The sequence below is a fragment of the Triticum dicoccoides genome, chromosome 3A, assembly GCF_002162155.2.
Source record: "Triticum dicoccoides isolate Atlit2015 ecotype Zavitan chromosome 3A, WEW_v2.0, whole genome shotgun sequence".
Taxonomy (NCBI): domain Eukaryota; kingdom Viridiplantae; phylum Streptophyta; class Magnoliopsida; order Poales; family Poaceae; genus Triticum; species Triticum dicoccoides.
The window spans coordinates 19,365,003-19,423,657 of NC_041384.1; the positions used below are offsets into that span (position 1 = coordinate 19,365,003).

A 58,655-nucleotide genomic window follows, 5' to 3' on the forward strand; every position below is an offset into this window, starting at 1 on the left:
AACGCTCACTGTTCATCCAGAGGCAGCATCGATCGGCTTCAGTTAGCAGCAGCAGCGAAGGAATCGCTCGATCGAGTTCAGTTAACAGCCATCGATCGATCACTCGGGTTCAGTAACGCGTAGCCTGCAGTGCAATCGCTCGGGTTCAGTTAGAGCCCAACGGCTCGCTCGGGTTCAGTTAGAGCCTACGCCTCGCACACACGCGCGTATGTGTACGACAGAAGCGCGCATCGCTCGGCCCCCGACCTCCCACCGTAACCGGGAACTCCCCGAAATTTTCCTCGCCCTCGCTTCTACCATGGTTTTTTCCGTCATGGACGGCCCAAAGAATGTCATGCAGCTGCGCCTCCGGCCCGCCCAGGACGAAAAGCCCATTTTATGTCATGATTTTTTGTCATAGAAGTAGGATCCCACCACATCCCCATCCAGAGGTAAACACTTCCCCATCCAGCCTTTCACCTTGTCCCAAACGCGGTTGCTCAAATATTTAAACGTGCCTGTCTTTCAATATACATCTGTGGGCATGCCCAGATATCTGTCACTTAGAGACTCGTTTGGAACATAGACACCCCTTGACTGCATCCCTCACAATCTGAGGGCATCCCTTACTGAAGAGAATAGACGATTTGTCCCTGTTAATACGTTGGCCCGAGGCCCTGCAATATGTATCCAAAAGGTGTGACACCTCCTTTGCTCCATCTACACTCGCCTTGAAGAATAGCAGGCTATCATCCACGAATAAAAGATGGTTCACTGACGGTGCCGATGGCGCCACCTTAATGCCGCTGAGCTGGGATGATTCACTTTGAGATTTCAAGAGGCACGAAAGGCCCTCTGCTGCTAGCAAGAAAAGGTATGGAGAGATTGGATCTCCCTGACGGATACCTCGTGTTGGCTTGAACTCCTCCAATTTACTTCCATTAAACAAGATCGAGAAAGAGACGGTCCTGACCATGTTCATGACAATGGATACCCATGGTGCAGCAAACCCCAACTTCCTCATGATTGCTTCCAAATAATTCCATTCCACTCTATCATATGCCTTCATCATATCGAGCTTGAGCGCACAGTGGTTGTTGTTTCTTGACCGGTTTCTCTTCATAAAATGCAAACACCCATAAGCTGAAATTATGTTGTCGGAAATAAGCCTTCCGGGAACAAAAGCAGACTGCTCCTCTGAGATGATGTCTGGGAGTATTGACTTCAAACGGTTAGCTAGAACCTTCGAAGCTATTTCATAAAAGACATTGCAAAGACTTATCGGCCGGAGTTGAGATAACAAAGTGGGGTTCGATACCTTTGGAATTAAAACCAACATCGTGTCATTGACACAAGCCGGGCTCTCCTCTCCCCTGACTATGCTCAATACCGCCCTCGTGACCGAGACTCCACATATATCCCAGTGGCGCTGAAAAAAGTGTGCCGGAAACCCATCAGGGCCGGGCGCCTTTGTAGGGAACATTTGGAACATCGCCTTCTTTACTTCTTCCTCCTTATATGGTGCCGTGAGTGATTCATTCATAGCGGCTGTTACCTTCGCGGGTACATGCTGGAGAACATCGTCTACTGCTTCCACTCCCTCAGAGGTGTAAAGATTCTTATAAAACTCTTGCGCAAGTTGCTGCATCTCTGTAAGATCATCTGTTAATTGCCCATCATGTTTCTGGAGAGCTTTAATCAAGTTTTTCCGCCTTCTCATCGAGGCCCGAAGGTGGAAGAAATGTGTATTCCGGTCACCTGCAGAAAGCCACTCCACCCTTGACCGCTGACGCCACATCACTTCCTCACGCAGATATAGCTCAATAAGGCGATCATTAACTTTGATCTCAACATGGCTTGGACCAACCCGGAGAGGACCACTCCTTAGGCGTTGTAGGTCCTTCCTTTTTCAGTTTTCTGATTTCGGCCAAAGGATGCGACCGTGCATTGGGCGCACGACCATCGCATCCCACAAAAGGCCCAGACACGACCCCATTGCCCGCCCCAAACGGATAGAATCCGAGCCAAATTGACGTCTGTTTGGGGTCGTGCGCTGGAGTTGGCCTAAGTAACACTAAGTAAGAAGGATGGGCTAAACCTGCTCGGTAATGAGGGACTGATTACCTGGGCGTGCCTATGTATCGCTTGACGCGAGACAACCTTCCATGCTTTTTCTTCTCACATTTTTGCATTCGGTTTTTGTTTCATTATTTTAGCTTTGCTTGTATTTTGGTCCAATATATCTGTTATCACTTTATATACAAAACTTGAAAACAGAAATCACGCATTAGAAAATGTTAAATGTGTATACACAAATGTATGAGAGACATCAAAATATTGAATAATACTCCCTTCGTAAATTAATATAAGAGCGTTTAGAACAATAAAATAGTGATCTAAATGCTTTTATATTAGTTTACAAAGAGAGTCTTAATCATATATTTAAAAAATGTTAAACATGTACTACATCTATGCTAAAATATAAGATGTAGTTCAAATTAAACTGCACAAACGTCTTATATTTTGGTAGGGAGGAAGTATATAAAAATGTTCCTAATATATACAAAATATGTACAATGCATATGGAAAAAATAGACATCAACAAATATAAGTCATTTCCATAAACATACCTCTGGCCCATTTTAGTTGTCGATGAAATGGATGTATTTAGACGTATTTCAGTGCTACATACATCCCTTTGAGCACATGTTTGGATTTAGAGGTGTATGTTTTTTATACCTCAAGAACATTTTAAATATACATGTATAAATTTTTTAAATACCTAATAAATGTTTTGAAACTTATATTTTTCTATGTCTACTTTTTCCATATATACTGTACATTTTCGTATATACCATGAACATTTCAATATACATGTTTAACATTTTTAAAATATATGATTAAAAAATGGTCATGAATTTTTAAAGAAAATTACATAGAAAATATTAGTTTTTTAAAAAGTTCGAAATTCAGAAAACCGTGATGGAACTAAAAATAATTCCTAAATTTTAAAAATGTTCACAAAGTTAAATTAGGTTCACCAATTCAAAAACTTTCATATATTAAAAATTTGTTCAAGAATTTGAAAAACATTCAAAAAACCTAAAAACAATTCACAAATTGTTCAAGAATTCAAAAAAGAATTGCAAATTCATAGTTTTTTTGGAAAACTTTATTTGAATTTATAATTGTTGAGGATTTTTAAAAATGCTCGTGTATATCCAGAAAATATAAGAAAAACATAAAACCAAAAAACCCCGATGAAAATCAATATGTAAACTAAAATATAAAGAAAAACCATAAAAACCTGGGAAAAAGACAAAGTAAAAAAACAGAAGAAAACCAAAAAAACAAATGGTAATCATAAAGAAACACAAAACAAAAAGAAAAACTAGTGAAAACACAAAGAAAAAGAAAAGACAAAAAAACAGTAGAAAAAATATATGGAAGCTTTCCAAAACCAACGTGGAAGGTTTCCGAAATCATTCGCACATAGAACAAACGCTTTGTCGTCTCTAACAATGGCTTTGCGGTTTCAGAATGGACTTCTCATTTATCTTGCATAGCAATCGAACGCTATGATACGCACCGCTAAAATCGATACATATCATTATAGGGTATGTGCATGCATCCACTGAAACCATTAAAAACATTATGTGTATTAAAAATGAGCTAATATTCAAAAAGTTTTTGTGGATTTCGAAAATGTCCGTTAATTCGTTCATGAAGTCCAAAACTATTTATGATTTTGAAAAAAAATCATGGATATAAAAAATCATTAATCAAGAATTTTCATTAAAATTATTCTTGAATTTGAAATTTTGTCGATAATTGTAGAAATTATGAAAAATTTGAAATTCTGAACATTTTTCGGAAAACAAGAATATTTTTTTATTGTGAACAATTTAAAAGTCCCACCAAAATTTGTAAAGTAATTAATTTTGTATTTTCACACATTATTTGAAAATTTTGAAAAAAATTAAATCCCAATTTTTAGTAAAGTGATTATTTCTGTGTTTTCACACAAATTTGACGGTTTTGAACATTATTGAAAGAAAAACGACTACAATATGTGAATTTTTGAAAGAAAAAAGAAAAATAGAAAAGGAACATAGAAAAAACTGCAAAGAAAAATGAGTTTAGGAACATCAAGAAGGTTCCCAAACCGATGAGAAACCTTCCAAAAGCTTCCGAAAACTGTTCGTTTACTCGTTCACATAGCTTTGACTCCTGGGGCAGCCATCTCGGCGATCGAACCCTTAACACTCACAAAGAGCGCTCATGTTTGTCTAAAAAATCAACTAGGAAGTAGGAATACATACTCCCTACGTTTTTTTATTATTACTCTACATATAAAATTTGTCGTAAGTCAAACTTCATAAACTATAATCATGTTTCTAAGGAAAATTATCAGCATTCACAATACTAAATCAATATCAGCAGATGTATCATGATTTATTTGAACCAATAATGATTTCTTAATTTTCAAACACATGAGCATATTTCAAAGATAGACATACATTTAATGTTCGACCACAACCTTTCAAAAAATATGAACATATTTTCTTAAAATTTACAAACATTTTATATTGATATACATAGAGACTTTTGTATTTTTTGAGGTACCAATTATTTTTTGAACTATCTGATTTGTTTGACATATCTGAATATATTTTTTAATAAGTAAACCATTATATACATCATTAGTGAAGCAAGTTTTGATAAAATAAATACTCACTCCGTTCGAAAAAGTTTGTTCCTCAAATGGATGTATTTAGCACTGTGCAAGTTTGGAACAAGTTTGGGTCAAACTTTTTTGGACGGAGGGAGTACGTGTTAGTGGGCCGAACCAAGTGTTGCCTCGTGTAGAAGCGATGCAAGAAAGGGCTTCCCTAATGCCTAGTACAAGAGATACACCATTTCCTATTTGGCACCCCTAGCGCCGGTTACAAGGTATTATGCAAACTCATGTGCGAGCCCCATCTTTCTTCGGGAGTTGGCCCAGTTTTTCCTTTAACCTTCAAAAATGGGCGAATGCGAGATTCAAAAAAATGTGATAACCAACTGGGACACCTAACCTTCCGTGCCAACAAATTCTTTCTTCTTCATTATTGTGTGTAAAATGTAACGCTAAAAAGAGGACTCTGGTTCTCTTTTTCTTTCAGTTTTGTTTGGCTGGTTTTTCTTTGGTTTTTACTAGGTTATTTTACTTTATTTTTCTTTTTAATTTTCTATTATTCCTTTTTCTTTTTTCCTTTTTAAATGCGTGAATTTTTCTTCAGATTTCACAAAACATTTCCGAATCTCCGTTTTTTCTTTACTTTTTGCTAACTTTCTAGTGCACTTTTTTTCAAACCCGTGAACTTTTTTTAATTTTTTGTAACTTTTTTCTCAAATCCATCATTTCTTTCAAATCGATGAACTTTGTTAAATCGGTGAACTTTTGTTCACAATCAATGAACTTTTTTTAAAGCTGAGTTTTTTTAACAAATCCATGAAGATATTCAAATTTGTGAACCTTTTTTAAAATTGATGAAAATTTAAAAATCTGTTTTTTCAATCCATGAACTTTTCCAAATTCTTTTTTTTAGAAAATGATGAACTTTTCCAAATCTGTATAGTTTTCCAAAATTTTGTAAATTCAGTGGTCAACTATGAGCGGTCAAAGGTTCAATTGTCAACTGATGTTTGAACAAGGAGAGTTGAGCGAGCAAGCGATTTTCCTTTGTCGGCGATCGAGCGAAGCGGTCGGTTGTGCTAAATCGACCGGCCCGAGCGACCTTGCACGTAAGCATCACATTCAGTGTTTTAAAACCGAAAAGTCAAAAAATCTGAAAAAAAAAACTAAAAACAAATCATCTAAGAGCCGAACACGCGTACAGAAAAATAAATAAAATAAAATCCGGAGGGAGCGTCCGGCATGCGATACGTGGCGACGACAGAGAGCGCGCCAAGTGACGCTTTGTGCCCACCCAAATGTGACCCTTCCAGGGCTCCCCAAGGAGTACTCGTTGATTAGTTACTCTCGGAAAAGAGTTCAGACCATTTTATAAGGGATTCTGTTTAAATGCTATTGGAGCTTGAGAAGAGGAGTAGTACACGTGTTGTCACAACCGTAAAATATTACAGTGTCGTCAGTCGTAAATAGTTGCATTAGAAGCATCCATGCATCATGTATAAATTAAAAAAAAATGAACTGAAGGAAATTAAAAGCCTCAAACTTTAATAAGAGGGCAAAAAACCCCAAAATATCATTCAATGTTTTCAAAATGTTTTTATTAAATGTTTGATATTTCTGGCAAGAGTTACGAGTCCAGCCAAATTTGTGAACATTTTTAAGAATTGTATTTTTGACCATGATTTTAAATCACTATTGTATTTGGATCTTTTCTCTAGCATTATATGGAGATTTCCGAAGAAAAAATGATGATACGAGAGCCATGCGACCGCGACGAGGCCTACGCATCAGCACAACTTTGATGAAAACCACTTCGAGAGACCAAAACCACATGGTATTTAGAATTGAAGGGCATAGTTACACGGTTTGATAGCCCACCTACCAAGTACGATGGTGGTGTGGTCTTTGTTGCTCGATTTCGTGGAGGACATCAGAATCTGGGGGAGACGACCCTGGGTGGTGAGGCGATAGAGCCTTCGAAAAGCAGCGTTTTGTTACCGTTGTGGTGAGAAAGGCCACTTCATTGCTGAGTGCGTGGCCGAGCTGTGTAAGTCGTGTGGCAAGCTTGCACATGACTCGGGGGAGTGCCCGTTGTTGCGTGACCTGCCTCCGTCGCTGACTATGTATGGAGTCTATTGTGCTGAGCTCATGTTTTTTGAGTCCCCGGCTGCGAGAGAGGTCCTGGAGGAGACCCTGAGCTTGACCACCGGGATTGTGAAAGCGACCCAGGGAGAGGTGACTGAGGCTCGGATTGTGAGGAGGCTTTAGGAGCTGGCTCCCGGCGATTTTCGATGGGAGTTCGTGCTTCTCGAGGACAATGTTTTTAAGGTTGATTTCCCAAATGTGGATGATTTGCAGAGATTGCTGAGCTTTGGCTTGTGTAGAGTCCCCGATACTAAGTGTATCCTGGAGTTTCACGAGTGGAAGCAGGTAGAGCCTAAGGGAAAGGCGCTTACGCATGTCTGGTTGCGGTTTTTAGGGGCTCCATCTAAGCCTCTGCAGGATGCTCGAGTGGTGGCTAGTATGGGTATTATGGTTGGGAAGACAGAAAGAGTGGATATGGCTTTTACACGTGCCCATGAGGTGGCCCGGCTTTTAGTGAGTGTTCTGGATATTGAGTTCGTGCCTGATAAGGTCAACTGGACCTATAGGGGAGAGGTGTTCCCACTAGAGATCGAGTTTGAGGACACTGATCTATTTGCTGATGCGGTTAATGGAAACGATGTTGACATGCAAGACAGTGACGGCAATGCGGGGGCCAAGGGGGCACCGTCTGATGAGCCCGCGCGAGAGGGGTCTAACGGTTCTCACCCAGCTACTCAGTTGCCTGGGGATGGGACCGGGGTTGAGCCCGCAGCATCACCAGTGGTGCCCATGACTACGCTGCATTTTGGGTCTTTTGAGCTAGCCTCGGCACCTCCCAGACTCTGGAGTGACCGGGTAGATTCTGATGATATTTTTGAGCGCACGCTCCCTCTGTTGGAGTTTGAGGGGGATGCTGGATCTTTTGCTGGACGGTCGGCAAGGACATTGGTTGGAGCTGCGGAGGGGAGGCCGGAGGGTGCTTCTCTTGTCCTGGTGTCTCACGTGGACGCGACTCCAGTGTCGGCGACTGCGGGCGAGGTGGGGCGTGGGGAGGGGGTTCGGAACAGGTGGCCTCGCCTTCTCCCCTCCCTATCCCGATCCCGGTGGCGTCGGTGACGCCGGCCCCGAGGGGGTCGGCCTGTGCTGGGAGAGGGAGCCCGAGGCAGGCGGCCTCGACTCCTGCTACTCCGGTGGTGGCGGCGACACCCGCGACAGCAGCTGCGTTGGGGGGGGGCTGGGGCAGGAGGCCCTAGCTCCTCCTTCTTCCCCGATGATCAGGAGGACCGTCTCTCCTTTGCCGACGGCTCATCCGTCTGAGCCGGCGGGTGGGGTGGGAGGAGGGCGCGGGCAGGCGGCCCCCGTCATCCCATCTTCGCTCGTTCCCGTGTCCGGGGTCCCCGGTGTGGGGCACTTGTCTGAGGGGCTCGGGAGCCCGCAGCCGCCTTCTCTGGTAACCTCGGGTGACCCTTTGAGAGACTCAGTGCCAGGTTTTACTAGGGAGGAGGTTGTCGCATTTGGCGGGATCCCGGACCCTGTCTCGACGGGGAGACGGATGAGTGCTCGCATCCACGACCTCCCGGAGGTGGATGATATGCAGCAGCGGTGCGCTATGAGGGCGGCCAAGCTTCAGGAGGTTGCATCATCTTCTAGTATGTCCGTCAACATATCTAATTTCTTATTGCATTTTTCTAATGAGGAGATTATAAACAATGCAAACCAATTAGGAGTTTCACTAGGTGCCACGGATAGTGAGATTACCAACTCGGTGAATGATCTATTAGATTTGGAGGCGGAACGTGCCTTAGAGACTATTCGTAATCTTGCAGCGGTTAAACCAATGAATGATGATGAGATTGATGCGTTAGGGGTTAGAGTGCTCGATAATCTGTGTGCGGATCTAGCACCCCCCCAATCATGACCCTGAGGAAGATGATGTACCCCTAGAGAATGATGCTAGTAGTATAAGTGAACCCGGTTATGAGAACCGGGCGACAGAGCCTAGTAAACCAAAGCGTAAGTGGAAACGGAAGATCTATCCCGATTCCGCAGTTCGTAGGAGTGCTAGGATTCGAACCACTAAAAAATTCCATGATGAAATATGAGAGGAATCTTCTAGAATAGCAGAGGTCTGAAGGACTTGGCTAAAAGAAGGTTCCTTGCCGAGACATCTTTAGAGCAGCGGTTAGATTTCATTGCTCTATCGGAAACTGGTAGAGACAACTTTGCGCCCCAGTTTCTTTCTTATTTTTGTTGGAAATATGCCCTAGAGGCAATAATAAATTGATTATTATTATATTTCCTTGTTCATGATAATCATTTATTATCCATGCTAGAATTGTATTGATAGGAAACTCAGATACATGTGTGGATACATAGACAACACCATGTCCCTAGTAAGCCTCTAGTTGACTAGCTCGTTGATCAATAGATGGTTACGGTTTCCTGACCATGGACATTGGATGTCGTTGATAACGGGATCACATCATTAGGAGAATGATGTGATGGACAAGACCCAATCCTAAGCATAGCACTAGATCGTGTAGTTCGTATGCTAAAGCTTTTCTAATGTCAAGTATCATTTCCTTAGACCATGAGATTGTGCAACTCCCGGATACCGTAGGAGTGCTTTGGGTGTGCCAAACGTCACAACGTAACTGCGTGGCTATAAAGGTACACTACGGGTATCTCCGAAAGTGTCTGTTGGGTTGGCACGAATCGAGACTGGGATTTGTCACTCCGTGTGACGGAGAGGTATCTCTGGGCCCACTCGGTAGGACATCATCATAATGTGCACAATGTGACCAAGGAGTTGATCACGGGATGATGTGTTATGGAATGAGTAAAGAGACTTGCCGATAACGAGATTGAACAAGGTATCGGGATATCGACGATCGAATCTCGGGCAAGTATCGTACCGATAGACAAAGGGAATTGTATACGGGATTGATTAAGTCCTTGACATCGTGGTTCATCCGATGAGATCACCGTGGAACATGTGGGAGCCAACATGGGTATCCAGATCCCGCTGTTGGTTATTGACTGGAGAACGTCTCGGTCATGTCTGCATGGTTCCCGAACCCGTAGGGTCTACACACTTAAGGCTCGATGACGCTAGGGTTATAAAGGAAGTTTATATGTGGTTACCGAATGTTGCTTGGAGTCCAGGATGAGATCCCGGACGTCACGAGGAGTTCCGGAATGGTCCGGAGGTAAAGATTTATATATAGGAAATCCTGTTTCGGTCATCGGGACAAGTTTCGGGGTCATCAGTATTGTACTGGGACCACCGGAAGGGTCCCGGGGGTCCACTGGGTGGGGCCACCTACCCCGAGGGGGACACATGGGCTGTAGGGGGTGCGCCTTGGCCTACATGGGCCAAGGGCACCAGCCCCAAGAGGCCCATGCGCCTAGGGTTTCAAGAAAGGAAGAGTCCCACAAGGGGAAGGCACTCCTAGGTGCCTTGGGGGGGAGGGAAACCTCCCTTGGCCGCCCCCTCCCCCCTAGGAGATTGGATCTCCCAGGGCTGGTGCCCCCCCCCCTTGGGCTCCCTATATATAGTGGGGAAGGAGGGCCTCTCAAAACACACCTTTTGCCTTTGGTGCAGCCCTTCCCCTATCCCAAGTCCTTCTCCTCTCCCGTGGTGCTTGGTGAAGCCCTACAGGATTGCCACGCTCCTCCACCACCACCACACCATTGTGCTGCTGCTGGATGGAGTCTTCCTCAATCTCTCCCTCTCTCCTTGCTGGATCAAGGAATGGGAGACGTCACCGGGCTGTACGTGTGTTGAACGCGGAGGTGCCGTCCGTTCGGCACTAGGATCTCTGGTGATTTGGATCACGACGAGTACGACTCCTTCAACCCCGTTCTCTTGAACGCTTCCGCATAGCGATCTACAAGGGTATGTAGATGCACTCTCCTTCCCTCATTGCTGGTTTCTCCATAGATAGATCTTGGTGACACGTAGGAAAATTTTGAATTTCTGCTACGTTCCCCAACAGTGGCATCATGAGCTAGGTCTATTGCGTAGATTCTATGCACGAGTAGAACACAAAGTAGTTGTGGGCGTTGATTTTGTTCAATATGCTTGCCGTTACTAGTATTATCTTGATTCGGCGGCATCGTGGGATGAAGCGGCCCGGACCGACCTTACACGTACTCTTACGTGAGACCGGTTCCACCGACAAACATGCACTAGTTGCATAAGGTGGCTGGCGGGTGTCTGTCTCTCCCACTTTAGTCGGATCAGATTCGATGAACAGGGTCCTTATGAAGGGTAAATAGCAATTGGCATATCACGTTGTGGTCTTTGCGTAGGTAAGAAACATTCTTGCTAGAAACCCATAGCAGCCACGTAAAACATGCAAACAACAATTAGAGGACGTCTAACTTGTTTTTGCAGGGTATGCTATGTGATGTGATATGGCCAAAGGATGTGATGAATGATATATGTGATGTATGAGATGATCATGTTCTTGTAATAGGAATCACGACTTGCATGTCGATGAGTATGACAACCGGCAGGAGCCATAGGAGTTGTCTTAATTTATTTATGACCTACGTGTCAACATAAACGTCATGTAATTACTTTACTTTATTGCTAACCGTTAGCTGTAGTAGTAGAAGTAATAATTGACGAGACAACTTCAAGAAGACACGATGATGGAGATCATGATGATGGAGATCATGGTGTCATGCCGGTGACGATGATGATCATGGAGCCCCGAAGATGGAGATCAAAAGGAGCAATATGATATTGGCCATATCATGTCACTATTTGATTGCATGTGATGTTTATCATGTTTATGCATCTTGTTTGCTTAGAACAACGGTAGTAAATAAGATGATCCCTCATTAAAATTTCAAGAAGGTGTTCCCCCTAACTGTGCACCGTTGCGACAGTTCGTTGTTTCAAAGCACCACGTGATGATCGGGTGTTTGATTCCAACGTTCACATACAACGGGTGTAAGACAGGTTTACACATGCAAACACTTAGGTTGACTTGACGAGCCTAGCATGTGTACAGACATGGCCTCGGAACACAGAAGACCGAAAGGTCGAGCATGAGTCGTATGGTAGATACGATCAGCATGAAGATGTTCACCGATGTTGACTAGTCCGTCTCACGTGATGATCGGACACGGCCTAGTTGACTCGGATCATGTAATCACTTAGATGACTAGAGGGATGTCTATCTGAGTGGGAGTTCATAAGATGAACTAAATAATCCTGAACATAGTCAAAAGGTCTTCGCAAATTATGTCGTAGCTCGCGCTTTAGTTCTACTATTTAGTTATGTTCCTAGAGAAAAATTAGTTGAAAGTTGATAGTAGCAATTAAGCGGACTAGGTCCGTAAACTGAGGATTGTCCTCATTGCTTCATAGAAGGCTTGTGTCCTTAATGCACCGCTCAGTGTGCTGAACCTCGAACGTCATCTGTGGATGTTGCGAACATCTGACATACACGTTTTGATGACAACATGATAGTTCAGTGCGTAATGCTAAACGGTTTAGAGTTGAGGCACCGAAGACGTTTTGAAACGTCGCGAAACATATGAGATGTTTCGAGGGCTGAAATTGGAATTTCAGGCTCGTGCCCACGTCAAGAGGTATAAGACCTCCGACGATTTTCTTAGCCTACAAACTAAGGGAGAAAAGCTCAATTGTTGAGCTTGTGCTCAGACTGTCTGAGTACAATAATCATTTGAATCAAGTGGGAGTTCATCTTCCAGATGAGTTAGTGATGTTTCTCCAAAGTCATTGCCACCAAGCTGCTAGAGCTTCGTGATGAACTATAATACATCAGGGACATATATGATGATCCTTGAGATATTCGCGATGTTTGACACCGCGAAAGTAGAAATCAAGAAGGAGCATCAATTGTTGATGGTTGGTGAAACCACTAGTTTCAAGAAGGGCAAGGGAACAAAGGGATACTTCATGAAACGGCAATTCAGCTGCTGCTCTAGTAAAGAAACCCAAGGTTGAACCCAAACCCGAGACTGAGTGCTTCTGTAATAAGGGGAACAACCACTGGAGCAGAATTACCCTAGATACTTGGTAGATGAGAAGGCTGGCAAGGTCGATAGAAGTATATTGGATATACATTGTGTTGATGTGTACTTTACTAGTACTCCTAGTAGCACCAGGGTATTAGATACCGGTTCGGTTGCTAAGTGTTAGTAACTCGAAATAAAAGCTATGGAATAAACGGAGACTAGCTAAAGGTGAGATGACGATATGTGTTGGAAGTATTTCCAAGGTTGATCAAATATCGTACGCTCCCTCTACCATCGAGATTGGTGTTTGCGTTGAGCATAGACATGATTGGATTATGTCTATCGCAATACGGCTATTCATTTAAAGAGAATAATGGTTACTCTGTTTATTTGAATAATACTTTCAAATGGTCTTACACCTGAAATGAATGGTTTATTGAATCTCGATCGTAGTGATACACATGTTCATGCCAAAAGATAGTAATGATAGTACCACCTACTTGTGGCACTGCCACTTAAGTCATATCGGTATAAAACGCATGAAGAAGCTCCATGTTGATGGATCTTTGGGATCACTCGTTTTTTGAAAGGTTTGAGACATGCGAACCATGTCTATTGGTGTATATGCATGAAGAAACTCCATGCAGATGGATCGTTTGGACTCACTTGATTTCGAATCACTTGAGACATGCAAATCATACCACATGGGCAAGATGACTGAAAGCCTCGTTTTTCAGTAAAATGGAACTAGAAAGCAACTTGTTGGAAGTAATACATTTTGATGTGTGCAATCCAATGAGTGCTGAGGCATGTAGTGGATATCGTTATGTTCTTACTTCACAGATGATTTGAGTAGATGTTGAGTACATTTACTTGATGAATCACGAGTCTGAATTATTGAAAGGTTCAAGTAATTTCAGGGTGAAGTTGAAAGATCGTCGTGACAATAGGATAAAAGATCTATGATATGATCATAGAGATGAATATCTGAATTACGAGTTTGGCACAGAATTAAGACATTGTGGAAATTGTTTCACAACTAATATAGCCTGGAACACCGTAGTGTGATGTCCGAACATCATAACTGCACCCTATTGGATATGATGCATACCATGATGTCTCTTATCGAATTACCACGATAGTTTATGGGTTAGGCATTAAAGACAACCACATTCACTTTAAATAGGGCACCACGTAATTCCGATGAGATGACACCGTATGAACTATGGTTTAGAGAAACCTAAGTTGTCATTTCTTAAAAGTTTGGGGCTGCGACGCTTATGTGAAAAAGTTTCAGGCTGATAAGCTCGAACCCAAAGCAGATAAATGCATCTTCATAGGACACCCAAAACAGTTGGGTATACCTCCTGTCTCATATCCGAAAGCAATAAAGGATTGTTTCTTGAATCGGGTCCTTTCTCGAGGAAAAGTTTCTCTGAAAGAATTGAGTGGGAGGATGGTGGAGACTTGATGAGGTTATTGAACCGTCACTTCAACTAGTGTATAGCAGGGAACAAAGAGTTGTTCCTGTGGCACCTACACCAATTGAAGTGGAAGCTTATGATATTGATCATAAAACTTCAGATCAAGTCACTACCAAACCTCGTGGGATGACAAGGATGCGTACTACTTCAGAGTGGTACGTAATCCTGTCTTGGAAGTCATGTTGCTAGACAACAATGAACCTACGAGCCATGGAAAAGCGATGGTGGGCCTGGATTCCGATAAATGGCTCGAGGCCATAAAATCCGAGAGATGATCCATGTATGAAAACAAAGTGTAGACTTTGGCGGAACAGCTCGATGGTCGTAAGGCTGTTGAGTACAGATGGATTTTAAAAGGAAGACGGACAATGATGGTAAGTATCACCATTAAGAAAGCTCGACTTGTCGTTAAGATGTTTTCCGACAAGTTCAAGGAGTTGACTACGGTGAGACTTTCTCACTCGTAGCGATGCTAAGAGTCTGTTGGAATTATATTAGAGATTACTGCGTTATTTATGAAATCTTGCAGATAGGATGACAAAACATTGTTTCCTCGACGATTTTTCTTGAGGAAAGGTTGTATGTGATACAACCGGAAGGTTTTGTCAATCCTGAAAGATGCTAATAAGTATGCAAAGCTCCAGCTATCCTTCTGAGGACTGGAGTAAGCATCTCGGAGTTGGAATGTATGCTTTGATGAGATGATCAAAGATTTTGGGTGTATACAAAGTTTATGAGAAACTTGTATTTCCGAAGAAGTGAGTGGGAGCACTATAGAATTTCTGATGAGTATATGTTGTTGACATATTGTTGATCAGAAATGACGTAGAATTTCTGGAAAGCTTATAGGGTTATTTGAAAAGTGTTTTCAATGGAAAGCCTGGATTAAGCTGCTTGAGCATTGAGCATCAAGATCTATAAGGATAGATCAAAACGCTTAATGGAACTTTCAAATGAGCACATACCTTGACATGATCTTGAAGGTGTTCAAGATGGATCAGTCAAAGAAGGAGTTCTTGCCTGAGTTGTAAGGTATGAAGTTAAGACTTAAAGCTCGACCATGGCAGAATAGAGAGAAAGGACGAAGGTCGTCCCCTATGCTTAAGACGTAGGCTCTACAGTATGCTATGCTGTGTACTGCACCTGAAGTGTGCCTTGCCATGAGTCAGTCAAGGGGTACAAGAGTGATCCAAGAATGGATCACAGGACAGTGGTCAAAGTTATCCTTAGTAACTAGTGGACTAAGGAATTTTCTCGATTATGGAGGTGGTAAAAGAGTTCGTCGTAAAGGGTTACGCTGATGCAAACTTTGACACTAATCCAGATTATTCTGAGTAGTAAACTGGATTCATATAGTAGAACAGTTATTTGGAATAGCTCCAAATAGAACGTGGTAGCTGCATCTAGGAGATGACATAGAGATTTGTAAAGCACACACGGATCTGAAAGGTTCAGACCCGTTGACTATAACCTCTCTCACAAGCATAACATGATCAAACCCAGAACTCATCGAGTGTTAATCACATGGTAAATGTGAACTAGATTATTGACTCTAGTAAACTCTTTGGGTGTTAGTCACATGGGGATGTGACCTTGAGTGTTAATCACATATCGATGTGAAGTAGATTATTGACTCTAGTGCAAGTGAGAGACTATTGGAAATATGCCCTAGAGGCAATAATAAATTGATTATTATTATATTTCCTTGTTCATGATAATCATTTATTATCCATGCTAGAATTGTATTGATAGGAAACTCAGATACATGTGTGGATACATAGACAACACCATGTCCCTAGTAAGCCTCTAGTTGACTAGCTCGTTGATCAATAGATGGTTACGGTTTCCTGACCATGGACATTGGATGTCGTTTATAACGGGATCACATCATTAGGAGAATGATGTGATGGACAAGACCCAATCCTAAGCATAGCACTAGATCGTGTAGTTCGTATGCTAAAGCTTTTCTAATGTCAAGTATCATTTCCTTAGACCATGAGATTGTGCAACTCCCGGATACCGTAGGAGTGCTTTGGGTGTGCCAAACGTCACAACGTAACTGGGTGGCTATAAAGGTACACTACAGGTATCTCCGAAAGTGTCTGTTGGGTTGGCACGAATCGAGACTGGGATTTGTCACTCCGTGTGACGGAGAGGTATCTCTGGGCCCACTCGGTAGGACATCATCATAATGTGTACAATGTGACCAAGGAGTTGATCACGGGATGATGTGTTACGGAACGAGTAAAGAGACTTGCCGGTAACGAGATTGAACAAGGTATCGGGATATCGACGATCGAATCTCGGGCAAGTATCGTACCGATAGACAAAGGGAATTGTATACGAGATTGATTAAGTCCTTGACATCGTGGTTCATCCGATGAGATCATCGTGGAACATGTGGGAGCCAACATGGGTATCTAGATCCGCTGTTGGTTATTGACTGGAGAACGTCTCGGTCATGTCTGCATGGTTCCCGAACCCGTAGGGTCTACACACTTAAGGTTCGATGACGCTAGGGTTATAAAGGAAGTTTGTATGTGGTTACCAAATTTTTTTCGGAGTCCCGGATGAGATCCTGGACGTCACAAGGAGTTCCGGAATGGTCCGGAGGTAAAGATTTATATATAGGAAATCCTGTTTCGGCCATCGGGACAAGTTTCGGGGTCATCGGTATTGTACCGGGACCACCGGAAGGGTCCCGGGGGTCCACCGGGTGGGGCCACCTGCCCCGGGGGGCCACATGGGCTGTAGGGGGTGCGCCTTGGCCTACATGGGCCAAGGGCACCAGCCCCAAGAGGCCCATGCGCCTAGGGTTTCAAGAAAGGAAGAGTCCCACAAGGGGAAGGCACTCCTAGGTGCCTTGGGGGGGGGGAGGGAAACCTCCCTTGGCCGCCGCCCCCCTAGGAGATTGGATCTCCTAGGGCCGGCGCCCCCCCCCCTTGGGCTCCCTATATATAGTGGGGAAGGAGGGCCTCTCAAAACACACCTTTTGCCTTTGGTGCAGCCCTTCCCCTCTCCCAAGTCCTTCTCCTCTCCCGTGGTGCTTGGCGAAGCCCTGCAGGATTGCCACGCTCCTCCACCACCACCACGCCATTGTGCTGCTGCTGGATGGAGTCTTCCTGAACCTCTCCCTCTCTCCTTGCTGGATCAAGGCATGGAGACGTCACCGGGCTATACATGTGTTGAACGCGGAGGTGCCGTCCGTTCGGCACTAGGATCTCCGGTGATTTGGATCACGACGAGTACGACTCCTTCAACCCCGTTCTCTTGAACGCTTCCACATAGCGATCTACAAGGGTATGTAGATGCACTCTCCTTCCCTCGTTGCTGGTTTCTCCATAGATAGATCTTGGTGACACGTAGGAAAATTTTGAATTTCTGCTACGTTCCCCAACACTTTTGTGGGTGGTATTGATTTCGATTGGCATTGCCTCCCTCCGCAAGGAAGATCGGGTGGTATCTTACTCGGTGTGAGATGCGATTCACTTGAAGTCCGAAGTGTAGTGATGGGCGACTTTGCGGTGAAGTTTCGAGTCAGGTCTAAGATAGATGGTTTTAATTGGGCTTTGGTGGCGGTTTATGGTGCCGCTCAACCCGAGCTTAAATCGGAGTTTCTGGCGGACCTTGTTCGAATCTGTGGGTCAGAACAGCTTCCAATTTTAGTTGGAGGTGATTTCAATATCATCAGGAGGAGAGAGGAGAAGAACAATGATAACTTTGACGGCAGATGGTCGTTTATGTTCAATACCATTATTGAAAGCTTGGATCTAAGGGAGATAGAGCTTTCTGGTAGAAAGTTTACCTGGGCTAATGCTCTACCAAACCCAACTTATGAAAAACTTGATCGAATTCTTGCGAGCGTGGAGTGGGAACAAAAGTTCCCTCTAGTTACGGTGCAAGCTCTCTCGAGAGGAATATCCGATCACACACCCTTGTTCGTAGACTCAGGGGAGTCGAACCACGTGGGTAACAAGAACACCTTTTCTTTCGAGATGTCATGGTTCGAACGCGAGGGGTTCTTGGACTTGATTGCCAGGGAATGGAATAGAGGTGCAGGAGGCACGACTGCGATCTAGCGTTGGCAGAATAAGATAAGGCATTTGAGAAGTTTCTTGCGGGGTTGGGCTAAGCACCTCAGTGGTGTGTATAAAATTGAAAAGGATAGACTCCTTTCTCTTATACAGGCCCTGGACATAAAGGCTGAATCCACGATTTTATTGCCAGCTAAGCTTCAGGTCAAAACTGAGGCGGAGAAGAGGTTGAACGAACTGCTCCGCGAAGAAGAATTGAAGTGGGCTTTGCGTGCTAAAGTCCGCAAAGTAGTCCAAGGGGATGCGAATACTCAATTCTTTCATTTGATAGCTAATGGTAAGCACAGAAAGAAGCGTAACTTTCAGCTTGAACAAGATGAGGGCACTATTTTAGGACAGGATAACCTAAAAACATATATTACTGAGTATTATAAGCAGTTATTTGGACCTCTGAAGGATAATTGTGTGTCCATCGACGAGTCCATGACTGAGGATGTGCCTCAGTTATCAGCTGCCGACAATGATATTCTGGTTGCCCCGTTCTCAGAGAAGGAGGTGTTTGATGCTATTGCACAGATGAAAAACAATAAGGCTCCCGGTCCGGATGGATTCTCGACCGAGTTCTATAAAAAGTGCTGGCACATTATTAAGGGGGATTTGCTACCTATGTTCAATGATCTGTTTGCTGGACAGCTTCAATTATTTCACTTGAATTTTGAAACTATCACACTGCTTCCTAAGAAAACGGAGGCTGTGAGAATTGAGCAATTCAGGCCGATCTATCTCCTCAATGTTAGTTTTAAAATTTTCACCAAGGTCGGGACTAATAGGCTCACACAAATTGCGCATTCTGTGTACAACAGTCCCAAACTGCTTTCATGCCGGACAGAAATATCCTTGAAGGGGTAGTCGTCTTGCATGAAACGCTCCATGAAATCCACTCCAAAAAGTTAGATGGAGTAATTTTTAAGGTGGATTTCAAGAAAGCGTACGATAAGGTCAAATGGCCATTCCTCCAACAGTCATTGTGTATGAAAGGATTTGATGAAGCTTGGCGCCGCCAGGTTGAATCATTTACGCAAAAAGGTAGTGTGGGAATTAAAGTTAATGATGACATAGGTCATTACTTTCATACACATAAAGGCCTAAGACAAGGAGATCCGATGTCCCCTATCTTGTTTAACATTGTGGTGGATATTTTAGCAATTTTGATAGGAAGGGCTAAGGAACATGGTCAAGTAGGTGGTTTGATACCTCATCTTGTTGATGGAGGTGTATCCATCCTTCAGTACGCTGATGATACAATTATCTTTATGGAGCATGACTTGGCCAAGGCGAGAATATGAAGCTTGTGTTATGCCTATTTAAACAATTGACCGGGTTAAAGATTAACTTTCATAAGAGCGAGATGTTTTGTTTTGGTAGAGCCAAAGACGAACGGGAGGCTTATATGCAATTGTTTGGGTGCGAATTGGGAGAGTTACCCTTCTCTTACCTAGGTATTCCCATCCACCATTATAGGCTGACAAACAGAGAGTGGAAGTGCATCGAGGACCGATTTGACTGAGTTGCTGGAAGGGTAAGCTCATGTCCTACGGAGGCCGATTAATCCTAATAAATTCGGTGCTCACGAGCATGCCTATGTTTCTCCTATCGTTCTTTGAGGTACCAGTTGGTGTTAGGAAGAGACTGGACTTCTATCGATCGCGTTTCTTTTGGCAGGGTGATGAGCTTAAAAGAAAATATCGGCTCGCTAAATGGGATATCATCTGTAGACCGAAAGACCAAGGGGGCCTCGGTATTGAGAACCTAGAAGTTAAGAACAGATGCCTTCTTAGCAAGTGGCTGTGGAAGCTCTCTACGGAGAATGATGCCATGTGGGCTCAAATCCTTCATAGCAAGTACCTCCAGACAAAAACTTTGTCCCAAGTTACAGTCAGGCCGACAGATTCACCTTTCTGGAAAGGTCTGATGAAAGTCAAACAATCTCTGTTTAATAGGATGAAGTTTGTTATTGGAAACGGCACTAGTACATGTTTCTGGGAGGATACTTGGCTTGGTGAGACACCCTTGGCCATTCAATATCCGTCTTTGTACCGTATCGTTCAACGACGAGAGGTGTTCGTCGCATCAGTATTTCAATCTATCCCCCTTAATATTCGGTTCCGGCGGACGCTAGCGGGCAATCCTTGGGAAGAATGGCTCCGTCTAGTTAGGAGACTGATGGAGGTCCAGCTTTTTCAACAACCCGATGAATTACGCTGGAAATTGACTAAGTCTGGAGTATTCACTGTTAAATCAATGTATATTGATGTTATTAATTCGAACTCCATTCCTACCTCCAAGCATGTTTGGGATGTCAAAGTTCCTTTAAAAATAAAAGTGTTTATGTGGTTTGTGCATAAACAAGTTATTTTAATCAAGAACAACTTGATAAAGCGTAATTGGACAAGACCTACTAGGTGTAGTTTCTGTGATCGGGATGAGACAATCAAACACCTTTTTTTGATTGCCCGTTGGCCAAAGTGCTTTGGCAGACGGTCCACATTGCTTTTAATATCAATCAACCGAATTCTGTTAACGCGTTATTTGGGACATGGCTTAATGGGATTGAGCCTGACTTAGTGAGACACATTTGGGTTGGAGTTTGCGCTTTGCTGTGGACTATCTGGACTTGCAGAAATGATTTGGTTTTTAACAAAATATCATGTATCCAATTTTTGCAGGTTATATTCCGAACTACGGCATTGATCCGTTCGTGGTCGCTACTCACCCCGACGGAGGCCATGGAGCATTTGGTTACTGGATCTTTCCGCTGTGAGACGGTAGTTCGGGATATCTTCAACCGGTTTGGATGGCGGTCATGTAATAGGATAGGCATTTAGTTTACCTACCTAGCTTTAGCCAGCCGGTTGTGGCATCTGTTCATGGCTAGTTGATGTTTCTAGCCACTTTTTAGCTCTGTGTGAGCTTTCTTTGATATTCATTACTTTTGGAGACTTTGGAACCTTGTTCGTACTTTTTTATTTGGTTAATAAGATGACCGTATGCATCATTCTGATGTAGAGATAGAGGAGTCCCCTTTTTCGAAAAAGAAAACACGATTCAAGTGTTTTGGGACCAACTTTTGTGCTAGGAACAACTCTCCGTCGAGGATGACATTTGCGGAGTGCTTCCGCGTGCGACCCAAGTCGCTACAGTTCCGCTTCATTTCGGTGGTGAAAATAATATTGGTTTTAATCAGCGATCTGTACATATTACTATTGCTTAAGTTAAACCTGGACAAAAGATTTGACTCTATCTTATATCAGGTTCATCAAAAAGTCAAGTAATTGGATCGTAGTTTTGGTCTGTGATTGACGTTCTTCTCGGTTGTCTCAGCTCCGGTGCGAGTCGTATGCTCGGTGCGCTCCTGAGGCATCTCGACTTCTCCATGTCGTATCCTAGAAAAGGCTCCATCACATTCCAGAGTACTCGCTGAGGTGCTGCTGGATACTGGATAAGGCCCACTAACACCAAAGCAGGAGAGTGCTCTAGAACACGGTAGCACCTTCATGGGCCGAAAATGGAAACAAGGAGAAGCTCCTGGAGCCAAACGCTCATCAAATGCAGAGTAGTCGAGATGCTTCAAGAGCAGCACCTGCGACGCTATATATCTGGCCTCCCATCGCCCTGTACCCCAACTCAAATCAGTTTCAAGCAAAAGCAGACAACATCCAACGATCCACAGAATTTTCCGAGCGCACAAGCCGAAGCAATCAACACCACGATGTCGATCGTGAGGCGGAGCAACGTGTTCGACCCCTTCGCCGACCTCTGGGCTGACCCCTTCGACACCTTCCGCTCCATCGTCCCGGCGATCTCAGGCGGCAGCAGCGAGACGGCCGCGTTCGCCAACGCCCGGGTGGACTGGAAGGAGACCCCCGAGGCGCACGTCTTCAAGGCCGACCTCCCCGGCGTGAAGAAGGAGGAGGTCAAGGTGGAGGTGGAGGACGGCAACGTGCTCGTCGTCAGCGGCGAGCGCACAAAGGAGAAGGAGGACAAGAACGACAAGTGGCACCGCGTGGAGCGCAGCAGCGGCAAGTTCGTCAGGCGGTTCCGCCTCCCCGAGGACGCCAAGGTGGAGGAGGTGAAGGCCGGGCTGGAGAACGGCGTGCTCACCGTCACCGTGCCCAAGGCCGAGGTCAAGAAGCCTGAGGTGAAGGCCATCCAGATCTCCGGCTGAGTATTCGGGTCTGGTTCATGTGTGTGCGAGTTCTGCAACCTAAAAGTATGCTACAGTCGTGTCTTTGTTCTTGCCGAGTCTGACGAGCCATCTCTGTATTGCGTTTCTTTTCCCTGTCGTGTCTGTACTCTGTAATTGTGTAATCGCCAACAGATTTGGCGATGAATAAATGAGAAGTAAATTGTTCTGATTTTGAGTGCAGTGCAGAATTTGCATACACAAAAATTGAATATTGTTTTTGCTTGTGTTTCGGATGGACACGGAAAACTTGGCCACTGACAGGCTTTCTTCTACACAAACATCTGCTTAAAGAATGATCGATACACTGAATGGTCTTCTGTCTCACATTCAGCTTTCATTAAGCGTGGGTCTACACTGATCAATACCCTGAATGCCCTGAATGTTGATTGTGTGACTTCTATCTCACCTTCAGTTTTCTTGGTTCTTTCTTGAGAAATACCTTCAGTTTTCTTTGATCTTTTTCCTTTGAAAAGTACATTTTTTTTGTACACACACCCATATCATCACACATATTAACTCAAATGAAGTCCAAACTTAAGAATTATCCCGGCCAATGGGTTGAAAATCTACTACTCCCTCCGTTTCTATTTAGTCCACGTACAACAAATCAATACCATCAGATGTATTATTGAATGTACTTTCACATCATATAAATTTATTATAAAAAATGTTTGTACTTTATTTATAAACTTGGTGAAACTTTATGAAGTTTAACTTCAGTCAACTTTAATATGTGAAGTAAATAAAAACAGAGAAACTTCTAGTAATTTTTCTTAAGACAACCCTGCCCCCTCCCGCAAGCGTACTCGGGGGAAACCCTAGCGCGCCACCACTCGACTCCCCCCAGCCTTTCTCCCTCACCGTCACCGCGATAAAGCCCAGCTGACGTTAGTGGCAGCAGGGATCTAACCTCTCTATTCGCAGTTGACGGCTGGCGCGGAACGACGCAGCGCCAGGAGGCGTTGGACTGTCGCAAGTCTGGCGGCACAACATCCACCCTGCTGGGTCGTGGCGGCTCTACCTGCCGGCGGTGCAATGGTGAATTGGCCCCTGGCGGCGATGCGGGGGCGAACTGGGCCCCTAACGGCGTGTGGCGGCTGCGGAGTAGCGGCCTCTTTAGGCGGTGACATGCGGGACGGACCAGACCAGATCAAGCGGATCTCGCGCCGGCGGCCTATCATGTAGAGGGGACTGCTTGCGGCCTGGGTCACAGGCGACCTGCTCTGACATCGCCGACGGCAGTGGATGATGAGCGTCCAGGTGGGCGAGTAGCGACGGCTTGCTTTTCTGTGCGTCGGCGCAGGCTGTGGGTGGCATGGGCCGCGAACGGCCACCCTGTAGTGGTAGGTGGTGGCAGTGGTGCGGTGGGGGACGGCCGTGATCTTCCCTTCCATTCGTCTGGTGCCTCGACCCGGCGCCTGGAGGCGAGCTCCATCGGTCAGTGGCAGTGGCTGATGCTCTAGGCACCTTCGGCGGCCCGGTGGTGGTGGGAGCGAATCCGAGAGGGAGGCAGGGGCCCCCTGGCAGTCCCGTTGCTGAAATCTGGAGAAACCAAATTGGTCATGGCGGAGGTTTGGGTCTTCGGTGGTTGGGGTGGCTGCAGTTGGCGGCTGTCGTTCACTTCCTCTGCCTTGTACGGGTCGACTGGGCCCTGTCCTCACCAAGGAGCTAGATGTGGGGCTCTTGGTGATGCCTTTTGCCACTTCACCAGTTGTTGGCGTCCGGATGCAATGGTGGCGGCGGAGGTGAGATCCGGGATGCCGGGGCAGCGACCCTTGGTGGTGGGAGCCACGATGCTCACGGGCGAAGCTCGCGGCTTAGGTGTGGACACAGCAATCATGGCAGTGTGGGTGACGTGGTGGTCGGTGTTTTAGGCGATCGTTCGTGGTCTTGGAGGCTGGGAGGCATGCTGGGTACAGATTCCTATCTGGCTTGTCTAGACAGACGACGGCGGCATTCAAGGATGTCCATGAAGGCATCATCACGGCTACTCTCTTCAGATCGCTCCGCGTGAAAACCATGATCCTTTGGATCGAGCGGCGACGGCGCTTTGGTGTTGTTGCTTTACTGAAGACTTCAGTGGAAACCATATACACTTTACATACGCATCTCATTTCAAATTTTAAGAAAAGACAAAGTGGTTCGGCGTCCTATACCGTATCTTATATGGTGTCATTTCAACATATTTAGTGATGCTCTTTTTAGTGTAAAAGCTGCAAACACTGAAGCATAACTCAAATATATAATTGCAAATTAGTCTGGTGTAGATGCTAGGCTGCCTTCGGCGACGCGCAACCGCAGACTCCGCCTGCGCCACCCGCCCTTGGCTTGGAGTCGAATGAAGCGCTCAGGTTTGGCCAGTCCCGCTTGGAGAAGTTGGTTGCGTCTGATCGTAGGTCCTGGACCGATACAAGGCCTAAGCATCCGCAAGCGCAGGTCCGCGAGGACCCAGGCCGACATGCCGTCAACCTTCACGTACACGGTACACCGCCCAACGCACCTTGTTGCGACGCTTCTAGTGCTCCGCCTCGTCGAGGCATTTCTTGGATGAGGATGAGGACGTGTCGCGACCACCGAGGTAGTAGTGGAGGCATGGGGGCGGCTTGGAGGATGCCTGGAAGAAGGGCTCTTCCTTATTCACGACGATCGGGCGCCACTGGCTGGCCGACTGCCAACACGACGGAGATGCCGACGCCTGCTCCTTGTGGCGGCCCGTGATATGGACGACGCGACTACCCAGCGAAGATGCCGTCTCCTCCTTCACGTGACGTCCGATTTGGTTTGAGTGCCACGTTGGGGCTCGGTAGATGGCGACACCGGACTGCAGTTCGGTGTTGCGTGTTCTCGTTTATTTAGGATCAACTAATTCTAATCCTTACTTCCTAATGCATCAAACAAGAGATCAGAACAATTTAATATTTTTTATTAAAAGGGTATATTCTAATCTTCATTTTTTTTTTGAAGGGTTCTAATCTCCACCTTTAATCCATCAAAATCTATATATACAAAAAATTGTGAGGTCTACCGAAGCAAAACTTTGTTTTCATTGTCAAAGAGTGCCAAAAAGGGCCTCGGCAACATTCTTTTCAACATTTGATGTTAGATAATCCGCTAGCATTTGACGCTACCGAGTGGTTAGTTGACTGGCTATGGAATCTATGGATGACCAAATCAGGTGAAAACTGCAGGCCATCCGTGAGCAAGTCTGCAAGTGCGCGTCCTCTTTCTAATAATTGTACCTTACGCCTATATATAAGTACTTCCTCCATTCCTAAATACGTATATGACCTTTTAGACATTCCACTATGAACTACTTCTTCCGTTTCAAAATAGATGACACAACTTTGTACCAACTTTGGAACGGAGGGAGTACATACGGATGAATATATACATACTTTAGAGTGTAGATTCACTCATTTTGCTTCGTATATAGTCTATAGTGGAATCTCTAAAAGGTCTTATATTTAGAAACGGAGGAAGTACATTACTACTCCTATATATTTGCAAAAGAAGTACATTACTCCTATATATAAGTACAGTGTGATTACTTATAATATGAATGTTGATCAGTTCAACTTCTGAATTCAATCTTTTCGTCAACTTGAACTGACTATATGTATATTACAGTGCCTATCCTGGAATTTGCTCCTAGTACATACACCTACCATTTGAATCATTGCCAAGCTCAGAAATGCAGAGTTACTGCAACCATGAGCCTGTACTTATTAGTAAGATGAATCACCTCATTAGCAAACTCTATGCTATATACAACTCATCCGATCGACAGGGCGGCCTTATTTCTTCAGAATCAATACAAAGCACATCATAACCCGCTAGCATTCGATGCTACCGAGTGGTTAGTTGACTGGCTATCGAATCTATGGATGACCGTGTCAGGCGAAAACTGCAAGCCCTCCGTGAGCAAGTGCGCGTCCTCTTTCTGAGAAGCCTTCTTTTTCATGCTCTTAGATTGATAGTCTCCGTCCCTGACGCAAGTCAGGATCTCCACCACCTCCTTGATCGACGGCCTCAGGTCCCTCTCCATCTGCAGGCACTGGAAGGCCACCTCGGCCACGCGGTCGATCGTCCTCTTCGTTTCGGGATCGGTGTCATAGCCGAGCTCCGGATCAACCAGCTGAACAACTTCATGGTTCTGAATCCTGTTGAGAGCCATGTTGGCCAGGTTGATCTCACTGTGGCTCCTGCTCATGTCCACGGCAGGCTTTGAGGATATCAGCTCCACCAACACGACACCAAAGCTGTAGACGTCGCTCTTGTCGGTCAGCTTGTAGCACTGGTGGTACACAGGGTCGACGTAGCCCGGTGTGCCCTGTGGAACAGTCGAGACATGGGTGACCTCGAGCGGGAACAGGCGTGACAGCCCAAAGTCTGCAACTTTGACATGGAAGTTATTGTCCAGTAATATGTTGGTTGTCTTCACATCCCTGTGTATGATCTCGACTGCATGGAGGTAGGCCAGTGCTTCAGCCGTTTCTATGGCAATGTTCAGCCTCAGAGGCCATGTGAGGCCTCGTTCCGCCGAACGGGATCCATGAAGATGGTCCGCGACGGTCCCATTTGCGATGAACTCGTACACCAGGAGAAGGTCACGGCTCATCCGAGACGTGCAGCCATATAGGATGACAAGGTTCTGGTGGAGCAGGCGGGATAGGATGTCAACCTCATTCAGGAATTGCTCAACCCGTCTGTAGTTGTTCTTGTAAAGGCGTTTCACCGCAACTACTCTCCCATCCTTGAGTTTTCCTGAATGACAAAATGTTCAAAGTTGTCATTGCCAAGTGAATTAAGGGCAAGATAATTTTATCAGAGAATACACTTGAGAACAGAGCTCCTAGCATCTGTAATTTACGTATAAGATTGAGAAGCAACGAGTTTCCGAAAACATGTGTTTTACCTTTATAAACAGTTCCAAAGCCACCATCACCAAGCTCCCTTGAAGCACTAAATCCATCAGTAGCCACTTCGAGTTCCTCAAAAGTGAAGATATGAGGAGAACCACCCAGCTCAAGGTCTTTACTGTATGTCGTCATTGAAGATCCACTTCGCATGAACTCATTTGAAGCCATAGCTTTTTTCTTCCTCCTTCGTTGGTGCAAGACATAGATGACGAACACCATTAGTGCAAGAGCAGCGCCTAGTGATCCAACTGTTCACAACAAATATAACGCATTAGCAACATGAAGCAACCAAGGGATCTGATTAATTCTTCATCACGAGATTTCACCCCCTTATTCTCCATATTCTGGTACAATATGGAGCACAGGAAATAAGAACCGAAGGAATAGATGGGCCGAACAGCTTCAGAGTTGATTGACACTCACCTACTATGAAAACTGTTTTCGTCCTTTTACTGTCCCCTGCATAAGAAGAGTCTGTAAATATCTTTGCAGTTTATGAAGAAATAAACAAGTATGAGTAATCACTTGACAAATGAAAAGAGCATTATGTAGGATGACTTGGTATTGTCATGATAATTTTGCGAGGTTCTACATAAAGTCGAACTCCCTTTTGTGACTGTTTAATGAGGAAAATCCAGCAACAGCTGAATTTCAGACTCACAACTGAAGGTAGCAATGTATACTAAGAAAAAATTCATAGAAGCCACAATCATGATACTTAGATCCTAAAAGTGACACCAGAAATAACGGATTCATACATTTGGCAGTAGGTCAAAATCTATAAAAAAAAGCAACTGTGCCATCATAGTTTTCAAGAAAACAAACAGAGTTGAATAGATAGTTCCATTGAAGCTAGCTTGGTGCCTTGCTACAGAGAAATTTTAAATGGAATGCTGTAAGCTGCCATAATGATTGGCATCGCCCCACTATTCTGCACTCATTAAGCAGTGTTAACACCCAATTACCATGTGCATCAGCACCGCTAAGTATCAACTGAAACTAACCACAGTGCCCGATTCAACTTTACACCCCTAATTCCACAACAAACAGTTGCAACAACTCTGACTTCCACATGTTTGAAAAACGGGCCAGGGCACAGAAAAGTAAGCGCATCGATCGGCAATTACGGGGAATAGTCTGTTTGGAACCGTCAGTACGGCATCTTTGTTGAATAGCGTTGTTGACTAATTCAACATATGCATTTGACTAGGAACCCATAGGCTCCAATCATCCAACGTCTCAATCAATGGGCTAACTTCATCACTAACTACCAGAAACAAAATAGTAGTCTGCAGGAGCTCCAAGAAACCAAGCAAGCACTCTTTTTTTCCCGCAAAAAAGAGAGTTGAAAGAACAACAAAATATCAGTGTCCAATCAGCATTCTATGTTCCTCCTACCAACAGCGACGTAAAACGCAGTAAATCTGGTCTTGACAGCGATTCAATGGCAGATGGCAGTGTCAAAATTGCTACCTACGTCAGGCATTTTGGGAGTCACTGAATCGGTCGCTAGCACTTGAAGTTTTGAGGGGATTAGCTTGATCAAAGAACTACTTAGTTATTGACTAGGGAAATTCATGGTGGCGGTGTCAGTTAATTTTCGTCAACTCACCGCACATCTCAGGGTACACGTCGCCGGAGCAATGGCAGGAAAACCCGGTGCCGTCATTGGCGTACCTGCACTGACCGCCGCTTGCCTCGCACTTGGGGCAATTATCCGACGGCACTGTCCACTCAAGCAGGAACCCTTGCTTCATGCTCCGGACGTAGTCGTCGCCGCCCGGAAAACCAAGAACCGGCACGACGGAGAGACGGCAGGCCGGCAGGACGGGTTCGCGGTGACTGCCGTACTCCCCGCCAAGGCGGATGAAAGACTCGTTGGCGCAACCCGTGCGGTTGAACCCTGGCGGCGTCACCTTCTGCTCCGTGCACTTGTCGAGGACGAGCAGCTCCTTGTTCCTCTTGCTGATGACGAACGGACTCAACCCGAGACCCAGCGAGATGTTGAACCAAAACTTGGGGCAGCCGTCGTGGAGCGGCAGGTTCCTGTCCACGGCGAGGAAGGAGGAGTTCTCGGCGAAGACTTGAACGACCTGGTAGGCCCCGAGTATGGAGCGGCTGAGGAGAGCTTGGCTGCCGTTGCAGTTGAGCTGGAAGGACGGGGAGCCGCAGGGCGGCCGGCCGGGCTCCTCCAGCCAGAACGGGTAACTGATGTTCAGGTCGCCGCATTTCTTGGGCGAGCAGGCCGCAGCGGCCGGCGCCGGCAGCTCGAGAATTGAAGCGACGAGCAGGAGCAGGAGGAGAGGGGGCTGGAGCGGCGGCATGGATTGTGGTGGGGATGGCTGACTGACCGGAGCTGGCGAGGACTAGTTAACGGGACAGAATGGAGGGTGGGATGTGCGACTTGGGGAACAAGGACGGTGGCCAGAGCGGCTTGACCAGTCAGAGTCAACGCTCTACCTCTTTTCCATTCCCTTTTTTTAATCAGTGTCCCTTAGATTTCGGGGAAGCCGTTGGACAGCGGCAATGCCGCGGCGGCGGCCAAGTAGCGCCAACCATGGCCCGCCACGGCGACGGCTTGCCAACCCGCCATTAATTTTGCATGGCCCGCTAGAGAAGGGAAGCTGAGGCCAGATTGTTTGTTTCCTAGGAACTCGATAGAAAATGATTAATTCAACGACTGAACTCACCGCTACCGGCAGCACTCGGCGGCCGCCATGTGAGGAGGAATCCATCGCTGATGAGCTCTATGTAGTCGCTGGCATTCACCTTCCCAGCCGCCCCAAGCACCGGCACGGCGGTGACGTTGCAGCCCGGTAAATGGTAGCTGCCGGCGATCACGCCCGTCGCGTTGTAACGCCCCCCTGCGCGGACAAAGGTGTTGTTCCGGCACACCGTCGCCGCCAGCCCCGCTCGGCGCACCGTCTCCGGCGACGGTGCCCCGGCGCAGTTGTAGAAGATGAGGTTCCGGTTGAGGCCGCTCATGGAGAACGGAGGGCCGATTTTGCTGGCGGTGTTGGCCTTGGGCACGTGGCATCCTCCCTCGCCGGTGAGATTGAAGTCGCCGAGCTTGTGGACGTCGGAGACGAGCAGGGAATCATTGTTGTAGAATATGTTGAGGATCTGCACACCGAACTCGCGCTCGTAGTACCCGAGGTAGGGGACACCGTCGGTGCAGTGGACCTGGAACCCAAACTGCGCGCACTGGTTCTCCTCATAGCCCGAGACGACCCCGAACGGGGCTGAGACGGTCACGTTGCCGCACCGCTCCGGCTCGCAGGCCGCCGCCGCCGCGACGAGCATCCGTGCCGGCATCGTGGAAGCGACGATGACAACGACGACAACGGAGACGAAGAGGCAAGGCCCAAGGCGCCATGGGAACATGCGAGGGAGGATGATTCTGGTAGATGGCTTAGGTGAGTAGCAGGATAGGTAATTCTTTGGGCACACAAGGTGGATGGAGGAGGATATAGAATTGTATCAACTGAGATACTCATCGTACCTACCTACTACGTATATGGACATCCATCAGGGAAGGGGGGTCAGTGAGTGATCAGCCGGAACATTTGACCGCTGCAACGAACGTCCACACACGCCCATTTCAGTCATCCCATGTCGTGGTCGAGCAGTGAGGCGACTGGACCGGATAAGGTGCGAGCCCGGGCTCCTCGTGTCGATCGGCTGCGGCTAGTGCACGCTCTTGTCGGCCATGGACCCATGGGTGTGAGCTAGCTGGATACGTACTTGTGTGAGGACTGGTAACAGTGGTCGTACACGTGAACCGGTGAAATGTAAGCGCATACTGGTATAGTACATGCATGGACACCTTTGACAGTACACCTTTGACAGTACTCCAATTAGCTGACCGTACGTATTGACAGTTTTGACACGAACTTTCCACACAATGGCGTACGTGTGCTCGGTACCTACCGGCTTACAGCATATACTAAGTCCAATGTTTAGCATGTTTTTCAAAATCCGAAATTTTCACTAGAAGACTGATGAATCGCGTATGAACCTTTTCGACACTACTGTCAGCCAGTGCCAGACTTCAGGGCTGAGTGTACAAATTGGGGTGATCCAGTCTTGGGCCGTAGCCTAGCAGTAACTTTGTTTCCACTTGTGCTAATGTATGAGCATCTACTTGTGTAAATTAGAACCCACTTGTACTTGGGAGTAATTTACCTTACAGCACTAATCAGTCGTACTAGTACGGTCCTAGTGTAGTAGTTGCCGGCGAGAGAAAGAACTCTTTGTTTGCATAATAAAGGGGGGGAAAGCACCCGCGCTGTGAACTGAGAGCGAGAAAAATCGATCTAGTTACATGGGCAGACGCAGACCCACAGAAACGATACTACAAAGATCACCCAGGTAAAAAGGCAAATGCCAGGATAAGTTTACTGTGGGTCAAAAAACAGGATCAAAAGATAGACAGGCACTGCCGCCCAGCTCATCAGAAACTAACGGCGGCGCTACACGTTTACCCGACCATCACTCGTGGCCACAACGAGGTCATGCAGCTACCGCACGCAAGGATGAAATGCACCAACACGACAGACAGCCTACGGAAGATAAAAAGGGTACCAGCACTAACTTGCGCAATGCCAACATGATTGCCGGCCAAGATGCATTGCACCGCCCGGTATGTGGCTCGGCTGGGGATTCCGAATATGTTTCGGTTTCCGGCTTGAACAAAAGATGCATTGCGCCGGAGAAAATCTAGCTAGAACAAGCATGTGTTGCCAGGACGTGCCAACTTGGCTATGGTCAAGTGGACGTACTGAGCGAGCAGGAAGGTGGAAATGCCGCGCTGGCCACATCCATCCGCCGCCACAACCACGTACGGCCTTATCCTCTAATAAGAGTGGCATGATTCGATTGATAGCTTGCTTGATCGGATAAGGGAAATCCAAGGCAAGGCGACGCACGCACTGCGCGTCCGTCGTCGTAGCCCAGCTACAAACTGGATCAAAAGATGATCTGGTGGGTGAACTTACGTGGGAGCTCCCATGTCAAGAGGAAGCCATGGCTGATGAGCTGCTTGTAGTCGCCCGCGTCAGCCTTGCCGTATGCGCCCAGCACCGGCGTGACTGCAGCGTCGCAGCCCTCGTAGCCACTGTAGCCGCTCGTCTCCTCGCTGTAACGGCCTCCGGCTTTGGCATACACCTCGCTCCCGTTCCCGCACCTCATCCTCGTCGGCACCAGCTCTCTCTGCCGGCGTGCCAGAGCCGCTGCTCCCGCCTGCTCCGTGCAATTGTACAAGACGAGGTTCAGGTTGACGGGGGCGATCCTAAACAGGACGCCCAGTTTGATGGTGGTGTTCCAGACCGGGAATTCGCAACTGCTAGAGGCGTTCAGCAATTTCAGCTTGCCTACATCAACCACGTGCAACCTTTCTTCCTCATAAGAGATGTTGACGATTGCAAAGCCGTAGCTGAGGGGTACAGAGCTGAGTAGAACTGGAGTACTGCTGTTAAAGCAAGTGACCTCGAAGTCCGGGTAGCCACACGGTCTTCCCGTCTCCCAGTCATTGAGCCAGAAAGGGTCGGAGATGGTGAGGTTGCCGCATCTCTTGGCCAAGCCCGAGCAGCCTGCTTCCACCTGCTGCACAGCCGCCACGACCACGAGCACCAATGGTAGCCAGAGGGCCAAGAAGAACCAGCAGCTCGGAGCCATAGGTGTAGAAGATTTGGGAAGATTAGAGTGAACAGCAAAGGAGGACCGTGGCTGGAAGGGTGGTCATAGGCTACAGGTATGAGAGAATACGGTTGGAAGGAGCACGAACGATATATGGCGACGGACGGCGAGTGAGCGGACAACATTAGATTGGAAAATTGGGGCAAATGATCGTCATCCACAAAATATACCCCGAGTGAACACATGGCCTAGTATAGCCATGACTTATCAAACTTCAGGGTTCCCCTTTGACGAGGTAAGCCATGATCATGACCTCCTTTGAACCAGTGATGTGACTTCCGAACCAGGATGCTTCGGCAGGTTCTTTCCGGTTCCGACTACTTCACGCTCTTGTCTGCTATCTAACCAGGTTATAATCCTGGTACAACCTTCACACTTGGGCTGGTATAGAACCATTAATTTTGCAATTCACACTTGCCTGGTACCTACTATTAATCTTGTCTCACAAGGCCTTATAAACCAGCCAATTGTGTAGGACTTATAGACTGAGTTTTTTTCTCCTATGAACCTGATAAGTTTCAAAACCGTCTGAGTTAACACAAGATTAATTGGCATTATAAACCCGGGCAGCGGGAATAATAACAAGTATCCAATGAATAAAGCCTTTTAACCTACAGTTGCATATTTAAAAATTTAAACACAATTTGTTTTTATAATGTTAGACTTTGTGATGTGCGATATAGCCAGCATAGGAAAAAACAACTTCTTAGCCAAGTTACAAATAGCAAATCCATGGAATGATTTGGGCCTTTTTGATCCAAATGAATTACAATGGATTGTGTATAACTTTAGTCTTCAGAATTCTTTCTATAGGACATGCTCGAATCTAAAGATTATAACCCTTATAATTTTTTCTACTCATCGCCTTGTGCCCCAATTCCCAAGAAAAATCCTCCTTGCATTGACTTGTTATAAGGTTTTACTGTTTTTTTTTCACAAAAGGACGTTAAATAAACTATCAGGGTATGCACAATCAATGCACACTACCATGCTGCAAGAAAATTCTAAGTCCATGTGATGTAACAAAACAACTCTTATTTCTGTGATTACATTTAAGAGCCCCCGAAACACAAATGGATTGGCGGTCCGCGACCAAGGACAGAAAACAGTGTCACAGGTGACCCTTGCCAACAGATTCCCTTCACTATCGCACGGCAATCCCTACCGTACAATTGCACCTTAGACCCAGACTTCACAAAAAATCCTAGTCCTGCCTTAGGTTGGAGTGAAGAACGGGCACAGATGGCATGCAAATATGAGTTATTCTTTTCTTTATAGTCATTTTCTGCATTGTTATCTTTCTTTTTTGTTTTCTTTTTTGCAGGAATACCTTTCTGTTTTCATATTCACCCTTTTTCCTTTTTTCTTTTACATTTACTTCTAGTTTTCTCTCTTATTTATTTGTCTTTCTTTCTTATTTATTTCCATTTCTTTCTTAAAAGTACCGTCTTACTATATGGATTTAGTTATTTGTTTATTTTTTACTTTCTTACTCTCCTTGTTTTCAAATAGATAGATACTTGTTCTGAAATGCATGTGCATCTCTTTTGAGATACATTATCAATTTCTTATAGGCATGAACAATTATTTCCAAATATTCTGAAATTTTAAAGTTAGTTTAAAAGGTTGGTTTAAGTATGACATAAGTATATTTTTATACACAAACATCCAACATCTCCTTTTGATGTATTTTTGTATGTTATTTCATAAAAATGGTTTCCAAGAGTAAAAAAATTAAATATAGAAGTGTATCATTTTTATAAAAATAAAGTTGTATTAGTAGGTTGCATAACAGCCGCCAGAAAAAAATATAGGCCGGAGCTCCATGACTAGACCAAAATTGCCCTAGAAAAAAATATAGGCCCACTAGTCCGAGCTTTCCATAAAGTCTACTATTTGCCGGTGGGCTGTTAGTGGATCAGTTAACAAGTAGTCCATGATGTCAATATTGGCCGTCGTCCAGACTTCAGAAGTTCATCCCCTCAAAAGAAAAAGAAAAAACATTTGAGAAGTTCAGAGTTCAGTCAGACTAGGCATAAGCCGAGAAGCCACTTACTATTCTGTACCATACCCCAGTTGAATGAACATCTAATGGTCCGCACGGCTACGTACGAACCTACTGAGAGCACTGGTTGACATAGCTAGGAATTCGATTAAAAGATTATTTGACGGGGTGAACTGAACTTACGTGCAGGGTGAGGAGGGGGCAGCTCCCATGTCAGGAGGAAGCCATCCCTCATGAGCTGTTCGTAGTCGCTCGCGCTCGCCCCCGCGGCACGATGACGGCGTCGCAGCCCTCCAAAGCGTAGCTGCTGTAGTTCCCGGTTGGGTCGTACTGCACTCCCGCACGAACAAGCACCGTCCACTCGTTCTCGCACCTCACTCTCGTCTCCACCAGTTCTGTGTCCTGACGTGCCGCGGCTGCTGCTCCGTCCTCCTCCGTGCAGTTGTACAGGATGAGGTGCAGGTTGACGGAGGCGATCCTGAACGGGCCGTTCAGTTTGACTGAGGTGTTATAGAACACCCCACGGCACTTGTTGGTGGTGTTCAACACGCCCAGCTTGCCCATATCAACTGCATAGAAGCTGCGTTGCTTGTAGGAGATATTGAGGATTTCAAAGCCCTGGTTGAGTGGTATGGAGCTCCGTAGAGCTGGAATACTGTTGTTGATACAAGCGACATCGAAGTCCGGGTAGGGATCAGGACCGCATGATCTTCCCGTCTCTCTGTCGGTGAGCGAGAACGGATGAAAGATGCTGACGTTGCCGCACTTCATGGTCGAGCAGTCTCCCCCCTGCTGGTCCTCGGCCAACACGAGCATCGGCGGCAGCCACCACACACTGATGAAGAATAAGAACCAACAGCAGCTGGGAGACATCCAAGCAAAAGATTTGGAGAGATTGCAGTGGATAGCAAAGGGTGGTACCTGGATTTGCTGGTCAGGGGCTATGGTGTGGGAAGGTAGACTACACGTATAAGAGATAATGCCGTGGTGGAAGCACGAACCATATATATATGGGGACCTCGAACGAGCAGAGTATTATTGGTCATTTGACTGGAAATTTGGGACAAGCGATCATCGTCCAGGAAGTTTTGTTAAACATAGTACAACAGGCCCATAGGGCGCACCGGCCAAACCTGGCCTAGCTAGATAGATAGAGTCCATCTTGTTGTAACTTCTTATCTCTATCTCTCTAGATCTTTCTTGTCTCTCAAGATGTAATCCCAACAAACCTTGTATGCCTATCACTTGTATGCCTATCAGGGAGATGCCCCTGCCTATATAACATGCAACCGTCGCCTCCAACGAGGTACGACGTTCTCCGCTCGTTTACATGGTAATCAGAGCCTCCTCTATCCATCACATCTAGCAAAAACACCTACCACCAGCCATGTCGTCCTCAAGCTCTGTCCAGATCGCCTCCATGGGGCTGGTCGCCGAGAAGCTCACCTGCACCAACTACGTTCTGTGGCGTGCGCAGGTGACTCCGCAGCTAAGAGGTGCTGGTTACTTCGGCTACGTCGACGGGACGATGCCGGAGCCCGCCCAGTTCATCGTCAAGAAGGACAAGGACGGGAAAGAGGAGAAAACACCCAACCCTCTCTATCCGATCTGGTTCAGAGAAGGGCAGCAGGTACTTGGATACTTGCTCAATAACCTCACCAAGGAAGTCCTCGTGCAGGTCACGTCCATAGCCACGCCGCACGAGCTCTGAGCAGCCCTTGCCCACATGTTCTCCTCGCAGTCCAGGGCGCGCGTCAACAACATCAGGGTTGCTCTCTCCACGGCGCAGAAGGGAACGCAGTCGGTGGCTGCCTACTTCGCCCACATGAGGTCCCTTGCAGATGAGCTCGCAGCTGCTGGGAAGCCGATCGATGATGATGAGCTTATCTCCTACATCACCTCCGGCCTTGACATGGAGTATCAACCCCTCATCTCCGCTAACGACGCCCGCACCGAGCCCATCAGCATCGACGACCTCTACGCCCAGATGAGTAACGTTGATCAGCGCCTCGCCCTCTACAGCACGGCAGGATCCGGTGGAGGATTCAAGTCCTCTGCCAACGCGGCTTCTCGCGGCCGTGGTGGCGGCGGCCGATGCAGCGGTGGCTCATCTCGCTACCGTGGGCCGCAGCGCTCCAAGGGCAAGTCTTCGGGCGGCGACGGCAACCCTTCTCCACGCAGCAGCAACGGCGGCGGCGGTCGGCCCTACAACAACAGCAACAAGGGTCGCCGCGGAGGCCGCCCACGCGCTGCTCCGGACATCCCGCGCTGCCAAATTTGTGGCAAACCAGGCCACACTGCACGGGACTGCTAGTACCGTTACGAGGAAGATGGAGAATCTTCCCAAGATGAGAAGGTTGCGGGGGCGGCAGAAGGCTCCTACGGCGTCGACACGAACTGGTACGTGGACAGCGGCGCGACAGATCACATCACAGGGGAGTTGGAGAAGGTAACCATGCGCGAGAAGTATCGCGGGCAAGACCAAGTCCATACCGCCAATGGAGAAGGTATGAGCATTAGTCATATTGGTCATTCAGTAATAAAAACTCCCCACAAAAATATTCGTCTCAGAAAAATTTTGCATGTTCCTAGTGCATCCAAAAATCTCCTTTCCGTTCATCGCATTGCCATCGATAACCATGTGTTCCTTGAATTTCATCCGTTTTTCTTTTTGATCAAGGATCAAGTCACGAGGAAAATTCTCTATCGAGGTAGATGTGTTCGAGGGCTCTACCCGTTGATTCCGGAGCTTAGGAGATTGAATAAACAAGCCTATGGTGTCACCAAAGTGTCTTCAACACGATGGCACGATAGATTAGGACATGCATCGTTTTATTTGATTGAGAAATTGCTTAGAAAGAATAAGCTCCCGTTTGTTGGTGAGCGTAGTTGTGAGACTATTTGTGACTCATGCCAAGGTGCTAAAAGTCACCAGTTAGCTTATCCTATATCTACAAGTGTTTCCACCAAGCCTCTTGAACTCATTTTTTCTGATGTGTGGGGTCCTGCGCCTACCTCAATTGGGCGTCACACCTACTACGTGAGTTTCATTGATGATTCCAGTAAGTACACATGGATATATCTCCTCAAAAAGAAATCTGATGTGTTTCAAGTTTTTCACAATTTCCAAGCACTTGTAGAAAGAAAGTTCAACTGCAAAATTCTAGCTATACAATCTGATTGGGGAGGGGAATACAGAAACCTAAACTCCTTTTTTCAACAGATTGGCATATCTCACCACATATCATGTCCTCATGCTCACCAACAAAACGGATCCGCCGAGCGTAAGCATAGGCATATCGTTGAAGTAGGTCTAGCTCTTCTTGCAGCTGCCTCTATGCCACTAAAATTCTGGGATGAAGCCTTTCTCACCGCAGTTCATCTTATCAATATCCTACCTAGTAGAGTTATCAACAATAAAACTCCGGTAGAACGCCTTCTTCACACCAAGCCTGACTACAAATCACTTCGAGTGTTTGGTTGTGCGTGCTGGCCAAATCTTCGTCCCTACAACAATCGCAAGCTTCTATTCCGATCAAAACAGTGTGTTTTTATTGGTTACAGTCCACAACATAAAGGTGTAAAATGCCTTGATGTATCCACAGGTCGTGTCTACATCTCCCGTGATGTCGTATTTGACGAGACTGTTTTCCCTTTTGCACACCTCCACCCAAACGCCGGCACTCTCCTTCAAAAGGAAATCCTTCTTCTCCCATCTCACCTCACCGGCCTTGACAATGGGGATGCTTTTACTACTAATGATCAATTATTGACTAATTCTCCTACTAATGCTGGTGATGAGTTTTGTGATGAAGCAGAAAAAATCGGCGCAGAATATACTGAAGAAATCAGCCAAATTCGTCATTTTATGCCCCCTGCATGCAGCAGCCACGTCATCGAGGCGGATCCGCCTCGGGATCAGGGCGTATCAGCCGCGGGCTCCGCGCATGACGGGACGGACGAATCCTCCTCGAGCCCCACGCCACGCCACGCCAGCGGTGGCAGCAGCGGCTCCGCGCCGCGACAAGTCGACAGCGCCCCACCCAATCATGGCGCGCCTGCGCGGGTGGACCCTGCGCCCGGTCGGTTCGGCGACGAACCGCGTCACTACACGCGGCGCGCGCCTCGGCGGGATCCGGGTGTGGAGTCCCGCGCCGCATCTGCGGGGGCCCACTCATCATTGCCCCATCATGAGCCGGACGCCGCTGCCCCCGCTGCCGCCGGATCTTCTGTGGCGCCATCCTCCCGTACGTCACGCCCGATGGCCGCAGAAGATCCCGCCTCGTCGCACGCGCCTGAGGCCCCCGGCAGGTCTTCTTCGGGATCTGCAGCAGCTCCAGGGGGCGGATCTTCTGTGCCCGCTTTGTCACCATCCCGGACCAGACTTCAAAGGGGAGTAATTCAACCCAAAGACTATAAACATATAGCAAAATTTGGTTATGCTTGTAACACACATAGTGCAGACACTGTTCCACGTACTGTTGCAGAAGCTTTGGATGATCTACGGTGGAAGAAAGCCATGGAAGAAGAGTGCATGGCGCTTCACAAAAATAAAACATGGCACTTAGTCTCTGCACATCAAGGCAAAGGTAAAAATGTGATCGACTGTAAATGGGTTTTCAGAGTAAAGAAGAAGTCTGATGGAACCATTGATCGTTACAAAGCTAGGCTAGTAGCAAAAGGATTTAAGCAAAGGTATGGCTTAGACTATGAGGATACATTCAGTCCTGTTGTAAAGGTTGCCACTATTCGCCTCGTTTTGTCTATTGCCATGTCCAGGGGATGGTGTCTCCGCCAGCTAGATGTACAGAACGCGTTTCTCCGTGGTGTTCTGGAAGAGGAAGTATTCATGAAACAACCTCCTGGGTTTGAGGATAAAAGTAAGCCTCTTCACATTTGCAAGCTTGATAAGGCTTTGTATAGATTAAAACAAGCCCCTAGAGCATGGTATTCCAGGTTGAGCTCAAAACTTCAGGCACTTGGTTTTGCTCCTTCCAAGTCTGACACCTCATTATTTATTTATAATAAGTCAAATACCTCTATATTTGTACTTATATATGTTGATGATATCATAGTCACAAGTTCATCAGATGAGGCTGTTACAGGATTATTAAAAGATCTAAATTCTGAATTTGCTCTCAAGGATTTGGGAGACCTGCATTATTTTCTTGGTATTGAAGTAAAAAGAGCAGGAGATGATCTCTATCTTACCCAAGAAAAGTATGCAACTGATCTTGTAGCAAAATCAGGGTTGAAGGGTTGCAAGCCAGCATTAACACCTTTGTCCAGCTCAGAAAAACTATCCTTGTCAGAGGGAGAACTCTTGAATCAAGAGGATAGCACCAGGTACAGAAGTATGGTTGGTGCATTACAATATTTAACCTTGACTAGGCCTGATATTTCCTTTGCTGTGAACAAAGTTTGTCAGTTTCTTCATGCACCCACTACAGTACACTTGACAGCTGCCAAACGCATTCTTAGATATGTCAAAAATACCTTGAGTATTGGACTAACATTCAGCAAGTCACCATCAACACTTGTCAGTGCATTTTCTGACTCTGATTGGGCAGGCTGTCTAGATGACAGACGATCAACTGGTGGCTTTGCAGTGTTCTTTGGTCCAAATCTGATTTCTTGGTGTGCTAAAAAGCAAGCTACTGTATCTAGGTCCAGTACAGAAGCAGAATATAAGGCACTAGCAAATGCTACTGCTGAAATTATCTGGGTTCAGTCTCTGCTCAAGGAGCTTGGCATACGATGTAAACAAGCTCCATGCTTATGGTGTGATAATCTTGGTGCTACATATCTTTCTGCCAATCCAGTTTTTCATGCACGGACAAAACATATCGAAATAGACTTTCACTTTGTCAGAGAAAAAGTTGCTGCCAAGAAGTTGGATGTTCGGTTTATTCATTCTCAAGATCAAGTTGCTGATGGGTTTACTAAAGCCTTGCCTACAAGAAGTTTTGAGGAATTTAAACGTAATCTCAACTTGTCCAAGTTGTGATTATGGGAGGGTGTTAAACATAGTACAACAGGCCCATAGGGCGCACCGGCCGAACCTGGCCTAGCTAGATAGATAGAGTCCATCTTGTTGTAACTTCTTATCTCTATCTCTCTAGATCTTCCTTGTCTCTCAAGATGTAATCCCAACAAACCTTGTATGCCTATCAGGGAGATGCCCCTGCCTATATAACATGCAACCGTCGCCTCCAACGAGGTACGACGTTCTCCGCTCGTTTACACCCAATAGACACCATGGACTAGTAAGCCATGACTTAATCAAATCTGTAGGTAAGGTATGCCATGACCTCCGTGAGCCCATGATATCACTAGAACCAGGACCAGGATATTTTGTGCTCTTCTTTAGACATTTATCTAATCTAATGAAAAGAACTTCTAACCTTCGCTTGCACATTTCTACATCTAGACATTGTATAATGTGCGACCTGGCCTGCGTATGAAAACCAACTTAGAGATAGCAAATCCATAGAATGATCATGGTCTTTTTTATTCAAATCACTTACAATGGGTTTTGTTTTCATATTAATCCTTTTTACTTACCTTTTGTTTTCATATTAATAATTTTACATTTTCACCTTTTACTTTTGATATTTTTGTTATTTGCTTATTTCTTCACTTTTTAGGTCAATTTTTAAAATTACTGACTTACTATATGAATTTATTTATATGTATATTTATTTGATTTTTACTGCACTTTTGTAGTAAATATATATTATATATACACTTCCTTTTGAAGTCTTGAACCCTTTTCTTCAACATGAATATTTGTTCTGAAATGTATGAACAACTCTTTTGACATACATGACCATTTTTCTTATAATTATGAATAGCTATTTTCAAATATATGGACATTATTTAATTAGTATAAAAATTAGGTGTACATATGAAACGAAATTATTTTACATGAATATTCGACATATTCTCTTGATGTATTAAAATGACTTTTTATAAGTCATTGCATTAAAAAGACAGTATTTTTTTTAAATATAGAAGTGTACCACATAGGCGCACTTGCTAAAAAACCATAGGCCCACTAACAAGCGTTGCTAAAAAAAACTAATGAGCAAAGCACCGTGGTTAGGCCGAAATTGCCCAAGAAAAATAAACATAGGCCCACTAGTCCAAGTTTCACAGTCTGTTTTCCACTGGGCTGTCAAGAGGATGAGTGAACAAGCCCGCGATGCCTATGTTGACCGTGCTGCAGAGTCGAGCAGTTCAGAGTTCAGTCACCGTGACTAGGCACAAGTTCTGTCAGAGGACTTTGTTCTGAACCATACCCCAGTTCAACTGGTTAACGAATGCCTAATGACGTACCTAGTGAGAGCACTGAGCTAACATGATTGATTGCTTGCTTCGATTAGGGAAATCCAAGCAAATTAGGGACTGCGGCTAGCCGAACTAGAATAAAAGATGATTTGACTGGGTGAACTTACCTGGAGGGGGAGGTGGTTCATTCCTAGGTGCAGGTGCAGGGTGAGGAGGGGGCAGTTCCCATTTCAGGAGGAAGCCACTTTGGATGAGCCGCTCGTAGTGGCTCGCGTTCGTCTTGCCAGACGGCAAGCGCAGCACCGGCAAGACGATTGGATCGCAGCCCTCCAAAGCATAGCCGGAGTAGTTCCCGGTGCGGTCGTATGGCACTCCCGCGCGAACAAACGTGTTGCTCGTGTTCACGCACCTCATCGTCTTCGCCTGCACCAGTTCTTTTTCCCGGCGTGCCGACGCCGCGGCCTTCTCCGTGCAGTTGTACAAGATGAGTTCCAGGTTGACGGGGGAGATCTTAAACTGGCGGCCCAGTTTAGCAGAGGTGTTCCAGATCGGCAAGCAGCTGTTGAAGATGCTGGGTGGGTCATGTAATAATTGCAGCTTGCGCAGATCAACGACGCGCAAGCTGCGTTCCTCATAGGACATGTCCATGATTGCAAAGCCGGCGTTGTTGGGCACGGAGCTCGGTAGAAGTGGATAAGTGCTGTTATAGCATGTAAGCTCGAATTCCGGCAGTCCAGGTGAACCACATAATCTTCCCGTGTCCCAATCAGTGAGCCAGAACGGGTGGGAGATGGTGAGGTTGCCGCACTTGGCCGAGCAGCCTTCCACCTGCTGCTCCTCAGCCGCCACGAGCACCAGTGGTAGCCACCAAACCCAGGCGAAGGCGAGGAACCAGCAGCTCGGAGACATGGGCGTAGAAGATTTCAAAGATTGCAGTGCGCACCAAAGGGGATGCATGACTGGGCTACGGGAGATAGGCTAGCTACGCGTAAGATAGAATAGCGTGGTCGAAGCACGAACCATATAAGGGGACGACAAGCAAGACAGAACATTTGACTGGAAAGTTTCTCCAAGCGATCGTCCTCCACGAAATTCCCCAATTGACTGACCCCTTAGACTGGAAAGCAATGACTTATAAACCTGAGGCCTTGAGAGTTACCCCCTTGGCCCGTAAGCCATGACCATGACCAGAGAGACCCCGTATGTGACTTGAACCAGGATGCTTATTAGGTACGCTGGTTCTGTCGGTTCCTGGTACTCCATGCTCTTGTTCTACGGCATTCACACTTGACAGGTAACTATCCGTAGGAATGAAGATCCTTGTACTGATTGGCTATTGGGGTTGCGCATTTTAGAAATTGAGTGCAATTTTCCTGTCTGTGCAGGGGAGACGTCGTCCGTTCAAACCTAGAGCTCACACATTTTACTTTGCGTCATTTTAGCCTCTGTAACGTGCAACTTGGCAAAGTTCTAAATAGTGGTTTTTTCCAAGGACTTGAAAGCATTAAACCCATTTCCAAACTGATTCTTTACAACGTCTTTCTAATATATATTTTTAAGCAACGAGCCTTCTCATGGATTTTCATTATAGAAACCGCCATAACTTTTTAATCCTGTTAAGAAACCAACTATCCAGTGCAACGAGCCTCAAATAAGACTCAAAGATGACACTCGGATAAAAGTACGAGCGAGGATGTGGGTTTATGTATTTGCCTAGGTGACCCAAAACAAGGTTCACAGGCTATGCTGACAAACCCTATTCGACGCCCATTAAAATGTCGGCATAACACAAAAGAGGATGCATAATTGGGTCTAGCACATCTCCTGGTTCGGTCAGTTTTATGTTTTGTTCTTTTCTTTTCATTTTTTGGGAATTTCCTCTAGTTTTCTGTTTTTCTTGTTTCCCATGTTTTTAGGTGGTATTTATTTTTTCTAATTTCCCTTTTTGTATCAGTTTTATATTTATTTTATACATATTTCCTCTTTTGATTATTTTTCTTCGGTTCATTAAAAATTATGAAAACTCTTTAAACATCTGAATATAATTTTCTCCATATGTGAAAAAATAAAATATGTGATGAACATTTTATTTCACATATACAATTTAAAAAAAAATCCATGGATTTTTTATAGATGAATACAATTGTTTGTATGAATGAACATATCTTTCATTTCCCACAATCTCTTGTGCACTTCTTAAAACTGATATTTTGACAACATTTTGAAATCTTATTAAGAAGAATACATTTTTCGCAAAAAGAAACACGGGCTAACATGGGTTGTGGCAACAGCTGGCCCAAATAGCTGCTTGTGGTCGTTTGTCCACCTATTTGACGCCTAAGAACTCCGCTACGCCAGACAGAATTCCACTGTTGTGGGCCAACGCATTGTAATCCAACGGGCTTTAGCTACATGTCAGTCAGCTGAATTTTGATTTCGAGTCAGTCGATTTTGAATGAAGGACGGAGGAGGAAGGGCCTCGTCGGAGAGAAGGAAGGGGCTCGCCGTCAGCACCCTATTATCTATCTTAGGATTCAAGGTGGTTCAGGGGAGGGCGGGGCGGCGAGGCGGTCGCAGGAGCGCCGCCGGCCGCGGGGGGCGGGGGCCGGTGGAAGCTGGCGGCTCAGGGGTCAAATTTGAGGTTGAAGAGAAACAGTGCATGCTCAGAGGTTGAAGATAAAGTTGTGGACGTTGGATCTTGATCCAACGGTTGAAATAGAAAATTGGAAATCGACTGACCCTTTAAATTTTTTGACTGTCTTGTAGCCACTCCCAATCCAACCATCCAAACGTTCCAAATAATTAATATGTTGTCTGAAGCTGAAAGTGTGACTGTGTCTCAAAAAGGAAAATTCTGAAAGTGTGACTGGTCTCTGACTGGATTACTGAACAAGTGCGTGATGCCAATTTTGGCTGTTTATACGGCCGACTTCGGGAGCTCAGTTCAGACTAACTAGGGCCTGTTTGATTCACTGGATTTCTAAAATGTAGGAATAAGAAGAACAAAAACTATCAACTTCATCCTAATCCTCGGTTAGTGAGTAGTAACATGTTTGATTGTTTGATCGATTATGGGAATCCATGAAAGTTACTTAGGCACTCCACGTCCTAGCTTAGCTACGAACTTTGATTAAAAGATGATTGGCCGGTGAACTTACGTGTAGGGGGTGGATCCCATGTCAGGAGGAAGCCATCGCTGATGAGCTGCTCGAAGTGGCTCGCGTTCGCCGAGCCCGACGAGCCCATCACCGGCACGACGATAGCATCACAGCCCTCCAAGGCGTAGCCGCCGTAGTTCCCCGTCTCATCGAAACGCACTCCCGCGCGAACAAACACGTTGCTCGCGTTTGCGCATCTCACCTCCACCAGGGCCGCCCTCTTCGTGCACTTGTACAAGATGATGTTCAGGTTGGCAGGGTTGACCTTAAACGGCACTGCCAGCTTGCTGGAGGTGTTCCAATTGGGGAAATTGCAGGTGCCGTTGGTGACGTTGAAGTCTTCTTCTTTGTGTACATCAATGACACGCAAATTGCGGTCCTCGTACGAGATGTCCATGATCGCAAAGCCAGTGAATCCAGAGCTCCGGAGAAATGAAATGTTGTTGTTTGAGCAACTGACCTCAAAATCTAAGGGACCACACGATCTTCCCGCCTCCCTGTCAGCGAGCCAGAACGGGTGGGAGATGGTGAGGTTGCCGCACGTCTTGGCAGAGCTCGAGCAGCCTTCCCCTTCCTGCTCCTCAGCACCAGCGACCGTCAGTGGCATCTCCCATGCTACTACCCAGACGAACACCAAGAACCAGCAGCTGGTAGTAGCCATAGGAGCAGAAAGATTTGGCCGTGGGGCGGTGGAGAAATGTGTATGAGAGGATATCGTGGTTGAAGAAAGATATATGTGGACGGATCCTATGGTGGTACGAACGAGTGACTGGAAAATCGGGGCTAAGCTATCGTCATCCACGAATTCCCTCAACCACCGCTTGGACTTGTAGGCCATGGTTTCTGAATTTCTAATCCTAACACACCATTGACGGGTAAGCCATCAACATGACCTCTGTGTGCCCGCGATGTGACATGAACCTGGATGCTTATAGGCTGTTTGTTTCCATACCAGCTACTCATGCTTTTGTCAGCTATCTAAATACAAGATCCCTTTGACCCTTTATCAAGGAAAATTTAGATAAAATACCAGATTCTAATATCTGTACAACATTCAGACTTTCAGTATCCGATGAAAAAGAAGATCATTTATTGGGTTATTGGTTTGTGCAAGTTAAAGAATATGTGTGTAAAGATCACATATTCACGTACTTTGTCTTTCAAGTACATCTTGTTCATGGATTCCTGGATCATGATAGGTGTGTAAAGATCACATTTTTCAGGGAAAACAAAAACTACCCTCCATCTCAGGCGAGGCCATGCACGGAGTGCGCCTGATATGGGCTGGCAGCATCGCAGCCTTCTCAGAATTGAGGGGAGTAAACCAAGGGTGCGTCTCACGGTGATGTTACAGGACACACAGATTAGCAGCGAGTAACCTCGCTGGAGTTGGTTGGAGCATATAGATCAACGGTGCCTGACAGAAATACTACATTATGCGGGAGGTCGCTTGCCAACGAGCACGAGAACAAAACGAGATGAGATGGAGAAGGGGAGACAGTGGCATGTTGCATCTCAGCCAATGGCGGAGCCAGGATGGGCTGATGACCAGGGTGAAAAACAAAGGGCCGAAAACCCAGTTTCAAGGTATGTTTTCAGCTCTTGGTTGCTTAAACAGAAAACAATAAAAGCAAAATGCTGCTTTTTTTTCAATGTTATATTCCAACTAGACGCGATGCTCATTGTACCAATAATCAATATCACTGGGCTTGAGTTGGACTAATACGAGTGATATTATCAGTTGTTCGAGTTGAAGGACTCGTTTCCGTGGATCCCTTGGTTTGAACTTAAAAAGAAAATGTTATTGTCTCGTTTCGTTTTTGTTTATTCATCTTACGTCCACGTAAAGTTGTAAAATTATATAGATTTTTTTTACTAAATGTCTAAATCGGTTTCCATGTTTATGTTGCAAATGGGGAAGCACAAACAAGAATTAAATATCATCATCATTCATCAAACAGAGGCATCTAAGCAAGCAACAATGAGATTTGGAAGAGGTGAGATGGCAGTTTTGTGGGATGGCCGGATGGGGGAATACCTCCGTGCAACGGCGGAGCTGGGGCCCTGAGGCGGAAGAACGAAGGGACCGGGGTGGGCTGCTCCTGGCCTCCTGCGGTCCTGCCTCCTGGCAAAGGCCGCCTCGCCCGGCATCCTGCCGCCTCCCGGGGTTCGCCGCCTCGACGAACATGTCCACAGCCAAGGAGAAGGGGATCGAAGGGGAGCACAACCGCACGAGCACGACGGCGGGCGGCGGCGGCCTGGCCGGCAGGGTAGGGTTGGCAAACGATAGCTTCTCGGTCGCTAGGTGGTATTGGGCCAGCCTTCTCAGACCTGAGGCCCAGCTAGAGGATTATGAGGAGTGGGCTGCGCCCCAGGCCGATCTAATTTTTCAAACTATGGGCTTGAAATTTTTCTGATGGCCCAGACCATTGCCTGGGCTGCCTGGAGGGGACCCCAGCGCCTCAACAACGGCATTCCGGCAGGCCAAACTGCCTCTTCCATAGCATCGACTGGCTCCCTCTCCTCCAACGTGACGTCGGCACTGCATCTCCTCCGCAGTCCACGGCGGTGGCAGCGCGGCTCTCCTACACAGCAGCATGACGCTTGCTTTCCTCCGCCTCGGCACCGGTCTAGCGGGATAAGTGTCGGCAAATGCGCTTAAAGCAGGATGTATTCTCCTCTCTTTTTGTTCCTCCTAGATGGAGATAGAGGGAGCTCCTAAGTGGCGCCGCTCACGCGCCCCCTGTTCTGGGCCGGCCCTGCTCGATTGCTTCAACCGCCACCTCCCAGATCGCTCTAGCGGGTCGCTTCACCGCCCCACTGCTGCCAGATCGCTCGAGTGGCACAGTACAGGACCAGCCCCTCAAAAAAACTAGTCGTGGTTGGCCAGTTGACTGGTCAACCGGACTTTTAAAAAAATATGATTAAAAAATAAAAATTGTGAATTCGAAATTGTTTATGGATTTTTATTCTTTTTAGCAAACTTCAAAAACGTTCATCGAACTTGAAAAAAGGTCATTGAACTTGAAAAAAAGTTCACCAAATTTGAAAATGTTCAACAAATTTGTAAAAATTCATCATTTTACTTGAAGTTCATCAAATTTGTAGAAAATGTTCGTCCATTTTTAAAAAAGTGTTCATCAATTTCGGAAAAAGTTCAACAAATTTGAAAATAGTTCATCAATTTTGAAAAAACGTTCATCGGATTTGCAAAAAAGTTCATCGATTTTGAAAAAAATTCACGAATTCAAGAAAGGTTCACAAAAAAAGTTCATCAAATTTGAGAAACGTTCATCGGATTTGCAAAAAGTTTATGGATTTTGGAAAAAGTTCACGAATTCAAAAAAGGTTCACAAAAAAAAGTTCATCAAATTTGAGAAACGTTCATCAGATTTGCAAAAAATTTATCGATTTTGAAAAAAGTCCATGAATTCAAAAAAGGTTCACAAAAAAATGTTCGCGAAATCAAAAAAGGTTCACAAAATAGAAAAAAGAACAAACAGAAGAAAACTGGCGAAAAAAAGAAAGAAAAGAAAACAGGTTCACGTTCTTTATTTGAAGAACTGTGAAAGATGCTCTCAATCGCCAAAGGATGTTGACCCCGGTGGTTACTGCGCAGGTAAGGAGACTGTGTGGTGAAGGGTTCGAATCCTCCCCTGTGCACCTTCTTTTGAAAGAATTTCGAGTAGAAGGAAAAAAAAGGGTAAGACGGGCCAGCCCAGTGCGATCTTATACTTAATTAGTAGGAAAAACAAAATTATCCTTCGTAGCTTTTAACTCCACACAAATTTCTTTCTCTATAGGGGAGAAGTCCATTTCAAACCTAGAGTTCACACATTTATTGGGATTATTAGCATTTGCAACGTGCTACTTGGTTGAGTTAGAAGTTGGACTAGTACAAATACTTAATTAGTAGGAAAAACAAAATTATCCTTCGTAGCTTTTAACTCCACACAAATTTCTTTCTCTATAGGGGAGAAGTCCATTTCAAACCTAGAGTTCACACATTTATTGGGATTATTAGCATTTGCAACGTGCTACTTGGTTGAGTTAGAGATTATGAATTTCCAAGAACGTATTTTTAGGGCTTAAATTCTTTTATTCAAACGGCTATCTAAAAACGCGTAGAATCTAAATGCTTAATATATTTTATTCAAGCTTACGGATTGAGTGTTTTTTAGTAGCTACTGTTCTTAAGCTATGCGCGGGAGCTAGTTGTGGTCCTTTTTTTTTGTGTGTGTTTGTTTGTTTCAGTGTCCTTGTAAGCTTGAACCTGCCGGTCGTTTGGCCAGCTGAACCCTCTCTTGTTATTAATATATTACATGCAGTTCTTCTGCATGGATCAAAAAAGAAGTATCGAGCTTTTTTTTAAGGGTAAGAAGTATGGAGCTAATGTCAAAGATAATATTCTCACCTTGTTTTTTTGAGACAAGATAATATTCTCACCTGATGGCCAATAGCTCAATACCTATCATTGTGGGCCGAAGAGATGTAATTCAGCCGAAAGTCCTATTAGTATATAGATATGGGCTTAACAGGCCGTACGTCCGAAAGTGTATGGAGGACTGGGCTCTGACTGGACTGAACAAGTGCAGCATGCGAATTTCGGCCGCAGTGCTAAAAAAAAACAAGATTCAGAGTTTTTTTTCTCTACGTTCAGAAGCCACTTGTTGTATACCCAGTTCCACTTGTCCAATGACGCGTTCATAAAATAAAACTTGTCCAATGGTACACGCGTCTACGTACCTACTTTTTTTTAGATAAGTATACCGTACCTACTTTTTTTTAGATAAGTATACACGTACCTACTTTTTTTTTAGATAAGTGTACACGCACCTACTGACCGCACTCGTTTACATGCCCACCACAAACCGAATCTTCTGGCAGGTACGTACTAGACCTAATACTTGATTCTGTCTTCAAATTTCAATGGACAAACTGCACTAATAACTAGTGCTGTCGCCCCTCTGCTCCCACCGAGATCGAGTAAACCTTGGAACGAAATGCGTAAAAGTTGGGTAAAACCTTGGAACGAACGGAGAAAGGAGACGACCGCGCGCGCGCGTTTACCGGACGATCTCTCGTGCCGGCGCACAGCAATCCACCAGTCAACCGTCAATGGCGCCGCCACCAGCGATGTACTCATCGTGTTATTAGCCGGTCAGCCGCCTGAATATCTACCGGGGGAGAAGAAGAAAAGCCAACGGTGAAATCTTCCAGGGGCCTACGGAAGATCGGGACGGCAATGCATGGCTGGCTAGCGCGACGACAATACGGCACCATGCGGCGGAAATGCAACGAACCAGGGAGGAAGATCAGACTAATAATCCGCGTCGGCGCCCGCTGATTGGTACAGTCGAGTAGATGCAAGTGGCGGCGTGGGCGAACTCACCGGCGCATGTCGGGCCGCGCAGCTTCCCGCCGGGGCAGAGGCAGGCCAACGCCCCGATCGCGTTCCTGTACCGGCACTGGCCCCCGCTCGCGACGCAGGCGGGGCAGTCGCCGATGCCGCCGGTGCCCGCCCAGTCCAGCAGGAACCCGGCCTTGAGGAGACTGCTGTAGTTGGCCGCCGTCGACACCGCCGCCTCCGAGCCGAGCACCGGGAGGTACGTGTACGTGCAGTTCCCCGTCTGAATCGACGGCGGCGTGTCCCGGTCGTACCTCCCGCCAAGGTAGGCGAAGATGGGTCTATCGCAGGTGGCGGTGGCGTTCGCATACCCGCGCCCGCCCGGCTCCGTCCCCTTGCAGTCGAAGAGGAGGCACAGGGCCATGTTGCTTGGGCTGATGTTGAACGGGCTGAGGGCCAGGCTGGACGACATGTTGAAGTCGGCGCGGCACACGCCGTCCACCCGCCCGGAGAATCTGCTGTGAGAGGCCACGAGGGAGCTGGCGCCGTAGTCGATGCTGAGGACCTGGATGGCGGAGCCACGCATGGACGCCGAGGCGTTGCCGCCGCCACACCAGAGCTCGAAGGCCGGATGGCCACAGGACGGCTCCGGCGGGGGGTGGCTGGGCGCGCCGAGCCAGAACGGGTACTTGATGGTGAAGTTGCCGCACGCCACCGGCTCGCACTCGGCGTCCACCACATGTACATGGTGAAGGAGGAAGAGGAGGAGGAGCGAGGCCGGGAGGCTGACCACGGCCGGAGGCAAGGGATGCGCCGCAGCCATCTAGATTTCTAGAGTGGATGATGTGTGCTGCATGTGTCTCTGGTTGGGATGCGAAACAATGGAGTCTTTGGTGGGAGGATGTAGAAGCTAGCTAGGTGGACGAAAGGGGAAATGCCAATGGTGTGTGCCTTTGTTTGACTGCTGTTTTTCTATACATTGGACTTTCTTTTATCAACAGGACTGGGAAAACCGGTGCTGCCTCCTGACTTTTGAGGGCTGACAGGGGAAAAGAAAGCTCCACCTTGTGTGGTTCTAACAGTGTTATTTTCGAGCTGCATATGTGGTTCCAAATTTGTGATTGCGATGTGTATGTTGCCGGTAATTTAATTCCGGGGTTTATGTCATATGTGCCGGCCGGCCTGCCGCATATGTGGACAACTCCTCCATCATGTGACTGTGATGAGCTATTACTAGTGAAAGGTTGGTGATGTTGGTGATCAGGAGGAAGGTAGAAGAAAGTCATGGATTAGTTTGTAGGTGGATGGAACTACCTTATCCCAAAAGCATCACATCAGTATAAATTTGGGGCAGTGTTCTTTTGCGATAATCATACTTAAGTTTTTTTTTGGGTAGCAACTAAAGCTTATTCATCTACCAAATGACGGGCGACTATGTGTTCTTCCAATTTCGGCTGATTTCATGAATTTCGGTGAGATCTTGATAAAATGTTGCATGGAATTTCATCACTAACGGTTGAAGACGCATTTCTAAATAGTTTTTCAAATTTCGAAACATCCTTAGGTTCCAGAATTCCACCCAAACCAAAACAATAAACCTTGGGAAAATAGCCGACTATACCCGACAACTAACATTTGTGTTAGCAACATTTTGACTGATTGTACTTGAAACCTTTGATGTATAAAGCTCTCTAAGTTCAACGCAAAAACAAGTACACCGGCTTAGAAGGCGTAAGGGAGAAAAGGGACGACCCCACACAATGGTTGAATTGGGCCGTCGTTGGGTCCTGGACTATTATTGTCTTCGTCTCTAACCTCGCACACTTGTCGGAGAATCTCTTGTATCGAACAACCCCTGATTATGTGGGTGTGAAGTGGAAAAATCCCGTTCTAGCTGGCAGCGGGCATAGGACTGAAAATCCTCTATAATGTCAATGACCATAATAGACCACCCAATGCCACCCCAACGATGTATTTAGCGTCTTAGGAGAATATCACCCGCATGTGAATATCGGGACAACACTGGTTGGCTATCGTGCGTTTGCTATGTATCACCCGTAGCGAAGGATATAGTGTACTTGCTACGAATTGCGTGCTCCTGCACTTATTTGCGCTTATGTTTTTTTTTTGTCTAGTACTGTACTGCTAGGTGCAATTTTTTTTCCTTTTCTGCTTTTCTATAGGAGATCATACGTAGCAGTTTTATGTAAAAGTCAAAAACACTTCTTAATTACTAAACTTTTACATTCCCGAACAATTTTCTAATTCATAGTTTTATTAAACTTTTTGCTTTTTTCAGTTTCAGTTTTATGAAAAAATCAGGAACTGATCTTTTTTAAAACTCATAATTTTTTGTCATAAGGACATTATTCAAAATATTTGAAATTTACTCCCTCCGTCCCATAATGTAAGACGTTTTTTGTCCCATAATGTAAGACGTTTTTTGAGTCAAAAAACGTCTTACATTATGGGAAGGAGGGAGTATAGTTTTTTCGTATATTATTTAAATTACGAAATTATATTAAAAAAACTAATATTTCTATTCAATATTTTTTAATAATATTTACATTTTTAAAAATGGAAATGTTTTCTAATTTTTTTGAGCATTTTTACTTGAAAATCCATACATTGTTTATAAATTCACGAATATTTTCTAATCTGGCCATAAAAAACATAGCTTTTTTATTAGGGAATAAACGACAGCCAATATTTCTCTAAGCCACATCTGCAGGGTTTTTTGAATATCGAGCGGAAAAAAATCACCTGTACGCGTGCTAGCCAGGTTACCTAATTAGGAATATTGGGCTGCAGCCCACATATCCTGCGTGGGTTGTTTTTCAATTCTAAAAAAAAGGACTAGTGCAACGCTGGTATACTGCGAAAGTGCAGTGAACAAAGGAAAATCAAACAAAGCATGTACTACGTGCCCATATATAGGCAAAGTGGCAGCGTTGCATGTCGTACTTACCGGCGCATGTGGAGCCGCGAAGCTCCCCCTCGCCGGGGCCGGGGCAGAGGCAGCCGAACGCCGCCATCGCGTTGCTGTACCGGCACTGCCCGCCGCTGGCGCCGCAGGTTATGCAGTCGCCAAAGCCGATGCCCGCCCACTGCAGCTGGAACCCGGCCTTCAGAAGCCGGGTGTAGTCTGCAGCCGTCGTGGCCGGCGTTGCCGCCACCTCCGACGCGAGCGCCGGCAGGTACGAGTACGTGCAGCTCGCCGGGATCGTCGGCATCGTGTCCCGGTCGTAGACTCCGCCGAGGCACGCATAGGCAGGTCTACCGCAGCCGGCGGTGGCGTTCACGAAGCCGCGCCCGATGGGCTCCGTCCCGTTGCAGTCCTGCAGGAAGTAGAGGGCACGGCTGCCTGGGCTGACCCTGAAGGGGCTGAGGGCTAGGCTGGAGGAGACGTTGAAGTCGGCGCGGCACACGGAGGCGCCCGCGGCGGCCAGCCTGCTGTCGGTGGCCACCAAGGTGTTGCGGCCGTAGTCAATGCTGAGGACTTGGATGGCGGAGCTCCTCATGGAGGCCGTGAATGCGCTGCCGTGGCCGCCGCTGCACCAGAGCTGGAGAGCCGGGTGGCCGCAGGAGGGCTCCGGCGTGGGGCGGTTGGGGGCGCCCAGCCAAAAGGGGTACCTGATGGTGAGGTTCCCGCACGCCGCCGGCTCGCACTCGGCGTCCACCGCCACACGGACAAGGAGCAGGAAGGAGGACAACAGTAGCGGGAGGATGAGCACGGCCGGAGGCATCATGCAAGCGCGCATCTAGCTAGCTTGTCAATGGCAGATGGGTGGTGTCTGTGTCTCTACTTGCGAGTGTGAAGCAATGGAGTCATCGGAGGGAAGATGTAGAAACGAACGGTGTGGTTTGTTTGACTAGTCTTTCATGCATGTCTGACTTTCTTTTTGAAATTGTGTTTTTTAATTCTGGCGAAAATCAACGTGAAATTTTAAAGGTCTAAAAAAATGACACAGCTAGAGGACCGGAGGCTGCTAACCAGCCCCCTTTTGGACTTCTTTCGATTTGACTAAGTTTTCAAATGCCACATTTTCAGCCAGTTTGGGATTTTGATTTGGGTTTATATATGATCAAGATAGAATATTTCTTCATGTATGATGCCCGTCAGAAGAATTGTGTGCGGGATAAAGCAAAAACAACTGATCCATCACTAATGCATGTACTTTATATTCCTTGTGAAGGGGACTAAGAGTATCTCCGGCAGTTCTCGTGAAAACCTCCCCTACAAGCGTGTTTAGGGCTTCTTTCAATAAATTTGTTGGATGTCAAAGGTGTACGGGACATGAAAATTCAGGCGGTTGACTATCGTCAACGGCAAATGAGTTAGAGGGAAACTTACACCTCTTCCTCTTTATGAGGGGAGATGAGGTGTTTTTAAGGAGAGATCCAGAAATTTTTCGGCCACCTTCTTGTAAACTCGAGCTGCCGGCGCTCCTCGACGATGAGCTCTAGATGCAGCCCACGAAGCTCGACCCTGTACTCTTTATCGCCGCGCGCCGCCTCAAGTCCCTTAAATGGCCTCCTGATTCTCCCACAACTCATAGCAGGAGACCACTCGGGGGTCAATCTCGACCGGCGCCGAGACCTCGTCACTGCCTATGGGGAAGTTGATGTCCGCCCGACTATCGTAGAGACTCACTGCCTTCTTGTCACACGCCCTCACCACGTACTCCGCTGACCGGAAGGAGCCAGGCTAGTATCATCGGCTGGTGTCCACGTCCATTTCGACACCCACGCCCCCACGACTGCAGCTGCATGCCGTGATACTTATTCTTCAGCGGCGACAACAGTGGTAGGTTGGTGGTGAGGGAGCGAGACGGCAGAGCCGCCACGTGATGTCGGGTCGGCGGTGTGATGCGGCGTGGATCCGCGTTTGGAGTCGGTGGGGGTGACCTCCGACGGCTAGATCCCGCCATTTCAGGACGGCGCCGACCGATTGGAAGCATTGACGGAGGCACGAGGGTGGCTGCGGTGCAGGTGAGGGGGAGGGGGTGCGGGGTGGATTTGGGCAGCGTCAGCATAGATGTGCTGCGAGAGAGCGAGAATAGCGGAGTGGCAGGAAGGGTATTTTTTTTCGAGAAGCGACGCTACTCGAGTAAATTTAAGCGGCGGCCGAGGGGATGATTTTTTTATGGGCTAAAGCCGATAAAGGGTCATTAGGTCCGATTTTACCTTGAAAACCAAAATTTATGCTAACTAATTTTGAGAGATCGGGTAGCGACTTAATGTATAGATCAACCGATGTACATTCCTTCCAAAGAAAATGTCTCTGTTATTCGCAAAAAAAAAAGTCTCTGTTGGAAATCGTGACGCTGACTTTGCTGGTCAAAATTATGGATGATCTGGGTATGTTATCCTACCACTTCGGCTGCTATGGAGGGAAAACTCAAGTCAACAGATTAACCAGTCAATCGGTAACACTGGCCCGTTCAAGCTAATCTTATTTATCACCACACTGCTAAGCATGCAAGGTACTGAAAGACCAGAAAATAACAATCTGCGGAAGAAACTATAACAGGCACTCGAATCGCATTCGCATGGAGAATCAGGGGAGGTGTCGAGCAACTCACCGTAGTCACCGCACGTGGCCGGGTGCATGGGGCCGCCGGGGCAGAGGCACCCGAACGCGTTGGTGCCGGGCTCGTACCGGCACCCCCCGCCGGTCGCGGCGCACGCGGCGCAGTCCCCGGGCACCGTCCACTCCAGCAGGAACCCGCGCCTGACCATCCCCGCGTAGTCACCCCACGCCCGCAGCTCCGACCCGGGCAGCACCGGGACGACCGAGTACTTGCACTCCGCTGGCCCCGCCGGCCGGGCCTCGTACCTCCGTCCGATGTGCACGGACCACGCGCCGCTGACTGTGCCGGAGCAGTTGTTAAGCCAGAGCGACCCCGCGGGCGGCGGCGGCGCGCGCGAGCAGTTGTTGCAGAAGAAGAGCTCCCAGTTGGCGCCGCTGACGGCCAGCGGCGACAGCGCGAGGCTGCTGGACACGTTAAACCGCGTGGCGCGGCAGGGGTTGTCGCTGGCGGCGACGAGGCTGCTGTGGTAGGCCACGACGGAGCGGTTGCCGTAGGTGATGTCCAGGAGGCGGAGGTAGGACTCGCTGAGGGTGGGCGCCGTGGCGCCGGTGGGGTCGTCGCAGGTGACGCCGAAGGTCGGGTAGCCGCAGTTGCGTTCGTGGTGGCCACGCAGCCAGAACGGGTACGTGATGGTCAGGCCGCCGCACGCCGCCGGCGCCGGCGCGCAGCTCGCGTCCAGCGGCTGCGCGCGGGCGCCAAGCAGAGGCGTGAACAATAGTAGCACGAGCAGCATCTCGGATCGAATGGCGAAACAGGAGGATATTTTTGGGGTATTTTATGATTGGGTGAATGAGACTGGATCGTACTAGTAATTTGTAAGCGGCAGGGGGTGGTCGTCCATGGACGAGGAGGTAGCGGGCGAAGGGAGCAGCCGATTTGTGCGACATTTTGGGCGCTTGATTACGGAGGCTACAGAGGTTGGTCAATGCTAGAACTTGGGAAGATGGTCTTGATCGATCCTCGCGGCGTTATTTTGCTATATTTTCGAATGACTTTCTTGCATGCATGCGAAAATCGGGAGCGGAACGTGTCTCAGATACTAACTGCAAAGATTTTTTGAAGGATGCAACGCCAGCGGGGAAGGTTTTCCAATTTAAGCTGAATACTCCCTTCGTTCCTGAATATAACTTTTTTTTAAGATTTTACTATGAACTACGTACAAAGCAAAATGAGTGGTATATACTTCTTCGTCCGGAAATACTTGTCCTAAAAATAAATAAAATAGATATATCTATAACTAAAATAAGTCTAGATACAGCCATTTTTAGGACAAATATTTTCGAATGAAGGGAGTATGTAGTTTGTAGTGGAATCTTTAAAAAAAACTTATATTTAGGAACGGAAGCAAGGAAAAGAAGTGGTATGCTCTGCTTAAAATTGACACTAGGACATGGAATGCAGGACTGGGCTGAATTTGCTAGTAGTACACAGGGATTGTGGTGGGCGTATCTGAAAATTCAAATTCATTTCTTGCATTAAATCTTGACACGAAACTCTTTTCGTCGGAAAAAAAGCTTGTTTTTTAAATGGATGTACTAGCCTTAAATGAATGTATTTAGCATCAAGTGCAGCTATCATTTGAGGAACGAATTTTTTCAGACGAAGGGAGTATCGCATATCATACATATCTCACTGGGTGACAATTATTACCAGACAAAAAGAGGGGACTGGAGTACTAATAGCAAGAAGACTAAACTGCTGCCAAATTGGGAAACGACCACCAAACCCGTAGAGAAACGAAATAATAATTGAGCTAAGTGCACTTGTTACTTTCAAAGAAAGTGGATATGTCACTTGCTCCGGGGACTTTGCATCGAACAAGATGCACACATCCCAAGTCATCAATAGGCCATCTAAAATTGCGTCACCACTTGATTTGCTAGTGCAACCAAAATTTTGGTCACCTTTGATATGATTTTACACGACTATATAATCACATGAGAGGGAAGAGAAAACAAAATGTATAGATGAGCGTTACCATGTCAACCCATATATTTACACACAATAGCTACTTGTAAGTCATCTGAAAATAGTCGATTTTGGAAGGAAGCAGCCGTCAGAAGGAAAGAAGAATCAGTCACTGGCTTGCCAGAGAAGCCCTCTGGGTCTCTCTTAGGATGGCAGGTGATCCTGTTATTTATC

At 46.5% G+C, this 58,655-nt stretch overlaps 2 protein-coding genes and 1 pseudogene across 6 annotated transcripts; 2 read left to right on the forward strand and 1 right to left on the reverse strand.

Moving 5' to 3' along the window:
* The first annotated feature begins 21,955 nt into the window (after positions 1 to 21,955).
* Positions 21,956 to 22,678, forward strand: LOC119266738 (16.9 kDa class I heat shock protein 1). Its single transcript, XM_037548008.1, has one exon. The coding sequence runs from the start codon at positions 22,027 to 22,029 to the stop codon at positions 22,480 to 22,482; it is 456 nt and encodes a 151-aa protein (XP_037403905.1). The 5' UTR covers positions 21,956 to 22,026; the 3' UTR covers positions 22,483 to 22,678.
* A 3,353-nt stretch (positions 22,679 to 26,031) lies between these two features.
* LOC119266739 (LEAF RUST 10 DISEASE-RESISTANCE LOCUS RECEPTOR-LIKE PROTEIN KINASE-like 1.2) lies at positions 26,032 to 51,878 on the reverse strand. 5 transcript variants are annotated; one of them, XM_037548010.1, is made up of 4 exons: positions 50,965 to 51,878; positions 27,846 to 27,881; positions 27,419 to 27,670; positions 26,032 to 27,267 (listed from the first exon to the last, which is right to left on the reverse strand). In XM_037548010.1, exons 1-4 carry the CDS (start codon positions 51,740 to 51,742, stop codon positions 26,327 to 26,329), a joined length of 2,007 nt encoding a protein of 668 aa, XP_037403907.1. In that variant the 5' UTR covers positions 51,743 to 51,878; the 3' UTR covers positions 26,032 to 26,326. The 5 variants fall into 5 exon arrangements, with proteins under 5 accessions (XP_037403907.1, XP_037403906.1, XP_037403910.1 ...); XM_037548009.1 differs by lacking the exon at positions 50,965 to 51,878 and adding an exon at positions 45,573 to 46,425; XM_037548013.1 differs by lacking the exon at positions 50,965 to 51,878 and adding an exon at positions 32,420 to 34,851.
* Positions 36,989 to 37,127, forward strand: LOC119273852 (annotated as a pseudogene).
* Positions 51,879 to 58,655: the final 6,777 nt, after the last annotated feature.

Bases quoted from the DNA above. Each gene is read 5' to 3' on its own strand.
- LOC119266738 (XM_037548008.1), top strand. From the start codon at position 22,027: ATGTCGATCGTGAGGCGGAGCAACGTGTTCGACCCCTTCGCCGACCTC.
- LOC119266739 (XM_037548009.1), bottom strand. From the start codon at position 46,410: ATGGCCTACAAGTCCAAGCGGTGGTTGAGGGAATTCGTGGATGACGAT. The intron at 27,671-27,845 runs GTGAGTGTCAAT...TGTTGTGAACAG, and splicing joins GAAAACAGTTTTCATAGTAG to TTGGATCACTAGGCGCTGCT. The intron at 27,268-27,418 runs GTAAAACACATG...TTTGTCATTCAG, and splicing joins CTTTGGAACTGTTTATAAAG to GAAAACTCAAGGATGGGAGA.